This window comes from Protopterus annectens, chromosome 6.part0, assembly GCF_019279795.1.
Source record: "Protopterus annectens isolate FY-2018-M chromosome 6.part0, PAN1.0, whole genome shotgun sequence".
In the NCBI taxonomy this organism is placed as follows: domain Eukaryota; kingdom Metazoa; phylum Chordata; order Ceratodontiformes; family Protopteridae; genus Protopterus; species Protopterus annectens.
The window spans coordinates 296,729,475-296,801,563 of NC_056737.1; positions in this window are offsets into that span (position 1 = coordinate 296,729,475).

Below are 72,089 nucleotides of genomic sequence, written 5' to 3' on the forward strand. Positions count from 1 at the left end.
GAAAGATCAGATAAAGGTGAGCAGGCCACTGCAGCTTAAAGGAGAAATCAGGGAAGGAATTAGAGAAATGGAATGGGTGAGTAAGAAAGAGAAATGATCAAGAGATGTAGTCAGATAGGATTACAAAGAACATGAACAAAGAGAGGTCAGACGGGTCAAGGAAAAGATGAAAAAGGGTCTAATAAAAAGAATAAAAGAAGTCAATAAGAGGTTATTTGGTAATTGGGGATTTTAGCCAGGCCTGTTTCATCCATAAAACACTTCAGTTAAATTTCCCTTTGTCCTGAGCTTGAGTGATCTTAGAGGTGATTATATTTAGTCAGAGATTGCAGGAGGATAAAATTGTCTGCATGAGGGTGGGAACTTGCCCCATACTTCATCCAGGGTATATTTTTTATATTTTTTGCGCTACATTTTCTCAGACATGTACTATCAATGAAACAGTTCATTTGAAAAGCAACCATAAACAGTTCTTTAGGCACACAGGAAGAAGGACAGCAAAAATGAGAGCAGCTCACAGGAGTGAAGAAAGGTTAAGATTTCAATGAAGTAGGTGAACAAGCAGAGATTCTGAACACATTTCTGTCACAGTCTTCAGTATATAGAGAAGGTGCACAGGAAGAATAAGGAGAGAGCTGACTGAAGAGGTGCCATGGCATACTTGCCTTTGATGCTAGGAACATCAGAAGGCTGTGGGTTCTATTCCCACACCAGTTGCTTTGATGCATATTCCAGTACCACCGGTGCTAGGGTAGATAAAGGAGAAAATAGAATCCATTGCTGAGTGTTTACTGAATGACTAGACATCAAAAACATGTTTTGTCATCACTTTATTTAAAAAAGAAAAATGTAGTATGGGAACAAAAGTATTTGTAAATGTTGACTAATGGCTTACATTGATGGACTGTAGTGATAACTGAAAACAAAATGTTTGCTAGCATTATTAAATGAAGACAAGTTAAATGCATGCATGACTTACTGTAGGAAGAGTTACAATAGGAAGCTAGATTCATCTGTGGAAACAGCAATGGTAAAACTAAATAAAACCTCCACCTCACTTTTGTACCGGTTTCCAGCAGTTGTAATTTAAGTTGTTCATACTTTCGTTTTGTGCATCCCTTCATGAAGTTAAGTACTGAATAGTCCTTTACTTTAAGGAGAAACAAAAATGTACGCTGACCACACTATCTGGATTTAAAATCAGCAACTTATTTAGACTATCTCTTAAACTTAGTAGGTATACACAGCACTACAACTTTATCATTGTACAGATCAGTGCGAAGGGTTTATTTGACACATGCTTACACAGGGCAGTAGTCGAACACACAAGACTAACTAATTTTCTGCATGTACATGGGGACAACCAGCAGTCATTAAAACAGTGCTATCACTTGAGTCATTGAGGAAGTGTTAAAAAAAGATTGGTGTTTTCACATGCTGTTCTCAGTCTCATAGTAGTCTGAGTCAGAGACAAGGTAAGCACTTTTTGGTGCAGGTTATGGTTAACTTTACATAGCCAGCAACTTAGCTAACCTTTACACCATTAATGCAGCTCATCTTCATAATAGGAAGAATTACTAATCACCTTGTTAGTCGACTAGTTAGCTCAAATGCTACAGCTCACACTTAACAATTGCTCACTCCTTATATAGCCCATTCCTTTTATTTCACACATTCCATGCTCTCTCAAATGCCCTTTTTTCAGTTTGTTCTTCAACACTTACTTCTAGGAGCTCATTGTATTTGTTGTATGTAATACTGATTACTCCTGTCTAAGATGAAGTTTATTCCCTCTGTCGATGACTCTGACTACTCCTGTACCCCATTTACATGTACTTCCATTTTTGGTATGCTCGTCTACAAATTCCCTGAAGAGTTTTATGAACCTAAATCATGTCTGTCTTTTCCCTGTTATCAGCTAGGATGTGCATCCTGAATCAGTCTGGTCTATCTTCATACAATATTCCTTCCATCTATTTTACCTTTCTAATTACATTCTTCTGAACCATATTTAATGGTTTGACTTCCCACTGCCTGATGACCTGCAGACCTGGACACAGTGGACATAGAGCTCCATGTAACAGTCAATCAAATTGCTCCTTAATCTTGCCTTTTGAGAAGGTATCACTACAAATCCCATGACAGGATTACAACATCAAACACCAGCTTTTGGATCAATGTGTTCTTGTACCAAGTACACCTATTAACAGCCCATGAGTCACAAAGAAGTGAAGTACCAATTTACAGGCACCAGTTCATATAAGGCAAAATGTGCTCCCTGATCATCCCTCTCTGGATATCTCCACCATTGCCCCAAATTCTCTCAACAGAACAACAGAATCAGTATGTGATGCCTAATAACGCATGATATCCATGTCTTTTAGAAAACTGAACCTTTCTATAACTCACACTTGTGTTAAGGCAACCCTCTCATCTACTGGTACATATTAGCCATCTTCAAAATAGTAGAGACCCACCTCCAGTCAAGATATTTGGTTTCAGGGCCAACTCTTTTTATATTGGTGATACCACTTATATGTACCAAGTGGTTTTCAACTTCCTACACATGGTCTGGTTGTTTTTCCCAGCAGAGAGGCAGTGTTCCAAATTCCAATAACCAATTTCCATCACCAGTGAAAGTATTTTATGGTGGTATTTCATAAATACATAAACCCAAATTGTTCAATGAAGGAATTTTTGTAAAAGCAATTATTTTATGAATTGTGGTGTTACTTAAAATAATGTTTTACCTAGAAGTTAATTTCTGAAGTGACTATAAAAATAATTTTCCAGAGTGAACTACAGTTCCATAATTTATGAGGAACAAAATATGATCATGCTATGGCCATTTTAATAAATAACCATATAAATCGATTGTATTATCATTGAAAGCACCTATGCTGTCAGCTGAATGAATATCTCTGAGTGATGAGAGGAAACAATCCTTTGAATTCAGATCCAAAGTTGGGGGTTGTATAATGGTAAAGGTGTTTACCTCACATTCACAAGATTCAGGGTTTGATTCTCACAAGGGCAGCGCCAGTCCTCAGAAGAACAAAGTAATTTAAATATTCTGTGAATAGGAAGTATATGCTACTCCAATGTACATCAGCCTTGGAATTAGTAAATACAAGTACAGGGTGTGGAAGTTGTGGGGGCCAAAGCTCATTTGCAGAAACACTTTAGCAGTGTAATAGTGAGTTTTGAAATTAACTCTTTTGTTATTTGTCCTTCACTCCTTACGCACTTGATTGATCTTGCACTGTGAGTTCCATACTAGTCTAGTATCAGTAGGGGGAAAAAAGCAATGGAAACAATAATGCAATAATTGTAAAGAGTTGATTATGCATGAAGAGCAAGCTAAGCATTGCTACAGGTGAACAGGAAATAATTTTAACACCTTTATTAAATTATCAATTAAGATATAGGCACTAGGCACATTAATAGAAAAGAAAACAAACTATATTAACATTTTTGCCATTTACACACATTGTATATCGGATTACATATCCCATATGTTTTCTTTCTTTAAAACTGTCATCAGTCCAACATTACATTTTATCTGGCTGTCTTTCTATCTATCTGTCTTTCTATCTATCTATCTATCTATCTATCTATCTATCTATCTATCTATCTGTCTATCCTTTGTTGATTAGACCAGTCCTCTAGCTAGTAGCCTTTTTTAGGGGAAACTTGAGGTCGTATTTATACTACTAGGGAAAATGTGGCCAGGGCATCAGGAAACTTCCCCTACTCGTCATTGTTGAGAGTGGTACCCATTCTGGAGGTGCACTTCCTGTTTCCGTTCCAGTTGCAGAGACAGCTCAGAGAAACAGGGATTCAGATGTTGAGAGAAGGAGATGATAGAGTTGTGAAAGAAATTGAGGAGAAAGCAAATATCAGGACTGGAGAATGTGTGCAGGATTGTGAGGAAATGTTTCAAAAAATCTATCTGATGAAGATGAGTCAGTGAATGATCATATATAATTATAACCCTTCAGTTGGGAGGGTTGGAGAATGATTTTCTTAAAGAAATGGTGGTGCAGAGTGAGCCAGAAAATGAAGGAGATGTTTCCTGGGGGGACATTATGGAGAAAATACAAAAGCAGGATGCAAAGACAATCCTGCAGAATAGTGGAGAGATGGAAAAGAAAACATGTGCAGAGAAAGTAAAAAAATGCAAAAGTGGAGTAGCAGAAAAGAAGGCAGAAGAAATGAAAAACAGAAGTACATGGTAAGGATTCAAAAGTAAAGAAGACAAAGAAATGGGCAGGTATGAAGTGTGTGACAATTTAATAGCGTCTTTGGGTGTAAAAGCACATGAGACAAGAGCATTTAATCTTATTAACAAAGAGACATTTTGTGACATTATATTTGAGACAGTTTTTTCAATGGAAAACTTTCTTGGAGAATATGAAAAAAAGAAAGACTGCAACCTATGGAATCTTTATGTAATAAAAGCATTTAATAGGGAATCAAAAAAGAAAATTCATGTACAATTTTGCAAAGAGGTAGAAAGAGAGACTGTGAAAGACTTATGTAAAGAAGTACTGGACATTGCAGAAGTTTATGACAAGGGGTTTATGGACTGGTGGCTGGAATTGTAATATTGTGTTAAAAATAGAAAGAGAAAAAAATTATACATATACCAAGCATAATGTGGAGGAGAATACTGGCGACAACCCAAAATAGGTTAATTTATTTATTTGCTTTTATTTTTATTTTTTGTGGAATAGATGGACATTTGATAAGTAACTGTGACAAAAGATAATGTTATATTTATGGGGAAATGGCACACGATGCAAAAATATTTGACTTGAAATGTTATAAATGTAATAAAACTGGACATTTATGGATGGATTCCAAAAATGAAAATAAAAGTAAGGAAAAAGAAAAAAGAAAGAGAAAAATGTACAAAGAGAAGAAATGTTAGAAGTAGTAGAAATAAAAGAAAACCTAGATGAGAAAAAAATAACAAAGAGGACATAGAAGAAGATTCTGAAATAAGTGATGAAGAAGACATACATTGGGAGGTAGTAAAAGAAAAAAAATAATTCTATTGGTAAAAGGGTAAAAAACAAAACAAAACAAAACAAAAAAATAAATTGAAAAGGGATAAGCACAAAAGAAAAAAAAACAAATAAATGGATGAAAAATAATATATCCAGCTGATGATTGGGGGTTGGTATAATGGTTAAGGTGTTTGACTCACAGGCACAAGGTATAGTGTCTGATTCTCATCTTTGGGAAGGAAATTGGCTAGGCTTAGAAACACCTATTAAGAATGCTAGCCTAGTAATTAGCTATGAAATTATGATACCGTGACTCTAATAAAAAATGAAAATTTTAGAGTGTTTTCTGTAAAAGTGAGTAGTATTAAGAATATAGTAAGAAGAATAGGAATTTTAGAGGGGTGTAATACATGTGATGTAGATGCAATTATATTAGAAGACACAAGATTTTTAAGAAATGAAGAAAGATTACAAACAGAGAAACTACTGGGAGGGATATAATCTGGAATTTGGGAAATGAGATGTTCTGGAAATAGGCCCATTCTGTAGAAATACAGTAAAGATATTAGATATAACTTTAGCAAAAATGAGAAGATTAACCATTGTACACTCAAAATGGAAAGAACAGCTATATAGAATTATAATATTATATGCTTATAGTATTGTAAAGAAAGGGAAAGCTTATTTCATCATATTTTAGACTATGTAGTGATAAATATGAATATTATAATAACAAGAAACTTTAATTGTGACAAGAGGTAAGCATAAAAAGAAAGGAAATTAAATACAAAAATGTTAGAAGTTATAATGGTGTAGGTTATTAGTTTCGGACAAAAATTCATAGACTAACAAAAGGGGTATATATATATATATATATATATATATATATATATATATATATTGTTGTATCCTTTGGCTTTTAATGATTTGATGTACAACCTTCAATGAAGGTACACACACACACACACATATATATATATATATATATATATATATATATATATATATATATATATATATATATATATATATATATATATATATATATATATATATATATGTATATATATATAATATATATATATATATATATATATATATATATATATAACTGAAATAGATTATGTTATAGTATCAGAAAGTTTAGCAGTAGAAGAAGGGGAGGTAGTAGAAACAAGATTTTCTGATCATCTTGCAGTATGGCTAGAGATAAAAGGAAAACAAATAATATATTTATTATATATTATTGTATTATATATTATATATTCATTATATATTATTCTCGTTGTCATTTTTGTTTGAAATTGTAAGTGCGGAGCTTTTCTCCCCAGGCCTCTGCTGAAAAGGACTTCAGCACAGTCACACAAATCCTAAACAAATGTTAAATAAATAAATATATAAAAATAGGAATAAAAAGGATAAATGAGAAAGCATGGACTGAACAAGGAAATTAGTAATACAGTTATGGAAAGATTATATTACTGTGAGAACATTGTATAAAATTTGGCCTGAATGGTGGATGATATTTAAGGAAAAATATAAAAAATGTTTTTATAGTGGCAATATGATGTGAGAAAAGTACAGAAAGAAAAATATAAAAGAACATATAATGATGCATTAGAAGAGTTAGAACATAATGACAGAAAGTACTTTGTCAAAGAAAAATAATTATATGAAAGTAACCAAGAAACAATACAAGAATTGTTATATAAAGAAAGATATTTTACAAGGAAAAAGAGAAGGATTATTGAACTACTTAAACAGATTATTAAAGGAAGATGGTAGTGTAATGAGAGAAATAAAAGATATAAAAGGAGAAATAGAAAGAACTCAGGAAAACGTTATGAATTTTGTAGTACAATATGTACAAGAAATGTTTAAAGAAAAAAGAAGGTATTGAAAAAACACAGAAAATAAAAAAAAAGTTAACAGAAAAAAAAATGAATAAAGAGTTGGAAAAGGTGATTTCTTTAAATGAGCTAGATAAGGTAGTACAGTATGAAATGTTAAAAAAATTAAGGGAGTAGCAAAAAAAAAATAATTTTTTAAAGGCATTAAATGAACGTTTCATGTATAAAGAATTATGTTGTGGAAGAAGAAAGATAGGAGACAAAAAAATCTAATGACCTATAATACTGAATAATAACATTTATAAGCTCTTTCTGAAAATAATATAAAAGAAATTTGACACTACATTGAAAAATATTATGGAAAATAATGCATATAGTATAAAGGGGAAGGACTGTCAAGAATTATTAATGATAGAGAAATTGTGGATGATGTTATGAATAGAAAATAAGTGAAAATCATGATAGGAGACCTTAATAAAGCATTTCACACAATTGGGCATGAAATCTTATGGGTAATAATGAAACAATGTAAGTGATAAATTAAGGAAATTATGACTGTCAGTGTATAGTAATAATAAAGCAAAAATACTTGTAAATGGATGGTAAGCCAAGAGGTGCATATGAAGACTGGTGCAATAAGGGATGTCCAATAAGCTGTATACTCTTTGCATTAGTTATGAATGTGATAGGACGTAAAATAAATTATGAAGAAGGCAGGGTATATAATACCTGAAGGGTTAAGAATTCCAGTTATTTTAACATATGCAGATGACATTATGATAATTGCAAAAAGCAAAATTTGGATAAAAGAAGTAATACTTTGCACAAATGTGTATCTACAGGTGATAGGGATGACTTTAAATGAAGAAAAAAGTAAAGGTTTAGGTGATGTAGTAACGATAGGGGTATTTATTTTACAATGAATGAATGAAGGTTCTGTGTTAGGTATAAAAATTGGGAATAAATATATTTATTTATTTTCTATTTAACATTTGTTTCCCAGGAAAGTCTGACTTCCAATGAAGCCAATTTTCAGCGGAGGCCTGGGGAAAAACACTCCAGATGCATGTCTGTGTAACATTGGAGAAAACAGGAGTACCCGGAGGAAACCCACACAAATGTAGGGAGGACATGTAGACTCTGCACAGAAGGCATCCCAGGCATGAATCAAACTGGTGAACCGCTTGCTATGAGGTCGACAATGCTACCGCTAACTGTGCCACCAATATGTTAGAAGAATTCAATGGGGAAAAAACAATAGAAGAAATAAAACAAATTTGTCTTTTCTGGATATATATTGATTATCATTCAGAAAGATAAATTCTGATGGGAAAATGTCATACTTAGCAAGTGTATTAATGTTTTCAACAGTGTTTGAAAATAAATTATTGCAGGTATTTTTTTTTTTCATTTATATGGGTTTCTAGATTAATCCAAGTAAAAAAGGACTTTTGTATCTAAGTAAAGAAGAAAGAGCTCTAGGGTTAATTAACCCCGTGGTATATGATGCTTCATTAAATTTGTACAAAGTGTTAAAGTGGATAAATGAAAAAAAATGAGAGATTAGTAGTAACATTGTATAAATATAAGTAAGATAAATTTTGGGGTATGGTAAAAAGAATAAAAGAGAAAAAAGAGTGTATAAAAGAAGAAATAAAATGTTACCAAGAAAAAATATTTTTCTGCAAAATAAAAATTAGTGATATAGAAAAAGCTAGAAAAGTAAGGTATAAGAATGCAATGATAAAACATTACTATGTAAAACCACTGGAAAAACTAACAAATGAAAAAACTTAAGAAGCAAATGGTGTAATCAAAAATTAGAATGTAATTTTATTTGTGGATATTGGGTAATACATAAATTGCCAGTTAAAGGAAATATGCCATATAAGAAGAAAAGTGACAGAATGTATTTATTCATTTACATTTGTTAACCGGGTAATGTCTGACTGGGCAAGGAACCTGTTTTTCAGTAAATATTTACAAACAAAATTTAACAAATAAGATAGAACAAATAATCATAAAAACACAAAAGAAATTGGCAGTAATTAAAACAGATGAAAAAATAGTTACATATGGGAGCAATAGCCATTAAGACACATATTAATAACAGTATAAAAGTGTACAAGCTCTAGCAGAGAAAGAGCTGTGTCCATCTGAAAAAAGGAAAACAACAAGGGTTTATAAGCACTAGTTCCTTAAATGAGAAAAGTGGTAAGAGAGAAAGAGGGATGTGAAATAATAGGAGAAAAACAACTAGCCAGGAGAATTACAAGGGCAGAGTCATTTCCTATTGAGATAAACTCTTAGGCTTTTTTTAAATGAGGATAGGTTGAGGTTGGTTTGGATGTGCTGAGGAAGACCATTCCGGACCTTAGCTATTTTATGGGAGTAGAGCGAGTCACCATGATAGTTATGAGACTGGGTAATTTTAAGCATTAGTCTGTCAGAGGATCTAGGAGATCTACAGTTAAAGTTTGGTTGACCTAGGGATGAGAGTGCAGGGCAATTGCTGGGGTAATGTATTATTTTGTGGGCAAAGTAAGTTGGTTTATTTTCAATAAGTTTGGTAATTCCAACCAGTTAAGTAGTTGAAGAACAGAACAATGATGAGTTTTATGGGGTTGACTGGTGGCAAACTTAGCAATTTTGTTATAGCATGACTCTAGGTGATTAATGTCAGTGTTATGTAGATTGGTGAAGCTTTGTGAGCAGCAAAGTAGTGTAAAAAGTAAATGAAATCTAGCTGTGGCTAGTCTGGCTTGGTTTGTGAGGTATGATTTGGTCCTATATAGAGCTCCAAGTTTTCTGTGACTTTTCTTGATTGATAGCGAGATGTGTTTGTCAAATTGTAGTTTATTATATATAATAACTCCTAGGAGCTTAGACTCATTTGTAGGGTCAATCTTGGTGCCATTAGAAGAGATAACATAGAGAGGTAGAGAGCTGTGCTTGGATGATTTGTTTGTTTACCTGGAAAGTCCGACTGGATATATGTCTATTTTCAGCAAAGGCCCGGGGAGAAAAGCTCCAGAAAGCAAAGTACAAATACATTAGGAACAATAGAAACATTTAGAGATAAGTATAATATGCAGTTTTGGGGTCTATATTAGTATGCCAAAACCTCATTTACGCAAATCCCAAAAGGCCGAGACATAAACAGCAAACCGCAAGAACAGTGAATGTCCTTAAGCACGAAATTCAGAATATCGAATTCCCATAATTGGCCAATTCCACCACCTGCTCCCTACTGCCTACCCAAACAAAATAAATAATCCACACTTCACCCATATGTACACTTCACCCATATATCCCATATCCTAATCATACGTGCATTACACACAAATGTATCTGAACATAAACAAACAACATCCAAGTACGGGAAAACTGTAATTTACGTATCTATTTGGCTACACAACTGTAGCACTATATATGCACTTAACTTAACCCTACTTCTAACCCTAAGGTGTAGGTTGAATGTATTACTATATATGTACTTACCTTAACCTGCACTCTAACCCTAAGGTCAGTAACTATTGCACATTTATGTTAGGAAGCTATACCGTATAAGGGAATCGCCTACTGATGTTTTACCTCACTAAACATGGTGTGGACAACTATGGCACTTCGGTATTTCGAATTTCACGCTTCAGGACGTTCGGTGTTCTTGCAGTTCGCTGTTTATATGTCAGCCTTTTGAAATTCTCGTAAGTGGGATTTTGACATTCTAATATTGACCCGTTTTTAGTAGGGTTACAAACATAGATAAAACATAGTAGACAACATCAAAATCATGTCGGCTTCAATTTCAGACAATAATACACACAGTTATGGGCTAAGCCCCTTCAAGAATTCATACACTTATTAGAGTATATGATTGAAATGCTTAGGGAGAGTTTGCAGGAACAGCGGGTGGTGATTAGTCGGGGTTTAAGCAGGGACACTGCCAATGCTGTTGGAAGTGTAGTTTGATACTTTTTTTGAACTGGGTTAAGGAGGATTGGTGAGTGAGTTCAGCAGGTAGCATATTTCTAGTTTTGCCTACCGAGTTGGTGAATAGAGAGTCCCCAACCACATTTATGCTCTTAGCTGTTTATACCAGCTGTTTGTCAGCAGAGCGTAGTGACCTCAGGTTGCTGTATGGTTTGATGATCTTATTTAGTGCTGGTGTTTTTTCGGGTTGATGTAGTATTTTGTGGGTTATTGTAAGTTGGTTGCATCGGAGAAGACTGGGCCACTCCAGCCATCCTAGTTGAGTTAGGTTGATACAGTGGTGGGTCCTAGAGGTAGCACCTGTAGCAAATCTAGCAATATGGTTGTAACAACTAGCAAGTTTGGTAAGGGTGGCTTGGTTCAGGTTAGTGAAGAGGGGGGAGGTATAGAGGAGGGTAGATAGTAGGTGGGACCAAGCGATAGTGGTTCTTGTAAAAGGAGTGAGGAAGGGTTTGATTCTGTATTGGGAGCCCAGTTTTTTGTTGACAGATTTGATGGTTTGATTGACATGGATATCATATTTTAGGGCATTATCGACTGTGATGCCCAGGAGTTTTGTGTGAGTATCTGGGGATATGATTGTTCCATTGTTGGAACTTGTAGTAAAGAATAGTGAGGAGGATTTGCAGGGGGGGCGGTGAGATGAGCAGTTTAGTTTTGCTGGGGTTTAATAGAAGCTGACCATTTACTAACCATTTTTCTACATCATTGAAAGTATTCTGGGTTAGGGTCATAAGCTCAGTTGAGGAGGAGGAGGTGGTGCATATTAAAGTAGAGTCATCAGCATATTGGATGCAGGTGGCCTTGGGAGTGATGGTGGGTAGGTCATTGATAAAGACTGAGAAGAGAAATTGTCCTAGTTTGGAGCCTTGGGGGACTCCTAGAGTAATGGGTAGACGTGTGGATAGGGTATTCTGCCATAAAACGGCTTGTTGTCTATCAGACAGGTAAGATTGGAACCATTTAATAGAGCTACTATTCAGTGACAGTTCCTTCAGGGTACAAAGAAGCAGTTGGCGACTTGACCATATCAAAGGCCTTAAAGAGATCTAGGAAGAGAGCTGACATAAGTTTGTTATTGTTTCGGCTGATGTTGATAGAGTTATAAAAGGATAAGAGGGCTGATGAGGTGCTGTGGTATGGCCTAAAACCATGCTGAGAGTTGGCCAGTAGTTTATTTTGGGTGAGATAGTGTGTTAATTGGTTGTGGATGGAATTTTACATAATTTTGGCCAGTGGTGATAGTATGGCTATTGGTCGGATGTTTGAGAGGTCTAGTGGCTTCAGTCAAGGTAGAGTTTATTATGATTGAGACAGGGTATGCAATGGCCTCTGCCCCTTTTTGTAAATATTCTGTTGGGAGGAGATCAGCTGGCACGGTATTGGGCTTTAGTTTGTTAATTAGAGATCGGATGGTCAATGTAGATACAGGGTGAAAGGCGAAAGGGAGTGGGGTAGTGGTTGTGGAGGAGTTTTGAAAGGAGCTGTTGGGGGGTAGTTGGCTAGTTAGTGATTGGATGATTTTGGTAAAGAAATACTTAATGATGTTAGCAGTTTCCTCTGGTGTTTTAAGGTTGCAAGTTGAGGGGGTGGGGGTGGAGGTTTGGCCAGGGTGGAGCAGTTTGTTTATGCCTGCCCCAAATTTTTGAGGTTTGTTCTGGTGTTTTTGCTGAAGGTGTTGATAGACTTTTTTTGTCTAACAATGTGGCTTTCTTAGTATCATTTGTTAGTTGTCGGAATTTAATAAGGTCAAGTGGGTTTTTAGATGTGTGCCAGTTGTCCCATGCTTTATTTCTTGCTATGATTTTAGTTTTGGTTGTTTTAGAGAGCCAGGGGGTGGTCTTAGTTTTGGCTCTAAGGGTGCAGATAGGAGTGTGGGAATCTAGAATGGAGAGGAATTTAGAATGAAAATAGTCTACAGCATCATCTAGTGGAAGTTCTTTTAAGTATGGCCCAATTGCATGCTCTGAGTTCATTCTGAAAGTCAGTGGAGCTAAAGTTCTTGTTGTTTCTGATAGATTTGTATAGAATTTGGTGGTGGCTATCTACTTTCTGTTTAATGATGTAAGTGAGTAGGTGGTCACATATCATCTGGGAGGATACCCGTGTTATACAGGTCTGAGTGATTGTTGATAAGAATCCAGTCCAGGATACTATCTTTGCAGTTGGATTTATTTATTCTGGTGGGTGAGGCTACAAGTTGGGTATAGCCATGAAGGTTTATATGGGTGGTGGGAGATTCAGAGGAACAATTGTTCCAGTCAGTATTAACGTCTCCTAACACCATAGTTTCATGGGGGTATGTGTTGGAAAGCCATTGGAGGAAGTCTTATAAGGTACTTGCATTGTTGCCTGGGGGGATATAAATGCAGGCAATGAATATAGATTTACTTTTAAGCTGTAGGTTGCTAACTAGGGCTTCTGCATTATTGAACAAGGGGGGTTGTTGTGGGGCTAGTGTGACATCTATTGTGTTTTTAAACAGAACTGCTACTTCTCCACCTTTCTTAGTGTTTCAGTCTAGTCTAAGTATGTTGTACTCTGGTGGGATAACCTCATAATTTTTAGTTCCTGGTTTTAGCCAAGTTTCTGTAAGACATAGCACATCAGGTGAGTAGGTGGCTAGAAGGGCATGGAGATTATGGACCTTGTTGTTAATACTCCTGATGTTTTGGTGACAGGTCAGGAGAGAGTTAGGGGACCTTGAATTTGGCCATATGTTGAAGGTAGTAGTGGGCTGGGAGCTTGTGGGAAGGGTGGGTCCAGGGTTAGGGTGGATGTCTCCATCCCTCATCAGAGAAAATTGTACAGTGATTATTAGTTTCAGCGCTTTACTTATTATTTTATGATAATATCTAGTTTGGGGGGAAATGGACTGTGGTCTAGTTATTTGTTGGTTGTTATAAGTGGAGAGGACAGGTTTGTAGTGAGCTAGAGGTTGGTCTGATTCACTAAAGGTAGGAGCAGAGATGGTATGAGATATGGGGTGGGGGAAAGCCAAGATAGGGCTGGTTTTCATAGATGGTGAGGAGATATAGCCCAGGCAATATAACTGAGAGAAACATAATTGGTCTCATTTTGATAGTAGTGGTACTTGGTAAGGAATATGGGTGGAGAATTAAGAGGGTTGTTGGCAGGAAGAGGTGGTTTATAGGATGGTGAATGGAGGTGTGGGTTATCTATGATAGGTTATAGGAGGGGGGAGTGGTTTATTGGGCTTAAATTTAGCACTAATGGGGCGGGTGAGATTTGAGGCAGGGTGGGGCATGGAGCGAGCCCGAGCGAAGTGGGGCTATACCAAGCTACAAGGATTTCCAGGTTCTGTGAGTATGCAGGCTTAAAGAATACAACTTTACAATGCTTTTACTCAGTTCTGTTTAAAGTGAGCTGCAATTTACTCCGTTTTACTCAATTCTTTTTAAAGTGAGCCATGTTTTACTCAATGTTGTATTAAACAAAGTTAATAGTTTAGACAGACAATGTTACTGACTGTTGGGAGTAAGCAAGCTTTTAACCTGAATTTTGTACAAATATTTGTTATTTCTTTAGCAACTGTGAGATGACGTAAGCAGGGGGAAATGTGTTATACAGGCTATTTGAGCTGTAGAATGCTTATTTTATTACTTATTACAGCAGCCTGACTAGGGAGTCTAAGACTGTTAAGCTATCTTTTACTATGGACCCTAGGCTAGCCTTAGACCCAGTTCAGCCAAGCAATCTATTAGCCCAACAGTTACACTTAAGATATGGACCTTGCAGTCATTTTCCTTAGTGAAGGACAGTGCAGGAATGCTTTTCTTTTAGTTTTCAGGATGATAGTTTCCTTTCAGCACAGGGTGAGTCATTTGAGGTAAGGACACGTGGGGTGGAAAGACCTGGTAAGGTACATAGAGTCAGTGCATGGATTCTATAAGGAACATAGCTAACATAACAGCATGCAAACAGTATTATACATTCAGGCCAGGCATTCATTAATATTAGTAGTACCACAGCTTCTGCATTTCTCTATACTCAATTGCAACTATCAGTCAGAGCAGTAGTTTACAGCACATGCAAGTTCAGTGAATTTTACACAGCTTTTCCTTTGTGGTTTTATGCTATCAGTAGTTACAGCATTAAGGCAGTACAGCTAAATCCACTTGCTAAATGCTAGGAAACACTTCTGTACACGATTCTTGAACCAGCATAATAGTATATCACAACAAACTATGTCAACAAGCTTATAATGTTAAAATGACCATATGCAGTCAATAAACATGCTTAGAAAATCACTCCTGGCTAGCAAACTTTATAGGTAATTCCACTCATTTTTCTAAACATTTTACTGGTTTGGCGAATTAGAAAATCATTGCTATGCACACTGCTTAGCTTTTTTAGTTGTTTCTTTACCACATAATCAGTGAAAAGCACAAAACAACACTTCTAGCATACCTTTGAGTAGAAAAAATGCTGACTGGGTCCTTAAGTACTAAGGGTTTGAAAATGGTAGCTGAAGCAGTCCTAGAAGACATCAAACCACAGAGAACCAAAACTATGAAAACAAGGGGACATCTGACGTCTGATTCTTCGATGGACAATTAAGAAGGTACCAAATTGATAAAATTAAAATAATGAACTTATCTAAGTTTGAAATGCAACCTGAACATGAAAAACTTTTGTTCCTACCAAGCAAGTGGATGTAACAAAAGCAATATTAGAGCTTAAAAAATATATGTGGAAACTTAATTTAATGTATATTTTGAAACTTCTAAATCAGTGTTTGTTAAGTAATCATGTTATAATCCAGTGTTAAATCATACGCTGAAAGTATTTGAAGCATTTTGTGAAAACGATACTAGAGATTTATTAAGTTGTCGAAACAAAAGCAAAAAAAATTTTTTTTTTTTAATTTAACAAATGAAGAAAGGAAAACCTTAAATGAACTTAAGAACAACAAAGAGGTATGATTTATGAAAGGTGATAAGGGGGGATGTTTGGTTCTTATGGATCAAAAGCAGTATGTGGCAAAGATAGAAATGATGTTAAATAGCCAAGAAGAGTATGTCTTGGTTGGAAAGAGTGATATTTTGAGGTGTTACAACTTTATACACTCCTTTTTGTTTGAAAATGTAATGAATAATAACTTAGATTATACAATGTATAATTTTGCATTATTGATAAACCAAAAGTCAGAACACTTTTTGGGATTCCAAATGTGTACAAGAATCCAAATGACACCCCCCCCCGCACCCATTTAGACCTAGTTTGTCTGCCCCAAATTATATTACTGAAGGCATTTCTTTGGTAATAGAATCTCTGTTGAATCCCATGGTGCAGAAATTAGAAACCTATATAAAACATTCATGGTATTTTTTTGGATAAAACCCGGGAATTTTTTAATAACTTTTGTTTTGATCTTATGAAACATGTTATGTTTACGGTAGATGTAAGTTCTTTATTCACTTCTATTCCTCATGATATTGGTGTGGAATATGTAAGAAAGTTTTTAAATACATTTTCAGAACTTCTGAATCACTAAGTAAATTTTTATTGTGGCATGATTGAAGTCTTGCTAGATAATAATTATTTTTTGTTTAATAAAAAATTTTACAAGCAAATAAATGGGGTAGCGATGGGGTCACCCGCTGCCAGTTCATTTGCTAACATAGTTATGTGCTGGTGGGAACATACAGTGTTAAACCAAGTTAAAAACACACTTGCTAATATGATTTTATAAAAGTTTTTTTGATGATTTATTTTTCATTATTGAAGGTAACGAAACTGTAGCTCAACAAATAGTGGATGAATTAAACCAACAGTCAAAATTTTTAAACTTTGTATTGGGGGACTGTGGAATTGAAGTTAATTTTTTGGATGTGCTTTTGAAATGGGATAATATTTTTAACACAATAAAAAGTTGCATTCTTGGAAAATCAATGTATACCAATAGTTATTTACATTACAAAAGTAATCACCCTTTATTTTTAAAAAAAGAACATCCCTAAAGGGCAGTTTATTAGAGCAAGGCGAATGACAAGTAATGGTGAGAAACTGATTGATGAGTTGTTTAAAATAGAGGATATGAGAAAACTATTTGAAAATATTAGCTGAATAAATATATATATATATATATATATATATATATATATATATATATATATATATATATATATAGTAAAAGCTATATTTATATCCACCCATATTAAAATATTATTTTCAAAACCATAGTAATAAACAAAGTAAACTTGATGGTAAAATTGGATATGATGGTAGATAGTTGTCATATAAGTACAATAATAACAAATACCTGGAAAATATTAGAAGGTGACAAAAAACTATTTAAAGTAGTAGGTAATAACCCTGAATTTGTATATAGAAGTAATAGTAAATTTGAAACTTTGTCTCAAAATGATAGTACAATTTATGTTTTAGATACATGGCGTACAGAAAGATCAAGTGGCATATATAAATGTGGAGATTGCAGAATTTGTAGGTATACCCTGGAAGGAACCTTAGTTTCTCTCCAACATTTGGCTTATACATTAAAAATACCTGGTTGTTTTACTTGTAAGACTAAAAGAGTGATTTATATTAGTGTATGTAGTGTATTTCTGCTTTTTATATAGGTATGACCACTAGGACATTAAGGAAAACAGTTAAGGAAGATTGATACAGCATAAAAAAGGCAAATGTAAGAAAATATTGTTTTCCATTTTAGAACAAGGAAAAATGGACATGAGAGGAGGGGATTTTAAAAATTATTTGGAACAGAACGAAGCCCTGTGGGAATTAAAGTTAAACTCTGATAAAAAAAAAACTGAATTAAATGATATGATAAATGTAAAATGTTTTTTTTAAAGAACAGGAGGTTGGATTTAAGAAAGGGCATGTATAAACAATGATTTTTTTTTTAATCAAACACAAAACGATAATACCAGGGAGTAAATGCTCTTTACCAAAAAACCAGCAACAAAGTTTTAAAGTAAAACGAAGATGGTAAAGGAGCAAACAAAGGCTGCAAATACTCAACACCATTTGAATTCCTTACAAACAGGTATTGAAGACAGAAACAGTCCAAACTGGAATAAAATCCCAGTTTATTCTTGCACTGGTAAGTGCTTTCACCCCTTCGGGCTTCCTCAGACCATTAAAACTTGGAAGACAAGAACAATTCTACTTTTATACCTTCATAGTATACCAATTACACAACTAATTGATTCAACATGTAGCTAATTCATTCAATTTCATTAAAGTGGTATTCTCATTAAAAGAATCTCACACTAAAATACTATAAATATAACCTACTACTTACAAATATATAATAATTCAAGAATATAAAAAACATCAACTACATAGTTTAAAATGAAATATTCATAGTAAATTTGTTAAACATAACTAAAACCCAAACATACAATAGAACTGTGCTCTTCCAAGAAATAAAATAACACAAAAAATGCTCATAAAAATATGTTCCATAATGAGGAATATTTGATGCAAGCAAACAAACTACGCACATCAATTCTCATACTGAAAAATGAAATGCATGTGTCGGCAAAACATAAAGTAACACAGAAATAAAAATATATTCCATAATAAGGAATATATAATGCATGCTAACAACCTGTACACATTATTTCTCATGCTGAAGAATGATATGCATTTGTTGGCACCAAGGCATTACTCTAACAATTACCTGGCTATAAGTCCACATGCTTTTAATATAGGTTTCAGGGGCACCTTATCATTCAGGCCAGGGGTTTTGTTGGTCCTAAGTCTAATAATCCACTTAAGCTCACATCTTTCAGTGAAGTTTCTAAGGTCCCCTCCTTGACTAGTGGGACTAATAGTCTGGATCACCATAAACTTAAAACTATGCTGGTGGCTACACTCTTGGACATGTTTGGAAAGTGCATTGGTATCTGAGACTATACGAATCTGAGAGACATGTTCTCTTATCCTGTCCTTTAGCTTTCTGTCGGTCTTCCCAACATAATATGCAGGGCACATTATACAGTTTGCCAAATAGACAACATGTTCTGTCAAACAATCTGCACTAACACTAACTTTGAACTCATGCTTCATGACTGGATGTATAAACAACACGTTGTCATCAATGCAATCACAAAAATTGCATCTACTACAGCATCTGGTACACTGTGAATCAATGGCACTAAGACCACTGCTAGCTGTCAAGTAGCATAGAAGTCTCTTTAAATTATTCTTATTTTTATACATAAAAGTAGGATGGTCACCTACCAACTCCTTAATGGTTGGATCTACTGTCAATACACCCCAGTTCTTAACAATGATTTATTTGATCTCATTGGTATCCTGTGTATAGAATATGGGAACCCTGACTTCTGGACGTGAGGGTTTCTCAAATGGGTTCATACCCAGGCCATTTGATGAAAAATAAGGGCAGGCACTACTACCCCTCAATGCATCAACTCCTTCGAAACCCTCATATACTTTATCCACATTATAGGATCTAGCCAACAGTCTGTCTTTCAATCCCCTCAACTCATTCTTAAATCCCCTATCAGTGGGATTGAGCCTGGAAGCTCTCATAACCTGACCTTTGATCACATTCTTAAACACATACCTAGGGTGCATACTCATCCTATGGCCTCCTATAAACACCAGTATTCAGGGTCCCATCCCCTAACTTCTCCACAAAGACATCAATGAATGCTATATAAGTGTCTGAAGTGACCATGGTAAATTTCAAATAATTAGTGAGCCCATTTATCTCATCGAGGAACTCTACAATTCGTTCCTGTCCTCCTGTCCATAATAAAAACATATCATCCACAAACCATTTGTAAAAACAAACGTGATTATGGAAGCTGGAAGTAGTTCAAATCCTGTGTCCATACCTCTCAACCGTACAGATTTTTGCAGAATGTCCAGATTTTTGACTCATATATTTTTGGTCTGCATCTTATAAAATTGTTGTTTTCTGGAAAAGATAAAAATACATCTGTTACATAGATTAGTATGTGATAAATGAGACCTGAGACAATTCTAATAAGATATTTAAAAGAGATATTAAAGATTATGTGATTAGAGACAGTGAGTGGAAATTGAGTGATGTCTTAGTATGAGAGTGGACGTTCATATCATGGTTATAGCAGGAAGTGTGGATAGAGAGAAAATGAGATTATAAGAAGAGGCAGAGTAGGGTGCCTTCAGGTAGCTTAAGTGAGTAGGGAAAGAGAAAGAGGTAGAGGAAAGGTCTGCAGAGAGAACGAGGATATGATAAGGTACTGGGAAAAACAAAAAAGGAGTAGAACAGGATGTTGGAGAGGGTTGTGAGGTGTGACTTAGGTTGAAATGATGAGTGAAGTACAGTGCGTAAGTTCAGTCAGAATTGGTGCAGGGGCAGGTTCATGATTTTGTAAAGTATTCTTTTAGGGAGCATTTAAAGGTGGGTAGGTTAGAAATAATTCTGGTGCTTAGAGGTAGGGTGTTCCTTTTTTTGCTACTGAGTACGAGAATAGGCTTTGTCTAGGGAATTTATTTGGTTTATTTATGGTGAGAAGTTATTTGCGTTCTGATCTGAGAGCTCTTTTATGGAAATATATGTTGATTAAAGTGGTAAGAGCTGGGCAGGCTAAAGGTTTGTGCATGATTTTTTGTATCATTATAAGCTGAATGTAGGAGATATGGCGAGAGGAGTTCCAGCCCTCTTAAGGGTATGCAGAGCTTTACAGTGATTGTTAAAGAAGGATGAATTGGTAGCAAACTTGGCAATTTTGTTGTAGCAGCTTTCAAGTTTGTTTTTATGGAGGGATTATAAATTGGTTAGAACTGGTGCTCCATAGAATAGGGAGGGCAGAAGGTAGGTTTTGGTAATAATAATTTTTGTGGGTGTGCTCAGAAAATGAGTGGAGTAAGTACCAAGAAAAAATCTGTAAAACTGCAGCAAGACAGTAGGTAAGACAAGTCCTGATAATTTTAAAGGCAGTAACATACTACTAGATTACTGTTAACATACACCTAAGGTAACTGCCACAGGCAGTATTGCAGTGGGTTCAGCTTAAAATGAGGCTACAGTAGTTCTCCAACTGAGATGAGGAGAGGGCCAATCAGGTACTTCAACGGAATGCTGTTACCTCCCCCCCACCCCGCCAAGATGGTTTTCCACCAAAAACAGTTAGTCAGGTAGAATGTTTATGGATACAAAGTCTTTGAACTGTACTTGAGGTGAGTCACAGCATTTAATTCTATTGTTATGGGTTTTTTTTTTTTTTTTGCTTTGCCAGTGAAATTTTACACTGCTACAGTACAATATGCTGAAGTGTTAATTTAGCTTCACCTTAAGCAGTATAATGCTTCTGAGTGTGGGTGGGGGTGTCCCTCCAGCAGATTCAACACTACCGTACAGAACACACAGATGCAAATGTGAGGGAAAACAAGATATTTCTTTAAGTTTAATTTGATTCTGGAAACTGCCTTAAGTAGGTTTTAACTGAAAGTATTTTTACTTTAGTGCTTTTGCAAGTGGAGTAAAATTCAGCTATGGAAGTTCCCTTGCTAGTGAGACTGTGTTGACTTTTGCAGCAGGTATTCTCACAGATAGTCTGTGCTCAGTACGCTGGCAGAGAGCGAGAGAGATTGAAATAATTAGGATAGTTTGGTGGTTGAACTAGGTAAATAAAGTTGTACTTGTCTATACTTTGCTGCAGTGTTTGGCCAACATAAGTACTGCACTATATTCACAGTTGTGCATTTCTGCTTGGTGCAGTGGTTAGCATTGTCACCTCACAGCAAGAGGTTCTCTGGTTCGCTCCTCGGCTGGGGTCCCTTCTGTGCGGAGTCTGCATGTCCTCCCTGCGGTCGTGTGGGTTTCCTCCAGGTGCTCCGGTTTCCTCTCACATCCCAAAGACATGCTGCAGGTGGATTGGACACTCTAAATTGGCCCTAGGTGTGAGTGCATGTGTGTGTGCCTTCTGTGGAAGGTTGGGTGCCGGGCTGGGAACTCGACACTGTAAAACTCCACTGCCAATCATGAGCGGACAGGTGATCCGTTGTGGCGACCCCCAACCGGAAAAAGCCGAAAGAAGAAGATTTTAAACTGGAAAACAAGGTAGCTAACAGGAGATATGTCTAGGTATGCAAGTTTGGGATTATTAACATGAAGGCTTCCACAGTTTAGAAAGAGAGATGAAAAATAAAGTAGCTAACAAGAGATATGTGTGGGTATGCAAGTTTGGGATTACTGAGATGGAGGTTTACAGATTTTAGAAGAACAGGTAATATGCCTATATCAGTTAGTTCCCACTCTTTGCTATACAGCATAGAGTCTGTAAATGTGGCATCTAAGCACTTTAGAATAAGCAACTTGAATTTCAACAGATATGAAAAAAAACTAGGCAATGTCCTAACTCATGTCATAAACAGAACTGTCTCATATTATTAACAATCGAGTAGAGTAGCCAGTAACTGTGCTGTTCCAGCCATCCATCCATAACTGCTTTTTCCCGTATGGGGTTAGGGTGTCACTTCAACAGTGACTATCATCTAGAGCTAAGGTTTACACTGCTGTGTACCTAGCACTGCTGTGGTAGTTCTTCCACACCACATGCTTAAACACACTCACACCTATGACCAATTTAGAGAGTCCAGTTCACCTACTGCATGTCATTGGAATGTCGGAGGGAACCGGAGCACCAGGAGGTAATCCACACAAACACAGGAAGGACATGCAGACTCCGCTCAGAAGGCACCCCAGCTGAGAATCAAGCCAGGGATCCTCTTGCTGTGAGGCAACAATGCTATCCTCTGTTCCACTGTGCCACTCTTGCTGTGCTGTTCACAAAACATAAAATCAGGCACTACAACTGAACCCTTTAGCATATGCCAGTGCAAAGATATATATGCTAGCAACTGGCAGCCCAGAAAAAAAAAATAACAATTAGCCAGATGGAAAGATGAAAGGAAATTCACCCCGGGGATCACATCAGTTACTCTGCTAGACAGGGGTCCAGGAAGTAAATAGTGTGGGAAGAAATAGCCAGGGAATTGTTATGGCTAGGCTTGTATAGGCCCTAGGGCTGATAGCCTAGTACCAACCTATGAACCTATGAACCTAGAAACTTACTGGCTGTAACTGTGCAGTTCATAAAGCAAAAAGTTAGGTGATTTCACTAAATCCTAGAGCAAAAAGTCAGTAGAATCTTGCTAATATATTTGCTAGACATTAACAGCAGAAAGATAATACTTAGCCAGATTTTAATATAGTAGAAAAAAGCTCCTAACTTCATAGGTGTTTACCAGGCTAACAACCACAAGGGCCTTTTTAAGCCTAGCCATGCATCACAAATCTCTGACAGTTCTCATACCCTTGATAAGTGTAAGCAGAGGCTTGGGAGATGAACCATTTACAGACTGCCTGTGTCCATTAGAGATGCTGGTCCAAAAAAAGGGATGAATTTCATGTTCCCCATCAAATTGTCCGAGTTGCACTTGAATTGGATTAGGGAGGAACTCTGCTTCACATGAATGGAGAGCCTGTTGCAGAGAAAAGGAAGTCTCTGGGATAAATACCTGCCTCTCCAGCAGGTCCTATTTATATCACAGGCAAGGTTTAAGTCTTTAGAATGGGTAATTCTGGTACTATTTATTTTGTAGCTATGTAGGGGATCCATCAAAGTGGGGTCTGATAATGCCTTGTATGCCAAGCATAAATCTCCCCTTAACAACCTGTAGGAGACAGAATACAGGGATAGGGTCTTGAGGCAGTCTGCAGAGGACATGTTATTTATGCACTGTATTCTTTTAGTGAGGAACCTCTGTGGAATTTTTCAATTGTTGAATATGTCCGATTAGGTACATACTAAAGGGGGAATTGTACTCAATGATAGGTCTCATGAATGCCGAATACAGTAGAACAATGACTTCCTTTGACCTAGATGCCATACCTTTATTGATACGTTGTACAACATAGAATGATTTCCTCACTACTGTAGACATGTGATGATCAAAGGCTAGATTACTGTCTATGTGTACCCCCAAGTCCCAGACAACTGGGTCAAGTCTTTGGGGTATGTTGTCAATATGATAGTTACCAGGGGTGGATGACTTCTTGAAGGATACTATTATGCATTTCTTGGCATTTAGTTTTAGTCCATGACATTGGCAACAGTTATTTTGTCTGTGCCAGCCCTTTCTGAAGAACATCTGTGTCGGTGGAAGATTCAATGACAGCTCCTAATTTGCAATCATCTGCACATTTAATCAGCCAGAGGCCATTAACATTGGCCTTGACTTCAGAGAAGTAGATGCCAAACAGGAGTGGTCCCAGGACTGATCCCCGAGGAAGTCCACTTGTGACTCCCCAGTTCTAACTTCCTGGGTCCTGTCTGTTAGCCAGCTGAGTTTGTCAACAATGCTCAAGTGCAGTATTGTGTCAAATGCCTTGGCCCAGGTCAAGGTAGGCAGTGTAAACCATTTTGCCCTCATCCATTGCTTTGGTGACCTTCTCAAAGATGAGACCAAATTGGGTTGGGTCCAGCGTCTGGAGGTTTCCTATGTCATTACTGATCATTTCCATGACAATTCTTTCAATGGCTTTGCATATGAGACTAGTGAGACTTATAGTTCTGTAGTTTCTAGGGTCTGTAGATGGCCCACCTTTGTGCAGAGGGATGACTATTACTGTTCTCCATTCAAGAGGCATGAAGCCTCTTTGGAGTCTACAGTTAAACAGCAATTCCAGAGGGCCTGATAGGTCTCGTTGCATGCTATTTAGAAGGAATCCTGGGATATTGTCTGGACCCACTGATGCAGTGTTCTTGGCCTTAAAGAGAGCATTAAGGACTTGTTCACTAGTGATAGCAGGGGAAGTTATATTTGACAACATTTTCTGAAGGAAGGTTGAAGGGGGAGAAAGGGGTAAAGTTGGAGCTGAATTTGTGGTCCAGTAGGTTTGCTGTATCTTCTGGCTTTACCTTTTTTTTTTTTTAATTTCTCCTAATCTTTTGGGTTTCTAATACCATCATGGGAATTGACCCCATTCCTAAGTCAACATATGATTAAAGCTCATGAAATTAGTATTTTTTTTAATCTTTGATGTCAGCCAGAAGTGTTCCTCGCAGCATCTTCAATGTGCCCAATAATGGGTCCTTCTGTAATACGTACGGAGTTACATGTATCGGTAACATATCTAAATACAATTATAGATTATTTTCTATAAGACCCATTGCTCCTACTACTATTGGAACTGTCTGGGGTATCTTTCTTCCACATTTCTCTCGCAAATCTTGATATTTTATGACTTTGTGTCTCTCTGTACGCAAGACACTGTAGTCACTGGGTGTGATTTCAATTATCAATGCTACTTTTGTCTTCTTTTCATGGACCACTATATCTGGTTTTCTCACATTTGTCTTTTGAACTGTTGTTAATGGGTGATCCCATTTGATGTAGACTTCATCGTTTTCTATGAAGCTTTGTGGCTCTTGTTTCCAGTGTTTTTCAGCTACTTCAATATTATAATGTTTGCACAATCCCTAGTGCAACAGTCTTGCCTTATTACTCCTTACAATATACCGTCCTTCTGCCATGAGTATGTCACAACCAGCAACAATGTGTGCAACTGTTTCCAATTCTGTTTTACAAAACCTACACTTGTGCATTTCTCCCACATGTTCAATGGACTTTGTAAACCAACTTGTACGTAGTCCACTACCTTCGGCCGCTGATATTAACTTTTCATCTTATAGATGAATTTGCCTCTACTTGGTCATTCCTGCATTCGATCATGATCAACATGAGGTTGTTCTAGGAGTTTTCTATACTTGCAATTATATTTATGCATTTTCCACATTTCTTGCCTTTTCATCTGATCCTTCACCTTATATTCTTTCTTTTGTTTTTTAGCACATTCAGTTGTTGACTGATTTTTATCAACTTCTTGTCTGATTTCCATTCCTGCCTGATGCCAATATGCTCCTGCTAGACCAAGAAGGGAAGTCATCTTAGATTTATTCTCCTCATATTTCAAAACTTTCACAATGTTTGGTTCTTGTGAGGTCAGCAGATATGTATGCAGTTCCATGTTTGCAGATCTATACATGTAATTAGTTTCAAAGAGGCCCATACCTCCTTCGGAATGGGAAATATATAATCTTGGTATGCACTGATTTTTATAAATGATTTGCTGAGCATGAAGCATCCTTCTTGTTTTCCTGTCTAATCTATCCAACACCTTTTGGGGCCAGTCACTCGCTCCAAAACTGTAAGTTATGACAGGAAGAGCAAATTGGTTTATCACTTGAACTTTGTAACTAGATGTCAACACTGTTTTCAGGATTAATTTAAGTCTTCTAAAATATTCCTTACTGAGTTTTATTTGCATTTGTTCATATTTTATTGTTGATCCTTCATCAATTCCTAAATATTTATACACTCACTCTTGCTCAAGTTCTTTTATATCACATTCTTGTCCCAAACTGATGTTTTTCTGGTGTTGCAGTTTTCCTGCTTTAAAGGTTAATTCTGCACATCTATCAAGAGCAAATGGCATTCTTATATCATCTGAAAAAGTTTTGACTACTTGCAGTTGTGCTTTCAGTTCCTCATCTGATGAGCTATACAGTTTTAAATCATCAGCAGAGAAGATGAGAAGTCTTTCCACTTTGTTGCTTTCTGGGAGCCATATTATAGCCATGACCTAATCTGTTAAGCAGACAGCTAGGCAAAAGAGCAACCATGACAGAGAATCACCCTTTGGATTTTTATCCCTGGAATAATAATTTGTCCTTTATCATGGCTTAACTGTAAAGTGGTTTGCCATTGTTTCATGGTCACTGTGATGTAGTTTATCAGTGTAGAGTGTATCTTATACATTTTTAAACACTCTTTTATCCATGAATGTGGGATACTGTCAAATTCAAATGCTTTTTTGTAGTGTATCCATGCCATACTTAGATTCTTCCCCTTTTTACAGTTCTCCAGTATGACTTTATTTAACAACACATGATCCTTTGTTCCATTTGACTTACTGTTATTACCCTTTTGTTCTATTGTCATAATTGTGTTTTCTTATAAATGACTATAAACTCTGTCGGCATCAATTCCAGTGTATAGTTTATATGTCGTCAGAAGGCAAGTTATTGGGCTATAATTTTAGGGTAGCTTGCAGGTTCACTCTTAAGTAGGGGCATTGTTTTTCCTGTTGTTAGCCAGGCTAATGTCTGTTTGGGGTGCGCATATAAATAGTTCTTACTCAGCTTCATGCAAAGATGTTAATACTTTTAGCCAGAAGTTAGGTACTGCATCTGGGCCTGGGGTTTTCCAATTAGAGGGTATTCTTAACTTTGTTTTAATATCTCTGGCTGTTGCTTCATCCCATTTCAAATCCTGTATATTTAAATTTCTCATTCTTTTGTTTTTATGCTCCACAGGATCTTCATAAATGCTTCTCTAAAATATATCTGTTAGTACTTGGCTAACTGTCCTTGTAAGAAATTCCAAGTCCAGCCAATTACCCCATGTGAGAATCAAACTCTGCACCTTGTGCCTATAAGGTGAAAAACTTAACCACTATGCCAGCCTCCCACCCTATTTATGTATCTATTTCTTCTCTTTTTGGTGGTCTTTTAATTCCTTTTACCTTGTTTCCCAATTCTCTATAAAACTTTTTTGGGTCATCAATAAATTGCTTATTTTGTACTTTTCCTTTATATTTATCTGTGTATCTTCTAAGTTTTTCTGCCTGTGCTGATATTTTTAGTTTATTATTTGCGATAGTGCATGATAGATCCTGATCCATTATAATACTGTGCATTGCTTTTATCACTTTTATCATGTCTGTCTTTCTGAGTATTTTTGTTGATCTGTTCTCTCTTCTATACTCTAACAGTGACACTTCTTGTCTTAATTGCTTTATTGCTTTCCTCTATTTGATACTGCCATGATGGCATTCGATTTCTCCCAATTCTTTCCTTTACTACCCTGAGTTCTCTTGTTAGGACTTTATCAGTTATTAATTTGGCTGCACAGTAATTCATCCTATTTACTTCTGTTATATCCATACATTTCTATGGACAGTTCTAATTACTGTGTTCAATTGTTTTACCAAACTTCTACATTTTTAGGTTTTATTGATAATCTGCAGTTGATTTCTTTCATTGATCTTAATATTTCTATCCATCTCTATTAACTCAAGTAACTCTTCTCTTAGATAATTTTCTTCTAAACTGAGATCACCTTCTTTGTTCGCCATTTCCTGTGGGCATTCTATAGAAAGCTCCAGAGCTTCTTCCTGTGCCACATTGTCTTCAGTTTCACCCTGTGTCATCCATTGCTCTTTTATATGGGAACTCACTGGGCTATCTCTCCATGGCATTGACTGTGTCAGAGTTGTCACAGTTTCTTGTTCTTTCCCTTGCTGTATAGCTCCAACTGAACCTTTGTACTGGTTTCCTATGGGAGGCTCCAAAATATCTTCATATGTCAACTGCTTAGATGCTTCCTGCTCCATTGGTTTCTACTTAATTTGGTTGTCCATTGCTCTATCCTTGTGTTATCTGAGTTAAATTTTCTACACTAAATCTTTCACTTTACAAGTAATCCATAACCTCGCTTTCTATGTCTTATAGGTTCATAGGTTCATAGGTTCATACTAGGCTATCTGCCCTAGGGCATTTATAAGCCTAGCCAGAGTGTGTGTGGCTTTTACCACCCCTTAGGATGAGAATACTATACCCATTAGTTTGCTGTGCCTCTGTCCAGCAGTGACACAGAGATGATTCCCGGGGTAAACCTACGATCTCCCATCCACTCGTCAAGATTTCTCTTGAACAGAGTCAGTGAGGGGCTCTGCCTCACATGGACTGGGATTCTGTTCCATAGTGTAGGGAGTCTCTGGGTGATGAATCTGTCCCTCCAGAACATCCTATTTATATCCGTGTTGAGGTTTAAGTCTCTTGCTCTCGTGGCTCTGGTGGATTTGGATTTTTTGAGGTGAAGAATGTCCATTAATTCCGGGTTGGACATGGCCTTGTATGTCAGGCACAGATCACCTCTGAGCAGACGGTATGCGACTGAATAGAGCTGGAGTTTCTTCAGTCAGGCAGCGATGACATATGTTTGAGCCTTTATCCTTTTGGTGAGGAACTTTTGGGGTCTTTCCAACTGCTGCAGGTGTCGGGTAAGGTACATTCCGAATGGGGCGTTGTACTCAATCATTGGTCTGAGAGTACAGGGGTACAATGACCTCTCCTGATCTGGATGTGAATCCCTTCATGATCAGGTGGGCAATGTAGAAGGTCTTCCTAACCACTTTGGCAATGTGAGTGTCAAAAGAGAAGTTACTGTCAACTTGGGTCCCCAGGTCCCTGATAACGTCTTCTGTGTTTAATGGATTACCACCTATGTGGTAATTAGGGGTTACCTTGTTTTTCCCAAAGAGTATGACTATACATTTTTTGGCATTTAGCTTAAGGCCATGACTCTGGCACCAGTTATCCATTTCTATGAGACCTCTCTGGAGGATGTCTGTGTCTGATGGAGTGTCAATTATGGTGCCCAGTTTGCAGTCATCTGCAAATTTTGTCAGCCACAATCCCCCTATGTTTGCCTGCACTTCAGAAAAATAAATGCCGAACAAGAGGGGGCCCAGGACTGAGCCCTGTGGGACACCGCTCGTGACCGGCTTAGAGTCTGACATGGCACCAGCAACTCTAACCCTGTGGGTTCTGTCCTTGAGCCAGTTTGCAACCCATCTTGTGACATATGGGTTTACATCTAAGCTGGTGAGCTTTTCTATGATGTCCGAGTGGGGTATTGTGTCGAACGCTTTTGCTAGGTCAAGGTAGGCTGTGTGAACTGCCTTACCCTCATCAATTGCCTTAGTGACTGTTTCGAAAAAGTCGACCAAGTTCAAGAGGCAGGATCTGCCCTTGACAAAGCCAAATTGGGTAGGATCCAGTGTATGTAGGTCCCCAATGTCTTTATTTATGAGTTCCATTATGATCCTCTCCATAGCTTTGCAGACAAGGCTCGTCAAGCTTATGGGGCGGTAATTTCAGGGTCCGTAGAAGCACCGCCTTTGTGGAGTGGGACCACAGTTGCCGCACGCCATTCTTTGGTGCACGTATCCTGTAGTAAGGCTAAGATTAAACAGCAGCCTTATGTGTGGGTTTAGTTCCTCATTGAGTTCGTGTAGCACACAGCCGGGGACACCGTCCGGTCCCATTGATGCTTTGTTTTTGCTTTAGAGAGCAGCTCTCACCTGGGCATCTGAGATGTTTGGGAGGCTAGACTCTGGTGGGATAGATATTTCTCCTTTGGGAGAAATTTGCACTGAACCTGTCTGCCAGTATGTTGGCAATGTCTGTGGGTTCAGTGATTTTTGTATCATTTTGGACTAATTCTGAGCATATCTGGGAGATTCCACCCAGGTTTCTAACATAGCTAAAGAAGGCCTTATGATTGTCTTTTGTGTCATTAGCGATTTTTCTCTCAAAGTTGGCCTTGGATGATTTTATGAGTGATCATAGTTTTTTGCTAGTAGTGATCAGAGATGCCTTCCCTTTTAGGGATTTTGCTCTGTCATGTAATAGCTTTCTCCTCTTGTTGTAGAGTTTGCTTATGGCTGGGGTCCACCAGACCGGGTGCCTGCCTTTGGTGGAAAGGGTCTTGATTTTATTAGGGATTGCTTGATCCATACATTCCTGGAGGTGCTCATAGAAGGCATTTGTAACAGTTTCAGCAGCGTGGGTTGTGGTTTCCACTGGCTCGGGGGCCTTGAAGGATACCACTCCAGTTTTAAGAAGTGTGAAGTTTGCTTTTGAGAAGTTCTTCACTGTGGTCTTTTGCTGGGGTTGGGCGGGATGTGGATCTCCAGTGAGATTAATTTATGGTCTGATCTCACCAATGAGGGATACTTCCGTGTGGAGCATTTTGTCCCCAATTTGTGATGATCAGGTCTAGTATATTTTCTCCTCTTGTGGGAATGGTGACTAGTTGTTCCATAGCATTTGAGTTTATGAACTCCAGGAACCTTTGGGCTAGGGTGTTGGGGCTTGAGTAATGTTCCCAGTCTATGTTTGGGTAGTTGAAGTCACCCAATATGATGGTGTTTGGAGAGACAGTCATACTCTCCAGTGTCTTCAGGAAGGCTGTGTGGGTTTCCTGAGTTTGAGAGGTGGTCTGTAGCATGGTCCAAACTGTAGGGCAGTTTTACCTATGGTTAATTGCACCTGGATGGTCTCCGATGCTGCCTGCATTGCCACTAACCTGGAGGTGTGGGTATCCTTTATGAATATGGATACTCCCCTCCTTTTGTCGATTTTGGGGCCAGAACGCATGATATGAGGTATAACCTGATAGTGCTGGGGTGCTCTCAGGAGCCTTGAACCAGGTTTCAGTCACAGCACAGACATCTTGTTCTCCCTTGCTGTATAGCTCCAACTGAACCTTTGTACTGGTTTCCTATGGGAGGCTCCAAAATATCTTCATATGTCAACTTTAGACTTCCTGCTCCATTGGTTTCTACTTAATTTGGTTGTCCATTGCTCTATCCTTGTGTTATCTGAGTTAAATTTTCTACACTAAATCTTTCACTTTACAAGTAAGCCTTTGCCAATATCCATATTTAACGTCTCCATTACTAATCCTCTTTTCCTCTTTGTTTTCTTATTTTTTTATATTGTAAAATTTTCCATATCCGGATGTCTTTGCCTATATTTCTCTTTAAATATCTTTGGTACTGCTCTTTTTGGATTGATTAGTTTTGCTTTCTCCTTTGGATAAATATTGCACTATATTAAATCTCTTTTTCAGATGTCTGCTGCTCCTCCTGTTTCTCCTTACTTTGGGGACTAGTTGTTCCATCATGCTGTGTATAACCTGTTAGACTTTCTACACTGAATCCTTCACTTTGCAAATATTCCATAACTTCAGCTTCTATTTTTTTAACTTCTACTTTACTAATCTTCTGTTCTACATTCCCTCTTTGTGATCTTATTTTTTATTGTGAAATATTCCATATCTGGATGCCTTTGCCTGTACTTCTCTCCAAATATTTTTGAGGCTGCCTTCTTGTGTTAATTAATTTGGCTTTCTCCTTTGCATAAATATTGCACTTTATCAGATCTCTCATTCTTTCCCATGTCCATATTTCTTTTTTATTGCCTTTAAACATCTCCAAATTCTGTATTTTTAAATTTTGCACTTTCTCAGTCGCTTCTTTTTCCAAACAGCACAAAGTTTCTTGGTCTACAGAGTGTTTTTCATGGATCTGATATATTATTGAACACAAACTTTTATTTGAAGCTTCTGACAGTTTTTCTTGTGGAAGTATTTTTCTTTTTTTGTATATCTTCTGTCTGGAAAATCTGGACTTCTTGCATAATAGTAACAATACATAATTTCTTTCTTATCCTCAATAGTCCACTCTATCATCTGTATAGCTCTTTTTTGGCCTATCAGTGTTTGCAATTTTTGTGGACTGCTACTTCATTCTACAGCAGGGGACCATCCTCCCTCTGGGCCTGGCCTAGTTCCATTGTAGGAATATTTCCATGTCTTAAGGATTCTACACTGTCATTTTTTCCAGTCCTGGAAAAAGTTTTCCTAATAAAACGTATGTATGAGCACCTGTACGTCATATAAAAAAGGTTCTAGGTAAACATCTTCAGACATGCATAGATAGTTGTTTTATTTTTTTCATACTTGAATAGGCCTTGAAAGATCCAAGGGATGTCAGTGGGAAAATAGTTCAGGGTATAGGAAGTTATACTGGCAATTTGACCTTGAAGCCAATAATCAATCAGGCTTGAATGATTTAATTTGTATTGCACCTGTACTTTAAGGTAAGATCAGCTAAGTTGTGATTGTATTAATATTAACTTACATTTTTATTTTTACATACAGATTTTTGTACTAATTTTATCATTCAGTATTTTTCATTCATTAATTTTTACCTACTTATTCATTATTTTTCCAGTTTTCCATTTATAAGGTTTGTTAGAGGGTGATATTGGATTGTTTTCTCACTTTTATTATTTATTTATTTATTTTATTTATTTAACATTTGCTTACCGGGATGGTCCGACTGGACATCAGTGCCCATTTTCAGTGGAGGCCTGAGGAGAAAAGCTTCAGCAAAGTACATTTTTACTAATACATGTCTAGTACACAAAGAAAAAGTTTACTATACAGCTTATATGTATTGACTTACAATCTAGCAGAGATCAGCAAAACAATTTATATAGACAGGAGATTAATCAACAAAAATATATACATGAGAGATGAGATTAACATATAAATAAAGTACAAATACAGTACAACATGTCTTAGATTTTCTTAAGCCTCTACAGTACATTTAGTATGTCATCTGACAGAATACAGTTTACAACTGCAAGGAAGACGAGGGGATATAGGTAAGGGAGAAGGAGGTTACAGGAGTTATAGAGTGGATAGAAGTGTAGTTAGAGGTTATATCTGAGTGAAGAAGACAAGGGGATATAGGTAAGGGAGAAGAAGGGTACAGGAGTCATAGAGTGGATAGAAGTGTAGTTAGAGGTTATAGCTGAGTGAGGGAAAGTTATCCAGGGTTAGTACATGAGCAGAGCCAGGTAGATGTTAGGTGATCTTTTAGTAGTTTCTTAAACTTGGTGGTGCTGGAGGTGGATCTAATATTGATGGGTAGAGAGTTCCAGATTTTGGTGATACTGTTCGAGTATAGCGACTCACCAGCATTATTGCTACTTTCAGTGATGTTTACTAGGTTTTTGTTACTGGAGCGTTGGGTCAGGTTATTGGAATAGTGAGTAAGTAGGCCTTTGAGAGCAGGTGTTTTTTCAGACTGGTTGAGTATTTGGTGGGCCACAGAGAGCTGGTTAAAAATGAGTAGGTTGGGGAATTCTAGCCATGAGAGTTGTTTGAGAGCATGATAGTGGTGGGATCTGTAGGTGGCATCTGTAGTGAATTTTGTTATTTTATTACAGCAGCTATCTAGTTTGTTTATGTAAGTTTTCTTGAGGGTAGGAAGGATGGGAAATGCATATAGGAGTGTGGAGAGAAGGTGGGTTCTGGCAATGGAGATTTTGAATTTGTCTGTGAGGAAAAGTTTGTTCCTGTCCATTTTTTGTGGACTTTTTTGATTGTTTGATTTATGTGGAGATCAACGTTCATGTTTTGGTCTATTACTACTCCCTGGAATTTGGTGTGGGAGAGTGGGGTAAAGATGGTATTGTTAGCTGAGGTGATTTTGAATAGCAAAGAGGGGTCTGGGGATCTTGTATGGTGAAATAGGACGAGTTTTGTTTTGCTGGGATTGAGTATTAACTGAGCATTAGTTAGCCAAGTTTCTACTTTAGAGAAGGCTTGCTGTGTTATTTCCTGAAGATGGTGGAGTGTTGGGGCTGCACAAATTAAGGTAGAGTCATTGGCGTATTGTATTAACAGGGCTTCATTAGTGGCAGTATGTAGGCTATTAGTGAATAATGTGAAGAAAATAGGGCCAAGACTGGATCCTTGTGGGACCCCTAAGGTGACTGACAGCAGTGGGGAGAGGGAGTTGCCCCATTTGACTGCTTGCTGCCTCCCAGTGAAATAGCTCTGGAAGCAGATGAGTGTGGAGTGGCTGGTTTTAAATTCTGATAGTGTGTTTAACAGTCTGGAGTGTGAGAACATGTCAAATGTTTTGTAAAGTCCAGAAAGATAGATGAGATCAGATTACCTTAATTTCTTTTTTTTTTTCAAAACAGGTTTATTGTTTTAACATATAAGAGAAATATCATAACAATTTTATACAAGTAATTAAAAATAGGTATTATTATAATATTCAACAAAACAACTAAAGTATTTACAAAGACATCCACTACAATCAGATTAATTAAACTAAAATACCATGCTATTGAAATTAAAATTTTTTAACAAATTTTGTAAATTATCCCATACAATAAAATAAGATGTTTTTCTAGATGTTCTAGTCCTAATTGTGTTTATTTCCATATGGCACACAATATTCATAACATTTTTAAATTCATTGAATGAAGGAGGTGTATCTGAAATCCAATTTCTAGTTATTATTTTCCTAGCCACTGCTAGAATAGACCATAATAAGGGAAGCTTAACCTTTTTAACACTTTGAGGTACAGGTGTGTTGAATAATATAAGAGATTTAGAAATAATGAAATTATCTGTAAAAAGAGCCTGCAAAAATTCATTAATTGACTTCCAGTATTCTTTCAATTTTATACAGTCATAAAACATATGAGCCCAGTCAGCATTAATTTCTACATTACATCTCTTACATAGATTATCTTTATTATTTATTTTATTCATCATCAAAGGTGTATAAAAAGATCTATGTAAAAATTTCCATGTATAAAGTCTCCAGACAATGGAAGAAGTAGTTCTATAAGCAGATTCCAATATATATTGTTTATCTTGTTGATTTGGTGGGTCCCCATTAATAGAAGTGAAATAATTCCAGTATGAATCTACACTGTAAAAAGTTTCTTGTCTGATAACTTTATGTATGTATGAAAGTTTACCTTTATCAGAAACTTTATATTGTAAATTTAATATCAAGTAATCAATCAGTGTTGGAATAGATTCTTTAACAGTTATAGACATTAAATCTATTTTATTAATGAGATGTTGTCTAAAGGTCTGAACCTCTAACCAGCAAGTTTCTCTTAGATCAAATTCTTGTTTTAAGAAATCTAGATTTTTAACTTTATTATCAGATATCAACTGATACCAATACTTTAGATCATTATCTATATCTAAATGAGTTCCTTCAGAAGTAGATGACAAAAGCATACCCTGAGTATACATTATAGGAAATACAATAAAATTCCATTCCCTATACTTAGGGTGCATGAATATAAAGTTATGATAACTAATAATAATATTTAATGGGTAACAAACCATATGTTTAGGTGTAATAGGTGAAGTACAAAATTCCTTTAGTAACCATAACATGGAGTTATTTACAATCATATTTTTATGTGTTAAGGAGATTTTCATGAAGTGCATACTAATTAGCTCCCAATAATCTTTCCATTTTGTGACATATGACTGATCTATTAATAAAGTAATAACTTTTACAATAGAAGAGATAGTATATAAATTAAAGTCTGGAAAAGAAATACCGCCTTGAGACCAGCTATTAGTATGTTTCTTTAATGCAATCCTAGGTCTATTAGGTGCCCATAGGAAATTTAACATTAGTGTGTTCATTTTCTTGATAATTATTTTTGTAGGTGGAAGTATTATTGATTGTATTAAGTATAAAATCTTGGGGAATATTATCATTTTAATAATTGTAAGTCTCTCCTCCATAGTAAAAAACATATTATTCCAGGTATTAAAAAGATTTTGTATATTAAGAAAACAGGTATTATAATTATTATATATAATAGATTTAATATCTTTAGATAGTATTATACCTAAATAAGTTATCTGACCTGAATTGGGTACAAATTTAGTAAAATCACTAATGAGAATATTTTTTTGTGTATATATAGGTAGTATTTTAGTTTTTTCTTCACTGAATATTAAACCAGAAATACTTTTAAAATTCATCATGTTATCAAATAGAGACTGTATAGAAGAATTAGATCCTGCTGATGTAATTAGAACATCATCTGCAAAAAGTTGAATTTTGGATGTTGTATTTTCATCTATTTCAAAACCCTCTATGTCAGTACTGTTTCTGATCAAATTAGCCCAAGGCTCCATTACTAAAGTGAATAATAGTGGAGAAAGTGGACATCCTTGTTTTGTACCTTTAAGAATGGGTATTTTTGTGAAACATATGTTCCTACCTTAATATAAGCCAACGTTCCTTTGTATAAATGTTCAATTAGATTTACAAATGCATCTGAGAAGTTTGTGCACTTCATTAAGGTAAACAGATAGTCCCAACTTACTGAATCAAATGCTGAACTTATATCAAGACTAATAAGTGTTAAATCTTTCTTTTTCCTATTTGCAAAATCTATTAATGTTAAAGTTCTTCTTATATTATCAAAAGTATTTCTATTTACAATGAAGCCTGTCTGATCTATATCTATAATGCCGGGAATGATTGTCTTCAATCTATCAGCAAAGATACTCATAAACATTTTATAATCAACATTAAGTAATGAGATGGGCCGATATGAAGAACATCTAGTTGGATTTTTATTAGGTTTTAAAATTGGCGAAATAAATGTATATTGCCAAGATGGGGGCCAAAATAAAAACCTTATGTATTAATGAATATGTATTTTTAGAAAGGATTTTATATATCTCTGGTATAATACCATCATTACCCGGTGCTTTGTTTGATTTAAGCTTATTTATTTGTGTAATAACTTCTGTATATGAAATACTCTTGTCCAATAGTTTAATCTGTTGTTTATTAAGCTTTTTATTCATATTTGTGGTTATAAACTCCTTTATTTTATCTTTAGGTTCCATGTTAATATTATTATGGTTAATTTTGTGAAAGTGATTTCTAAATTCATCTAGTATTTCTGGTATACTAGAAACATTCTTCTTTTCCTTAGAGAAAAGATTTCTTTGATATGGTTTTGTTTATTCAACCTTTTGTTTTATTTTTAAGTCTATGTAAGTATTTGGGGCTTATTGAATAAGACAAAACTTGTATTTCTCTAAAGTTATTTTAACTTTATGAGTTAAAATTTCTTTGTATTTCTCATTTAGTTTGTTTATTTCTTCAATAATTTTCTTGTCCATAATATTTTCTTTATTATTATGTTTATAAGAGTCTAATTTACTTTGAATATCTAACAATTCCTTATCCCAAGATTTCCTTTTATTATTATACCATCTGATACTTTGTCCATATAGATATGATTTTAAGGCATCCCAAACATAAACAATGGAGAATTCAGGAGTATTATTTATGTCTAAAAAATGTTTTACTTCTGAAAGTATATATTCTTTATAGTCTTTTAGTTGAGTTAAGTGTGCTGGTATCCTTTTGATCTGAACATTATGAGTATTTTTTATCATGAATTCAAAAACAATTGAATTATGATCAGATATAGGACATGAAATGATTTTGGAATTAATTAAATCTGTTACCATCTGGTTAGAAATAAAGACCCTATCTATTTTTGAATAAGTTTTGTATCTGTTAGGAAAAAAAGGTGTATAGTAATGATTTTGAATCTATCTGATTATTAATATCATTCAAATGATAAGAATTAGCAAAATCATTTAAATGTTTTGCATTAGATGTAATTCTTCTTTTCCCTATAGTGGTAGTATCACTTTCATGTAGTATACAATTAAAGTCACCAGCTAAAATAATATCTCCTATAGAGAATGATATGATCTTATCAAGATGATGTTTCACTGTATTAATACCAATTCCAGGTATCCAATATACATTAATTAAAGTGTAAGTCTTCCCATTAATTTGTATTGTAACCATACAAAACATTCCTTTGTCATCCTGATAAGACTTAATGATTTTAGGAATGGGCATACTTTTATTCCATAAAATAGCCACTCCTCTTTTTTTCTGAGTGTGCTCTGAACTAACCAATACTGTATATTTGTTTGTGGCTAGTTTATCAATATCTTTTTTCAAGAGATGGGTTTCTTGTAGGAAGACTAAGTTGGCCTTATGTAAATTAATGTATCTTATTAGGCTTGCCCTTTTACATGGATTATTCAATCCATTAATGTTTAAAGAAATTCCTTTTAGAGATGTCATTTGGCATTTTTAAAACTTAAGAATCTTATGATCAAAATAACAAACAACAAGATAAGTAATGTTACATCTCCTCCTTTCGGTGTACCTTTAAATATAGCTGTATTTATTGAATCTCTTATGGGATTTCGTATAGGATTCAATTTTGTTTGTAGTGACAATGAATGTACAAAATATATTGTGGATGTCAAAACTATATACAAATAACAATGAACAAGTGAAAATAATGTAAGGATTAAACCTTGCATCCAGCCTGGAGTTATAAACTCCAACTTAGAGTAGTATTTACCACTCAAGTTAACCCCTACCCTAAGCAGCAGTACCTCAGCTACCACCTTATCAATTTAATACTAGTTATATTTAACTGAAGTTAACAGTTTTCAATTCAATTATCTAGCAAGACAAGACTACACATTTGGTAAAACAGCATAATATAAACTAAAATAAACTTTTTTTTTTTTAAAAAACTGTTCATACTACTATATACATCCATGTAATATAAAACACTTGTATTCAAATAGCATTCAAATAATCTTGATGTTAGAAATCAAGAGGAGAGAAAATAAGTTCTAACATTCATTTAAATCAAAAACTTTGGCTAATATGATTCAGACATTACATATATTAGGATGCATCTATTTTTCTGTCATGTAAATGCAGTTAACAGCTTCCAAAAAAACCTTGAATTGCTTGTATATGAGCATTTACTCAAACTCATTATTGCCAATAGAATAAAATATTGTATTCATAGAAATTGTTATAAATCATACTTCATAGTTAAGCAGATTCTCAGAAACACTTATATACATATATACATACACACACATACACATACACACACACACACACACACACATATATATATATATATATATATATACATACACACACACACACACATATATATATATATATATATATATATATATATATATATATATACATACACATACACACACACACACACACACACACACACACACACACACACATATATATATATATATATATATATATATATATATATATACATAAATACATACACACATATACACACATATACATATACATATATATATATATATATATATATATATATATATATAGATACATGCACATGCATACACACACACTCACACACACACACACACACACATACACACAAACACACACACACACACACACACACACACACATACATACACACAAACACACACACACACATACACACACACATACACACACACACACACACACACATATATATATATATATATATATATATATATATATATATATATATATATATATATATATATGATCTCACTGAGTTGTATCTTTACTGAGCACCATCTTACTTGCTGTCCCTTCAATAAATCTGTCTGCTTTATACAAAATAATGCACAGCAAACACATTTTAGTAACCAGATTTTACAAACATGCTATACTACTGCTTTAAAATATATCACATGACAATTTCTTCCAGTATAGAGTTATAAAATTATTTATGCTTGTCAATCAGATGAATTAAATGAGTTATAGTAATGTATATGTTTGGGACATAGGTTTTTAACACATATTATTAATCTGCTGTTAAGTAGATTTTCAAAGACACTTGAATAAATGTTTCATTTTCTATGCCTTCTAAAATAAAACATTTACTTACTACAAGAAACTGTATCATTTAAACTCATTATAACTGACATATTTTATGAATTATAACATAGATATTTAAGTAATTATATAAAATAACTCACATATAGATGTTAAAACTTCATTTTCCTTCACATAGTCGCATTTGTATTATTCCTATTTCCTGATAGAGTGTCACTTCTGAATCTGTGATGTGTCAGTGTGATATATAGGTCAAAGGTGAGACTAGCTGCTTTCAGCTTCTCTGTGAGAATTCTGAGAGTTGAAGCTTTTGAAGTAGCTCATGGACACTGTGCATGAGACAGCCCACATCCCAGATTGTCTCTCTCTTAACATTTTGGCGGGAAACTTATTAAAAACTAGTGACAAACATTCATTTAGCAGTGTAAATGCATCTAAACATGACAAAACCTTCACAATGCATTCTACAGGTTATTACAGACTCTATGTAAGTGAAATCAAGCCCAAAATTATTAATAAGTAACAAAACTCAACATTTTTGTCCCAACTCAACTCCTATGCAAATCTTATTATTTACTGTGTCTATATGATCAAAAGCATTTCTATATATTAATAAAGAAAAGAAAAGAGAGTAGAAAGTAAAAGGTTGTAAGGCAGAAATAAAAAATGTAAGAGAAAGCTATAAGAAGTATATACAATAGAATATTACTTACTGTTTATATTAATAGAGTTAAAAATAAAACATATTATTTACTATTATTTAGTTCTAATTATTATTAGTTAAAGCATGACAGATTATTTACAAACAAGCATAAGCAGTATAATCAAGAAAGTATAATTAGGAATAGCATTTGAAGAACATATAAACTTTTTACAAGGAATAAATATGTTATTATTCTATTAATCATATTTTCATTACTCTTCTCTCCCTGCCCTCCCCCACCCTTTACCCACTACATAATCTAAATAGAATGCCATTGTTTAAACAAAGAAAAGAAGAAAAAGATAAAGAAGAAAAAAAATTTATCAAATTACTGACCTTATTTCTCCTCTTCAGAAAGAGAAACAAGTTGAATCACAACTTGCCATTAAATCTCCAGATATTTTGACTAGTTATGAAACAAAACATTTCTTTGCACACAGAGAATAACTTTGATTAAATCTTTTTCAAATATTTGTTGCTTCTTGGAAATGCAGGAACTATATTTAAAAAGATTAATAATAAAATAAAATGATGAGAGAGAAAAAAAAAACATAGTACAAATCATTTGTTTTTTAGTCTCTTCTTCTTCTCTGAAGTCTTCCACGAAGTTTCAGTTGCCAGTCTCTTTAACGAAGGACTAGCCCATTCCATTTCTTCTATTTTTTCCAAAATCTTATTTTTTGATAAACAGTAAAGCAGAGTCTAAGTCATCGAAAATTTTAGGACCATCAGGAAGGAAGATTTTAAGCTTGGCAGGAAACAGAAGGTATGTTTTAAACTGTGCTTTTTTAAGCTCCCTTATTAGTGGCAGAAAAACTTTTCTTTTAGCTATTACCATGGAAGAATAGTCATTGTCAAAACGCACAGTTGTCTCATTAATCTTAACAGGAGCTTTAGCTCAAGCAGATTTAAGAACCATCTCTTTATCAAAAGATGATAGAAATCTAACTATAACTGATCTAGGATAGTTTTTGTTAAGAGTTAGTATTAGCTATAGATCTATGTGTTCTTTCGATACCAAAAGAGAATGCTTCTGGTAAATCTAAAGTTTTAGGGAGCCATGTTGTTAAAAAAAAAAGTAATATTGTTACCTTCAATATTTTCTGGCAGTCCAAAAATCCTAATGTTATTGCGCCTAGATCTATTTTCCAGGTCATCCAGCTTTGTTTGTAAATGTGTATTTTGTTTCAGCAGAAACTCAATGTTGATTTCCTCTTCTTGTATTCTATTTTCCATGTCATTCACAGCTTCTTCTATGCCTGTCATCTGGATCTTCTGTTGTTGCAGGTCTATATGTAACAAGTCTATTTGTTTTGTAGTTTTTTCTATGAAGGTGTCTATTTTAGTATCCATTTTATCCATTTTAGCAGTAAGTTGCTGGACTATAATTATCAGAGACTGAAGTTCTTTCTTGATGCTGGAGTCTTGAGAATTTGTCTTACTGGAACTCATTTCAGACTGATAAACTGACAGGAAAATTTCCAAAGTGATTTCTGACAGGAATATTATTAAGATTTCCTTTCTTTTTTAGATATAGTTCAAGAACTATATAAAACAAACAAATTTAGAAAGAAAATTACTTCAAAAATTAATTTTTTAAGTAATTAATTCCTGTCAGTGTAATGAAATTGGTGGAGCTGAAGAAATCTGCTGCTATCCTGTGTTCATCCTTGGCCACGCCCCCAGATTACCTTAATTTCTGAGAAGGTTAACAAGTTAGTGAAGCTTAGAAGGGCAGTGGTTGTATTATGGTGTGGGCGGAATCCATGTTGAGCTTTGGATAGTAGATTGTTAGTGAGGAGATAGGGGAGGAATTGGGTATGGATGCATTCTTCTAACATTTTTGATGGTAGAGAGAGGATAGCAATTGGACGGTAGATGGAAAGCTCTACTGAGCTGCCACCTTTATGTAGTGGAATGATGTGGGCTATTTTCCAGATAATTGGGGTCTTTTGTTCAGAGATGGAGTGGTTTATAAGGATGGAGACAGGATACGTGATGGCTTCTGTAGTGATTTTGAGATAGTCTGCAGGTAGGCTGTTTGCAATGCGTTGTTGGTTTGAGTTTTTTGAGGTATTTGTAATGGTGGCAGTAGGAATAGGTTGTAGGGAGAAGTTATTTTCGCTTTGTGTTGGAGAGAGAGGAGTAGAGGTTAGTGGCTAGTGCTTGTTAGTTTGAGTATAGAATTGGTGAAACATTGGTCAGACTGTGTGGGTATGTCATCTATGGTGTTGTCAGTGTTTGGGGAGGGGGTAGTAATTTGACCAGGCTGAAGGATTTTCTTGATTGCTGACCAGAACTTTTGTGGATTTCCTTAATTCTAGTTGTATTTTAGCATAATATTCTTTTTTGTCTTGTCTTATATGTTTTTGGCAGAATTTCTTAGTTCTAGGCATTTCTGACAATTAGTTAGTGATTGTTATTGTGCAAATTGTCCCAGGCTTTGTCTCTTGCTTTTAGTAGAGCTCTTGTTTCTTTGATTAGACATGGGGTGTAGCTGGGTTTTATTCTAATTGTTCTAGGTGGGGCAAGCTTATTTAGGATGCTAAGGAAGGTGGAGTTAAATAACTCCACTGCCTTGTCTAATGGGAGGTATTTGAGAGGTGCCCATCTGCAGCTTTTCAGAACGTATATGAACTCTTGGAGATTGAATTTTTTTTTTGTTTCTAATTTGTTGACATGATGGGGTTTTGGGAGAGTTTATTTGCTGCTGGAGTAGAAAGGTGGGGTGGTGGTCAATAAGGCTGTCAGGGAGACAGCCTGTGAGTCGAGAGGTTGGGTTGATTGGTGAGTATCCAGTCTAGGACTGATTCTTTTTTTGATGTTTTGTCTATCCTGGTAGTGTTGGATTAGTTGGGAGAAGCCATACAGAGAAATGTGGTTTGTGGGTGTGTTTGAGTTACAGGAGTACCAATCGATATTAAAGTCTCCAAGTATAATTGTTTCTTGGGGAAGGAGCTTATTTGCCCATTGCTGGATGTGCTCTAGGGTAGGGATATTATTCCCTGGTGGGATATAGACTGTATTTGCAAAGTTTATGTGGTTTCATTTGTTCTTTTCTATGATTTTGTTTGCTGTTATATCTCATTAAGGTAAAGTTATTAGGACCAGGATATAGCCATTGGTTAATAGGTTTACCTTAGTTATGTAATTGGATCAGGGCAAACAGAAAACTCAGGAGACTTGAGTTACAGTTTGGTTCTGAAGAAGAACTATCTGATATATAGGACAAAAGCACTCAACTGTATATAACAGAATTGTAGTTTTTTATATTACATTAAATAAAGTTTAATATTTTAAACAGTTTCTGAACCTATTCTTTTTGGGCTTTATTACATTGCTGGAGTTCCACTAGTGTGTTTAAGTGGAAGGTGAAGAACTGAGATTCCATACAGGCTTATTTGCTTCTATTGTAGTGCCTGGGGTTATTTTTGGGACTTATTGTACATTGTTTTATGTGCTAGAGGTCTTGGCATGTCTTAAACTACCTGTTGGTCTGTGGCTTTTGTCTCTGCAAGCAGGTATACTCCTTGTGGAGTTACTTTGATGCTTTGTTTGATGAAAGTGCTTTTATCCTGTTTGCTGCTGCATCTTCTCAATTTCGCCATGATTTTCTTCCTTCAGTTATGCAGCCTACTGATGTGATTCCACCAGGGTGGCATGTTTTTTGAGATAGTTCTCTGCTTCTTCCCAGTGAGTACAGCTGCCTCTATGCAGCTATTAACATGATTGTATAGGGTTTTTGTGAGCAGTTCTGCATAAGCAGCAGTGTTCTCAGGGTTTATGGGGGCTTACATTTTTACCAGGTTATCACTTAATAGTAGGAAGTTAACTTTAGAGTAATTCCTGATCCAAGTTTTATTTTACTTCTACTTAAGTGGTCTGACCTTACCAGAGAGGACATTACATTAGGAGGTGTGCAGCACTCTCCTATATAAGTGAGGACCAGATCCAGTATGGTTACACCCTTGGTTGGTGTATTTGACATCTTGTCATACTTGCAGTAGGTGGTCTGGACACTCTAAATTGGCCATAGGTGTGAGTTAGGTGATTTTACTGAATCCTAGAGCAAACATCCAGTAGGAACTTGTTGATATATTTGCTAGACATTAACAGCAAAAAAACAACACTTAACCAGTTTGTGCCTCAGTAGAAGCTTATTTGTAATTGTTTTAGTACAAGGTTGATCCAGAATGAAATAGGTTTTGTTAATAAATTTAAAAAAAAAGTGCAATGTACCTTACTGTAGAGTGAAGCAGCTGGATGGAGCTAAGTTCCGTTGGGTCATGGTGTAAAAAAGTGATTTTGAATTTGGAGCCGCAAAGGATATAATTGCTGGAGAACACCTGAGATGAGGGGAAGGCCAATCAGTTGCTTCAATGGGATGCAGTTGCTCCCACTACAAATGGTTTTCCACCAAAAACATCAATGAGATAGACTGTTTATGAATACAAAGACAAAATGTTTGAACTCTTAACTACTTGAGATGAGTCAGAGCATTTTATTTTATTTTATTGCTGGGGCTTTTTTTTTTTTTTTTTTTGCTTTTCCAGGGGAAACTTTACACTACTGCTAGGGTAAAAATGCTGCATCCCCCTCTCTCTCTCTCTTACACACACACACACACACACACACACACACACACACACACACACACACACACACACACACACACACACCCTGAGGTTTATACTACAGAGTTCTGAACATTTGACCAAGTTTTAGAATGAGATTGTTTTAATGCCTGCAATGTGTGAAGTATCCCTTTTAGCTATTTATTGTAACCATGCTGATTGCCATTTCTCATTCTGTGCCGAGTCGTTACACTCATGTACTTTATTTACTTCTTAACGCAATGTATAAAGTTACTTAACCTTTCTTCTGTCTTTTTCTTACAGCTATTGTGTCTCCCTGTTCTCTCGTTTTCCTTCCCCTTTATGTTATGCCTAACAGAAGCCTAGCTCTATCCCGGTCCCATACCATTTTGTTCCTATAGTCTGTATATTATCCAAGCTGTATACCACATTTGTGTATTTTTTACTGCATATATAAACTTCCTTTGTAAAAAAAAAAATCATTCATTATTTCATGACTACCTCTGTGTGGAACACATACTGAACTGTGTATTAAACATATTATCTCTTTACCATGATATTTTGTAGTGACTTATTCATCATTGTACTGGCTACAAAAATACTGTATAAATGTAATTTGTTTTTATTGCATTTCTGCTATCCTATGGTTTGCGTAATATACACATATTTTGCTGTTATTAATTTTACCCATTGGAGCTTTATTCCAAGACTGCCAATGAATATGGGTATTGCCAAGGTGGAATGTTTAGTAATAAAATACAGACAGACAGACTGAGGTAGGCAGCTTGCAAGCTATCTAGACAGGTAGACAGAAAGACAGACAGACAATCAGATGGTAGTTTGATACACAAACAGGCAGACTGATAGGATTTACCACAAGCTAGTTTGTCTGCCTAATTCCTTTTTCTTGAACTTAGGTAACATTTTATTAGACCAAGACTCTTGGATCATCTAAGATGGCAGTTTTACTTGGTTAACAAAAGCTAAACAAATAAATACATTAATTTTGTTTAGTAAATTGTTTAGCAGCTGTGTTAAGTGGCTTGAGAAGAAACTGGATTGTGCCTACTCATGCTACTTAATTTTCCATGTCACAGTCATTAGACTGAGGCATGCATGAGTGCACACACCCACTTTTGCATACCTTCTATACAATTATCATATGAATGTGTTCAGCTCAGCTTGTGTTCATTTCTCAGACTTTGTGTCCTTCCTTGTTGTTTCTAATGAGTCATATGTTGCTTTGGGGCATGCACAGCCCAAAAAAATGACAATAAGAAAGGAATGATTACTGTTCTACAGGAAACAAAAAGACACTGCAGGTATATTACTCATTAACATGTCGAAACTCTGGAAGATGGCAAAAGAAAGGAGACTTAAAGAAACATGTTTGCTTAATATTAAAACTTCTTCTGGAGGCTTACCTATTTTTTTTTTTTTTTTTTTTTTTTTTATGTAGCACCAGCTAAACTAGTGGGAGATTCAACCTGCACAAGTGAAGGGGGGATTCAGTAAGTAGGTTTGTACAGCTGAGAATCTGATTTGGAGCAATTAAAAAGTCCCTTTTCATTCGCATGCATTTCTCTCACTTTAAGATTTATTCATGTACTTTTTAACTTGATATGCACACTGGACATTCTATTTTGTGAAAAGACATCTGCTTTTAACTACTGTTGCTAGTTCATTATTGCTCCAGGTTTCACAAGAAATCATTACTTTTTCTAATTACTGTACTAGATCATTGCCGCTGATTCATTTCAAGTAAGTAAAACATGTCTGTAGTGAAGTAGGGCTTATTCTACTGGGCAAAGCTAGTGCTCAGATCTCTGGCACTAACATTACAAGCTGTAGTGCATACATGATTTAGTTTGATCTTAACACCTGTGTGCATCCCTAGCCACCCTGTATCATTTTATGCCTGTTAAAAATTACCTAGATATATAAGTATCCAGTATATAATGATGTTCACCACTGAGACCTTGCTAATATTAGTAATTCTTTAATAGTTGTTATATGTTTATATTTGTCAACACTTGTGAAGCTTTGTAACTGTGGAGCTTTTCTCCCCATGCCTCCGCTGAAAGGAAGTATGCTTAGACCCAGTCGGACTTTCCCAGTAAACAAATGGAAATAAAATAAATAAATAAATAAATAAAACTATTTTTATGGGAAAGATATGCAATTAACTGAACAATGCTTCAGTTACTAACACAGATGTCTGCAATGCTAGGCTATGCTGTTTCTCTGGGCTCTGTATTACATACAAGGACTACAGCCATGTGCTTGTTTTTAGTCACTCATTTACTCTGCTGCCTTTGTGCTTTACTTCTCCTTCTCTTATATTTGTCTTCCATCTCTACTTTATACCTTTTCAGTTGTTAATCTACCCTCTTGCTAAATGCTAACCCTCAGGTAATGCCTTTCACTATATTCCACAGGGTGTTTTCATCTCCTGCACCTGCAAGCATCCACTCCTTCTTAGAAAACTATTCAACATAGGTATCTCTTCCTCTACTTGTTGTTGTGTCTTTCGGCTTTTCCCGGTTAGGGGTTGCCACAGCGGAACTCCGGTCCGCTAATGATTGACAGTTGATTTTTAAGTGCTGAGTTGCCAGCCCTAACGCACAACCTTCAACGAAGGTATGCCCATTCACGCATGTCTCCATACAGAAGACGCTCTAGCTGAGAGTCGAACCGGTCAGCGTCTTACTGTGAGGCGACAACGCTACCGCAGCACCTATACAGTGGTTTTCCAAGTACCTCTCAGACAGGCAACAATCTACAAAATGGCTGAACTCCTTCTCTCCTTTCCTTACCACCTCCACAGGTGTTCCCCAAGGATCCTTCTTAGGCCCACTACTTTTCAGCATTTTCATCAATGACTACCACTCCAGTCTCACTCAAGAAACAGTCATCCAATCCGCAGATGACTCTACTATCATCTGTACCGCCAACTCACCACATGAATTTCAAAAACTTATGCAAGCAGCCCTAAACTCCACCAAAATATGGATGGCTAACAACCATTTAGCAATAAATCCCAAAAAAACTAAACTAGTTCTAGTTACTACTAAGAAATCCTGCACCATAAGCACAGATACTTTCACTATCCTCTCCCATGACAACACCTCTATAGAGGTTGTCTCACATACTAAACATTTAGGCGTTACCATTGACCAACACCTGTCCTTCGACATGCACATTCACAACAACATTTAAAAAGCACACCAGAAACTGGACATGCTATATCGGCAAAAAACATTCCTCAATTACTCTTCCAAACTAGCCCTTGCCTCCTTTTTCCTGCTCCCCTCTCTTCTCTATGGCACTCCTCTTTTCACCAATATTCAGACCAGTCTTAAATCCAAGCTACACTCATGCTATAACAAAATAGCTAAATTTGTTACCAATGGAAAGCCCTTATCTCACCACTGCACCTCTCTTAGACTACTGAACTGGCTAGAACTTCCTCACCACCTCACATATATTCAGCTAACTACTCCCCATAAACTAATAAACAACCCATCCAGTTTCCCAGCCCTTTCAAACTTATTTACTCCATACCACCCTAATAGGCCTCTTCACTCAGAAAAACAAACACTCCTACAGGTAGATAAACGCATTTGCACTGCGGGACATTGGCTTCACTCCTTTGCCACTGCTAAACTATGGAATTCTCTCCCATCCTCTCTTAGAGCTTGTAGGAATACAACTGTCTTTAAAAAATCCCAGAAACATCATCTCTCCTCCCACTGGCAATGCCCCTGTGCTAACTCCTCACTACCCATAACCTGACTTCTGTCTCTTCCCTTCCTTCCACCTTTCCCTCCTTTCCCCCCTCTCCACCTCCACTACCATCACCATTATCTCCTGAACAGATCAACATTTTCTATACCCTTTACAAATGTATGGGACTGGCAGTCTAATCTGCAACTACTGTGCTATGTACTCTTAGCCAATTATATATAATGCATTGTTAACTGAGCTTTAGCAATTTAATCTGACATATTTGCTAGCTTATGTTTTATCACTGTAAATGTTATCTTGTCTCTAGCACATTGTAAGCATTGTATTGTTACTGTGATTTATCAAATTGTATGTATTTGTATCTCTATGGAGCTTTTCTCCCCGGACCTCCACTGAAAATGGGCACTTTTTGGCCCAGTGGACCTTCCCAGTCAACAAATGCAATAAATAAATAAATAAATAAACAATACATACATTATGAAGCATCTAATGATATTTAAGCTGCAAGGCATACTAGGGAATGTACTATGTTGTAAAAATAGTAGTTAAACCTCATATAAATAATGCAAGCAGAAAGCTATAATTCAAACTGGAAAGGGATGATGATAAAGCAGGGGGAAAATTCAAGAAATAAGGAGAAAGTGGGATTTTGGATGTAGATCCTTAAGGAGAATAGCAACAGCCATACAGAATATTATACTCATAAAATAGCAGACAGTATTCTAAGAGCTAAGCAACACAAAAATGGAGAAAGGAGGTTTTGCTGATAAAGATGATTGCGATTAGGGCTATAGAAAATAGGCAAGAGGGGGCTGGAATTTGCTGAGGAAAACAGGCAATAAAAGCAAGGTATTTGGAGCAAATAACTAGAGAGCGGAAATATAATACTATAGGAAGAGGCCAAAAAGACATTTGGACTGTCGGCTAAAGACTGACTTCCATTTGGGATTGATCTCAGACTATAGGCAAAGAGAAAGGGATAGAGTAATCCTAAGTGAAAGACTTGCTCTCGTAGAGGTTTTAGTTGAATCTAGAACAGAAGCTACTGTTAAAAAAGGGATAATTAATAGGGCATATAAAATACCACATAAAAACTATAGGAATCAATCAGAGGAGGTTAGAAAAATTGATAAGTGTGACTGGATAAGCAATTCACAAGGAAGCAATGGGAGGACATATATATGGTTCAAAAATATGCAGCAAAGTCTATAAGATTTATGATTTATTTTTGCTTGGAGGTGGAAAGTTTTCCTCAGGTAGATGCCAAATGTTGAAGGTGTGGTGGAAAAGAAAGACGTACTTGGGAACATATTTTGAGAGTGTAATGTGTTTGCAGGCTTTAAAAATTCCCTAGGTAAGCAAATTGGTGCAACTAAGGAAATGTTTTCATGAGCTGGGATACAGGATCTGAATTGCCTACACATAGTAAGGCCTTGTTAAGTTTAATTCTGGTGGCTGCCAAAAAAAAAACAATTACTAGGAAATGCAAAATCAAAGTCTAAACCAACTTGTTTTGAAGCATTGAATATTTTACCAGTGATAAAAGAACGGGAAGTAGGATCTTTAGAAAAGGGTAGGAGCAAATTACATAGGAAAAAATGGAGCTTGTGGGAGCAATACATGCAGAATAATTTTTTGAGGAGGAATGAGATTTAATGAAGGCAAGAAATGAACAATGTTATGTAATGTTGGATTGATAGTTAAACAAAAGAATATGTGTGATGTATAGTGTTTGTAACTGGGAACATGTTGAAATGGTATGTTTTCTTTTGTATAAAGGTATGTTTGCATGTTTCTTAAGTTGTTGTTATTTGTCTTTCGGCTTTTTCCCGGTAAGGGGTCACCACAGCAGAACTCCGGTCCACTAATGATTGGCAGTAGATTTTCACGAAACACCGAGGTGCTAGCTCGACGCCCAACCTTCAACGAAGGCACACCCATTTACGCACGCATGTCTTTCGAATGCTACCCAACCGTGGGGAAGACATGCAGACTCCACACAGAAGGCACTAAGTTATAATTCAATAAAGGTGTTTAAAAACAGAATGAAAGATAAAGTACCAAGAGATACATAATGATAAAAAGACAACAAACACACCCAATAAAACTACTATCAAACAACACAAAAGAGCTATTAAAGATATAAATTCAAATGGTTGAAGAAGTTCTGGACAAAGGATAAAATAAATGCCCAATCATATAGTTTATTCTAGCAAATTACGGAGATGTATTCAACTTATATGTCCTAGCTGAAACCTAGGCAAACAGTTTAAAGTGTAATTTAGACTACATTAAAGATACACAAATACTGAAAAAAGTGGACTAAAGCATAATAAAATATCTCATGAGGCATAGCATGAACTAAGGCTGAAATAGTTGTTGTACTGAAGCAATTTATCACAATATATCATGAGGCTTGAACACTGGAGAAGTGTAGTAAAAGTGAATGACCAAAAATCCAGATACTCCAGTATCAATCCATTACATGACTCTTCAACATGAATATTACAACAGAAAATGGACTATCGGTGATAAGAGAGTCAGCACTATGCATTCTTCACAAGTCCATGCATCTCCTGAAACAGCAACAGCTCTGGGCACAGCTGCAACATTGTTTGCTCACCAGATGGATGGGACCAAAAATATCCAGAGTAGTATGCAGTAATTGGCAAAACATCCAGTCCTGCTCTGCCTCCATAAGTGTGCCCTATAATGCAAATAGTGGTCAAATGCTGCTAAAAATCCAATAAAATTTAATCAATCAAAAGCAGCAACATTGACAGCAATCAGCAGTCAACTTCACACCTGAAGGCCATGCTACCATTGGTAAAAACATTATACAACTCCAGTTAAAATACAACATACCTCTAGTTACCTATCACCTCCAGTAAGAAACTCAATAAAGTAAAGATCCTGTTTAAATAAATATGTCACTTCGTCTTTCTTTTTCCTCATACCTAACATTGCTGTTGGCCTGAAATGTGTCGTCAGGCTACATGTACAACAATGTGTGGATGTCATCTTTCCTTCCCTTATTTAAAATGCTCTTTACAATAATATTGCATCTCTCCCAGTCTGACAGTTAAGAGCACACCATGCCTTCTTTGTTCAACAGCTATTAATACAACACTCTTACCCAGACTTGCTATCCCCCAACCATGCCTTCTCCATCCTAACAACTAAACTATTGGATCTCTCTCAAACTCCCTCTATACATTAATAATTCTGGTACAGACAAAGAATTTAGCAAAATACTGACTGACTGCCTTAAAAAAAGAGCTTTTCTGCAGTTACCCAATCCTTCCTTTAGCATTCTTCTTTTATTTTCCTAACAACTTTTTGAAACTGCAGTTTCTGTCAGCCTCCGTGTCATACAACTCTACGACATCTTTAGATCTTCGTTCCTTCCTGCAATGGCTGATTTACTTTTCAAAGAATACTCTCTCCATTTTAGCTACGTACAAAGTAAGGGGTGCTTATTTTTTATGACCTTAGTTAAATTTCAGTGCAATATGATACTTGTATACCTGCAACACATATTGTATAATTCTCTCAATCTGTATATACATTTTCACATTTTTAAATGCAGATTGTTTCCATGTTTACTGCTGGTGCAGTTTGATACCTGCATTTAGTATCATATGCTATGTAATCTTTATAATAATGTGTGTGTGTTTGTTCCCAGTTTTTTGTATTATGTATAACTTCTTTGTGTATCTATATTTTCATATTTTGTATCTCCTTGATTGTGGCTAAAATGGGCTCCCCATGGATCAGTCTGCTTCACCAGTTAACAAACATAAAATAAATAGATATATAAATAAATAAAATGAATCTCAGAATTTTTTAAACAAGCTAGGAAATCCTGCAATTAGTTCCTTGCTGAGTTCTTCAGTTAATCTGTATCTGAAGGAGCAGATCTAAATGAGGAAAAAATGTTCACACGCACACACACCCACACTCATATACACGTACACATCCACATACACATACACAAACATCTATACCCACACACATACATGCACACATATTCATACACAGGCATGCATATGCAAAGAAACACTTGTTCTGTGTGAGGTTGGTTAGACAAAAGCCTTAAAAATGCAAGTCAATGAAACTCATTTCCATTCCTTATAAGACTGTAGAGATACTAGTAAAAGTCCAAATTTGTGAACAGCTGTAACCCCTAGAAGTGCTGAATGTAAAGCCCAGTGGCATAAATGAATCTAAAAAAATCTAATAGGATTCTTTAATGAGATGACCAGAGGTTTAATGAGAATCGATGGGGCTGTTCAACATCTTATCTACTTTTGGCTTAATAAGCCATTGGTACTAAACTAGACTGGGGTTTAATCAAGAAACTGGCTGGTTTCGGGGCTGGACACACTTTGTTATCAAACTCATGATGGATAGCATTGGTATAAGAAACACTAACATAAGAGGACTATCACTAGTGAATATTCCACCGCACAGTTCAGAGGCAGAGAATATTCATCAGTATCTCCATCACGAATGCTGAGTACTGAAGATGAACTTATTCCATATTCATTTTTTTAATGATTTATAACTAGTATTCTTGATTATATCTTATATAGGTGCAGTACATTTGGTCACAGAATGCATTTATCACATGCCACGATTTTTTGGTAAATGTTGTCAGTGGTTACAGCCTACAGTAGCTGAATTATATTGCAGTCTAACTGCAACAGTTCAAATGTAATATAACTTCAGGAGTTATCCTCTTTCTCTGTGGCTGTGTGACAGTGTATTTAGTGTATTTAAATTCCAGAGGTGTGTGGATGAAGCCCGTCACATAAAAGGATTTTTTTTAATCTGGTCACAAATATAAGCAGTTGGTTTAATTTAGTGATCGGTTTAGTTTGGAATTTTACTGTTAGATGGTTGACATTGCTGATCAACTTTTTAGACACATTTTCTGTTGATGGAAATTCATTGGTGATGAAAGGAGACATAATAGTGTGTGTGTTTGTGTGTGTGTATATATTATATATATATATATATATATATATATATATATATATATATATACACACACACACACACACACACACACACACACACACACACACACACACACACACACACACACATACACACACACACATACACATATACATATATTTTTTGTTTTTATTTTTTTTTTTTGAGTATTTTGACTTTCGATCTTTCAGACTAATCAATTTAGATTCAATTTTGTGTATTTTTGACTATAGGTACTACAGTACATTTATATATTTCTCTCTCTCTCTCTCTATATATATATATATATATATGTATATATATATATATATATATATATATATATATATATATATATATATATATATATATATATATATATATATATATATATATATACATATACAGATTCCTTTCACAGGATCATAGTTTCAAAACTTTGAACTGCAAATGGTTGAGACCATACGATCAAAGTTTTGAAACTTTGAATGTTTTGAACGGAGATCGCTGTACAGTATATACATATACGGACTCCTTTCACAGGATCAAAGTTTCAAAACTTTGAACTACAAATGGTTGAGACCGTAAGATCAAAGTTTTGAAACTTTGAATGTTTTGAATGGAGATCGCTGTACAGTGCAGAATGGAAAATTTATCATTTTCCTTACTGTAGTGCAATCTTGGAGTTGGTATATTTATTTAGTAGGGGGTATAAAAACGTAAACAATTTTTTTTTTTATTTTTTTATTACAATTTCGAAGTTATTTGTAGTTCAAAGTTTTGAAACTTCAAGCTTTGGAAGAAGATCCATGTATACACACACATTTTATATATATATATATATATATATAGAGAGAGAGAGAGAGAGAGAAAGAGATGGATATGAATAGATACATCTCTCTCGCTCTCTGTACACTAATAGGCAAAAACATTGCAAGAACATCAATTACATATTGTCAAAAACATGGAAGTCAACATGTCAGTATAGATACACTGAGAAAACAGCCTCAGCGCATGCAATGTTTTACTTTTTAAAAATAAAATAAAATAAGACATTATTTTTTTTTTGGGGGGGGGGCCTCCCTGTACCTCCAAAACACCTGCTGCCTCCCAAACATCTCAGATGCTCAGGTGAAGACTGCCCTCTCCAAAGCAAAAAACACTGCTTCCATGGGACCAGATGGCGTCCCAGGTTACATCCTACATGAACTACAAGAGGAACTAATCCCTCAAATAAAACAGCTATACAATCTCAGCCTCACTACAGGATATGTGCCCACAGAATGGCGTACAGCAACAGTGGTCCCACTCCACAAAGGTGGAGCCTCTACGGACCCTGGAAACTATCGCCCCATAAGCCTGACTAGCTTAGTCTGCAAGGCTATGGAGATGATCATCATGGAGCTCATAAACAAAGACATTGGGGACCTACAGACACTAGATCCTACCCAGTTCAGCTTTGTCAAGGGCAGATCCTGCCTTTTGATCCTGGTTGACTTCTTTGAAACAGTCACCAAAGCCATAGATGAAGGGAAGGTAGTCCACACAGCCTATCTGGACCTTGCAAAGGCATTTGGCACAATACCCCACTCGGGCATCATGGATAAGCTATCCAGCTTAAATATAAACCCCTATGTCACAAGATGGGTCGCAAACTGGCTCAAAGACAGAACCCACAGAGTGAGAGTTGCTGGAGCCATGTCAGACTTGAAACCGGTCACAAGTGGTGTCCCACAGGGTTGTGTCCTGGGACCACTCTTGTTCGGTATATACTTTTCCGAGGTACAGGCAAACGTGGGAGGACTATGGCTCACCAAGTTCGCAGACGACTGCAAACTGGGCGCCATAATCAACTCTCCAGCTGACACAAAAATCCTTCAAAAAGGTCTCACAGAGACAGATAACTGGTGCCAGCGCCATGGTTTAAAGCTAAATGCCAAAAAATGTATAGTCATACCCTTTGGAAAAAACAATGTGCCCACAAATTACCACATAGGTGGAAACCCATTAAGTACAGGGAAAGTTATTAGGGACCTGAGGACCCAAGTTGATAGCAATCTCTCCTTTGAAAACCACATTGCCAAAGTGGTTAGAAAGACCTTCTACACAGCCCACCTCATCACAAAGGGTTTCACATCTAGATCAAGAGAGGTAATCATACCCCTTTATTCATTCCTCATCAGGCCCATCATAGAATACAATGCCCCTTTTGGGATGTACCTTACCCGACACCTGCAGCAATTAGAAAGACCCCAAAAGCATCTCACCAAGAGGATCAAGGGTCTCAAACAGATGCCATATGCTGCTCGGTTAAAAAAACTCCAGCTCTACTCAGTTGCATACCGCCTACTTCGAGGCGATCTATGCCTGACATACAAAGCTATGTCAAATCCAGAATTAATGGACATGCTCCACCTCAGTAAATCTAAATCCCTTAGAGCCACACACTCGAGGGACTTGAACCTCAGCACAGAAATAAATAGAACTTGCTGGAGGGACAGGTTCATAACCCAGAGGCTCCCTTCACTCTGGAATAGAATTCCAGTTCATGTGAGGCAGAGCACTTCACTGAATCTCTTCAAGAAGAATCTCGATAAGTGGATGGGGGATCCTAGGTTTGTCCCAGGGATTACTCCTGTGTCACTATTAGACAGAGGGACAGTAAACTAAACCTTAAAAAGGGCACAGTATACTCAAATCAAGGGGTGGCGCAAGCCATACAGAATCGGGCTAGGCTTATAATTGCCCCAGGGCAGATAGCCTAGTATGAACCTATAAACCTAATTATATATACTAACTCAAAGATTACACAAACACGGGATAAGGGCAAATTCTCCAACTCCTGGATTTGTGCAATCTTGAATACCATATGTAGTCGACTAGGCAGAGGTCAGCCTAACACTAATTGAACCAGATCACTAGCAACCATATATTTAAAAACCCAAGTGTAAATATGTCACACAGTCAAACCATTTGGTAAAAACTAAAGGAAAAACACAGCCAAGCTGGGGTTTTCACTGTGTGACACATCAAACTTCCTGCAATGGAGGTCAATGGTATACATGCCAATGACCATTTAAGGACATTGTGTTTTGGTTACATGGCTTCTGAATGTCTATGACTTTTTCACTTTTTAAGTCTTTATGATTATATTCAGGGCAATGAAGTCAAACCACACAAGCTGTTGGCATGTATGTTTCAGACTTTTATTAAGCTCATCACACAGAATAAGTGGATAATTTACTATATTTCAGAAACACAAGGTCTTTCAACCCAGCTGATACTCATAAAGAATAAGGTGCCTGCAACATATCCCAACTAACATACAACCAAAGGGGTAAAAAGGTCACACAGATAGACCATTCAGTAAAAACTGTAAGGAAAAACCCAGGCAAGCTAGAGTTTTCACTGTCTGATACCTCAAACCTCCTCCATTGATGCCCATGGGATATATGCAAATTACCCCTTAAGGACAGAAGTGTTTTTACTATATGACTTCTGAATGTCCATTACTTTTTTAAATTTTTAAGTCTTTATGTTTACATTCAGGCCAATAAAGTGAAACCCCACAAGCTGTGAGTGTGCATATTTTAGTCTTTTTATCGACCTCTTCAGTAGAGCATAAGTGGATTGTTTGGCTGCATTTTTCAGAAACACAGGGTCCTTAAACCCAGTTGATGCCCATAAAGATTAAGGTGCCTGCAAAATATCCCAACTAACATCAAACCAAATGGTAAATAGGTCACACAGACAAACCATTCGGTAAAAACTGCAAGAAAATGCCAGCTAAGCTTGAGTTTTCACTGTGTGATACCACAAAAAAAATGTAGATATATATATATATATATATATATATATATATATATATATATATATATATATATATATATATATACATACATATATAGAGGGTCTGCTTTGTTTCACTGAAAGCTCATTTCACTGAATTCGAAATCACACTGACCAAATCACTGAAAGCTCAAATTACTGAAAACTCATTTCACCGAATCTCATTTCACTGAAGTGAAGTACTGGCACTGTGTAGAGTAGTGTAAGGCAAGTAAAACGTATATGCCCTTTTTCCCACTGTAGTGCAATCCTGGAGTTAGTATACAGTGGATATAGAAAGTGTACACACCCCTGTTAAAATGCCAGGTTTTTGTGATATAAAAAGATGAGACCACAATAAATCATTTCAAAACTTTTTCCACCAAATCAAAAGGTGCTTCAACAAAGTATTAGTTTAAGGGTGTGCACACTTTTGCAACCAGTGTATTGTATGTTTTTTATTTTTTGTATTTTTTATCTTAACAGATTTGTTTGTTTTTCAATTGAATTGTAAGAGTTATAGGTCACATTAAAGGTGGGAAAAGTTTTGAAATTATTTATTGTGGTCTCATTTTGTTTTGTATCACAAAAACCAGACATTTTAACAGAGGTGTGTACACTTTTTATATCCACTATATACAGTTAGGGGGGCACAGCCCCCCACCTAGTTTGGTTTTATATTATATTTCACCAAAAGCTTCAAAACAATATATTTTAAACCATAGACATGCATACTTACAACACCAATGACTAACTCTTTCCTTAAGACAATATATACCCAAACTAAGTGGGGAGCTACGCCACCCACCCCCCTAACTATATATATACTAACTCCAGGATTGCACTACAGTGGGTAATGAGTGAGTGACTGAGGAATTCCTTTTATGCTGTGCTGATGATGTCATAAGAAGGCAAAAACATGCATGTCCACAGCTAGAGGGGTTTGGCTTTATTGGCCTGAAATTGTCCATAAATAGACTTAAAAGAAAAAGTCTTGGACATTCAGAATTGCCATTTAGCTGAAACACCTGACATCCTTAAAGGGTAATTTGCATATATCCCATGTTCCTCTGATACAAGAGGTTTAAGGTATCACACAGTGGAAAGTCTAGCTTTGCTAGATTTTTCTTTTTGTGTTTTTTTAACCAGTTGTTTTTTCTGTGTGACTTTTTTACTCATTGTTTTAGTTTTTTTTTTTTGGGTGGGGAAGACAGCAAAAGTCAAGTGATATAAGCAGATTCTTCCAATAGATCAAGGTGGATTGGGATTATCTGATTTCAAGGGGTATTTCAGAGCTACACAGTTAAGACTGCTATACATAGCACAAGCAGAAACCTGCAATTCAAACTGTAAAGAGATAGTGATGAAACGGGGGGGGGGGAGCTCAAGAAACAAGGAGAGTCTGGGATTTTGGATGCAGATCTTTAAGGAGAATAACAATAATCATACAGAATATTATATTCATAAAGTAGCAGAAAGTATTCTAAAAACTAAGCCAACATGAGAATAGAGAAAAGAGAGTCTGCCAGTAGGGATGACTGCAATTAGGGATACAGACAACAGGCAAGAGGGAGCTGGAATTTATTGGAGAAAACTGGCAAAGGAACCAAGGTATTGGCAGCAAGTAACTAGAGGGAAAAGTAATAGAATGGGAAGACGCCAATAATTTATTTGGACTGCAGGTTAGAGATTGCCTTCCTTGTCAAGGATTGATATCAGAGTTTAAGTAAAGAGAAAGAAATATGGGGGTCCTAAATGAAAGACCAGCACTGGTACAGTTTTTAGTAAAATCTGGAACAGAAGCTGCTGCTAAAAAATGAATGATTGGTAGAGCTTATAAAATATTGCATGATAACTATAAGAATCAATTAGAGGAGGGTAGAAAGGATTGAGAGAAGAGAGTGGATAAGCAATTCACAATAAAACAATGGGGAGATATATGCAAAAAAATGTAGAAGATTTAGGATTTTTGCTTGGAATTTTTTACATAGGTATTTTTATACCCAAGTAGACTCCAGATAATTTTTCCATAAGTAGGCAGCAAATGTTGGAGGTGTGATGAGGAAGAAAGAGGTAATTGAGAACATATTCTCTGGGAGTGTAATGAGTTGGCAGACTTTAAAGATTCCCTGCTGACTACTCTGTCAGAGATACTGGCTGAGCAAATTGGTGTATCTAGGGAAATGATTTTTCTGAGCTACCATACTGAATTGGAATTGCATAGACATAGTAAGGTCTTGATGAGTCTAATTATTGTGGCTGCCAAAAAACAATTACTATAAAATGGAAGTGAAAGTCTAAACCAATTGTTCTGGAAGTAGTGAATATATTAACAGAGGTAAACAACCGTAACTGGGGTCTTTAGAAAAGGGTAGGAGCAAATTACATAGAAAATAAATGAAAATTGTGGGAACAACACATACAGGGGAGGAATGAGGTTTAAAAGAAGGAAGGCTTTAAATAAGCTTTTTATGTTTGACTTACAATGACTGAGTAGATTATAAGTAATGTATAATATTTGCAACTAAAATTATGTCAGTATGGTTTGTGATGTATAATGCTTACAACTAAGATTATGTCAATATGGTTTGTTTTCATTTATATAAATGTATGATTGCCAATGTCATAAGTGATAATTAAATAAAGATGTTTCTTCTTTCAAAAAAACATATCAAGCCACCTTTTCATACTTCCTCCCTACACTCTCCACACATTGCACCAAACCTATTTAATGATGCCCTTCATCTTTACCCCAAACATAGACTGATTAACTCCATTTCAACTCAAACCAAAACAAAATTAAGTAGAAAAATATTCTCCAAAAACAAGTATCAATTATTCCTCAATATACTAATATCCATATAGGAGGAGACATTTACCCTAATCTTGGCCCCACCATTCACAATGAACATCAAGACGATTCTCTTCCATACACTACTCTTACCCTAAAATTGTCAATCCACAACCCCAGTAATCTAACTTTTGCTGCCTTAAATATTAGAAGCATAAGGAATAAGATTGCTAAACTACCTGCCTTTATTACCCAACATAAGTCTGATATTCTCACTGTAACCAAAATGTGGCTTAAACCCAGCATAAACGACTCCAAAATTATACCTCCTGGCTATAATATCATCTATAATGACTGTATAAAGAGTAAAGATGGTGGTATTGCTTTAATATTTCCCAACTACTACCACATTTTCCCATACAACAAATCAATGCCAAAATTCAGTTCAGCCCAGCTTATTACTTTCCTGAAATTAGGCAAATATAAACAAATGTGGTTTACTGTTCTTTACATCCATCCTGGCAACAATACAGCCATACTGGAAGATATCCTACATTGGATATCCATAACAATTCCACAAGAACAAATACTACTAGGTGATGTGAATGTGAATTGGTTGGACATAAACTCTAACTCCTCTACATCTAGTGTGAATTTTTGGTTTCACACAGCTAATTAATAGCCCCACACATTATAGCAATACTTCAAATTCACTATTAGACTAGATCCTAGTAGCAGACCCCAGCAAATATACTACCTCTGGTACAATGTCTAACTCTCTTAGTGATCATCTTGCAATCCATCCAACTAGACATATCACACATACACAGCATGTTTATAAAACAACATGCAACCTTTCCAAGTTTAACCCAGAAATGTCCATTACTACCCAACTATTAACTAGAATTTCCTAAAAATCTTCCCCTTAGATGATGTTGTAAATTCATTAAGACTTTCCTAAATATCCTAAATAGCTCTGCAGCTCCTGAAAGAGACTAAAAACAATAATGCAATGTCGCTATCCAAAAAGAGTAGAATGCTAATACAGGATAGAGGAAAAGCATGGATGGCAAAAATATAAAACACCACAATATATCGAAAACTTCAGAATGCTCCACATCCATACTAAAATGCAAATTAATGAAGAAAAAACTGTACTATATCAACTTTCAGAATAATAGTAAGCACAATCCTAAAAAATTCTGGACAGCCATTAAAGAAATCTTGCATTCCGGCCATAAATTCAACCCTAACCCATCTCCCGATAACTTGTTACTCGAAACAGCAATACAATTCAACTCTTATTTCATAGATAGTACAGCATCTCTAACTATGGATTCCCCAACATCTAATACTAACCCTTCCCAGCAGCCATGTATCACCACATCCACTTTCACCTTCTAACCTGTGGCCACATCCTATATAAAACTACTCTTAAACAAAGTCAAGCCATAGTCTACTTCAGCTGATGACTTTCCAAGTGAATGCCTTAAAACAGCAGTCGATAGCATTGTCTACCCTGTCTCAAGCCTTATAAATAGATCAGTCCAGGAATCCCACATTCTGTCTCTCTGGAAAAGGTTACACATTATTCCTCTGCACAAAGGAGGAAATTCAACAGACATTACAATCTTTAGACCTATAGTAACCTTAATTTCCCTCTACAAAATACCTGAAAAAATGTATTCAAAAAAATTGCTAAACTATCTCCTGCAGGAAGAACTCCTGTTCCCTACACAGCATGGTTTCCGTCCTTCCAATAGTACTAATACTACACTTCTAACCTATACAGATACTGTCGATAAAGCTAGAGATAATGGCAAACTAGTCTCCTCCTTATTTCTAGACTTGCCTAAAGCCTTTGACACAGTTTGTCACAGCAAACTTATGCTATGAATGTACTCATTACGTCTCTCTCAGCCCACCCTTGTATTGTTCAAAAGCTACCTTTCTAATAGGTATCAGTCAATAAAATGGAACTCCACCCTTTCTCTCAATACTTCCCCCTTCACCACCAATGTACCAAAAGGCTCTGTCCTTGGTCTTCTCCTCTTTAACATTCTTACCAACACCCTCCACACATCCACACAACAGGCCTGTATAGTATGCAGATGACTCTACACTCATTTGTACATCTGACAACATGGCACACCTCAAAAAAATTACTCAGGAATCTTTAACAGCAACTTAAACATAGCTTTGTAATGCACAACTCAAGCTCAACCCTTTATAAAAACTAATGCTTTTTTCCCCAAATCCCTCTCATATTAAAAAAAACAAAATCTGAAGTTGTCTCTGTTGATAATACAATCACTGAGGTCACCTCTCATAGCAAATTTCTAGGGATGATAGTGGATGATAATCTTCAATTTGACCTGTGTATACAGAATTGCATAAGAATAACTTACCAAAAACTTGGGTCTATATTATAAGTACAAAAAGACTAAACCGCGAACGCTCACATGAGCGAAAATGCGAGGAATCGAAAGTGTGATTGTGGGGTCATGTTAAAGTGAGGAGTGGGATATTTGCCCTTTCCTCACTGTAGTGCAACCTCGGAGTTAGAATATATATAGTTAGCGGGGGGTGGGGTGGGGGGCACAGCCCCCTACAATAGCAAGTTTAATTACCGGCATTTTTGCTCATGTGAGCGTTTGCGGTTTAGCCTTTTCATGCTTATAATATAGACCCCAAAAACTTGGAATGCTTTATAGAGCCTAAAGCTTTCTCACTAATGCAACTAAAGCTGTACTTGCCACTACTTATCTCCTTCCCACACTTCTTTATGGCACTCCCATCCTTACTAACCTTCAGGCATCACAAAAATCAAAACTTGAACAATGCTATAACAAAGTTGTAAAATTTGCAGCACTTACCCCTTTCAGAACCCACAACTGTATAGCACTAAAAAGCCTAAATTGGTTAGAACTACCCCACCAACTGACATATACACAATTTCTTACCACCTGTAAAATTATCCAGAATCCATATACTTGTCCAGCACTAAATAATATTCTACACAACATGATCTAATGACCAAAAGCTCATTTCTGTCCAGAAACCTATCAAATCTGCTGGGCATTGCCTGTACTCATACCATTTTGCTAAGGCCTGGAACTCCTTATCTATATCAGTTAGGTCAATGGCCTCCCTCCCATCCTTCAAAACCATTCTGAAGGACATCCTAGCCAAAAGCTGTCTGTCCTTGCTCAAAACCCGGATAAACTATATCACTACATGTGATCAGGTACCTATTCATACATCACATCTCTGTATTGTCACTTCTTTACTCATCTCCTTACTTCTAAAAATTTCTCTCCCCCTGGCTTTCTCTCTAAATATACCATAAGCCTGCTTTTTTTTCACTTTGTATTGTAATTACTGTTTGTATTATACAAACTTACCTTCAATTTCTCTATGAACAGGCTAAAATTTCTCTATTAAAAAAGTATCATATAACTTGTATTTTTATGGGTGGCGCAGTGGTGCAGGATTTAGCTTTGTTGCCTCACAACAAGAGGTTCTCCGATTAGATTCTTGGCTGGGGTACCTTCTGTGCAGAGTCTGCATGTCCTCCCTGTGTTCATGTGCATTTCCTCCCACATTCCAAAGACATGCATCTGGAATATTTCTCCCCAGCCTCCACTGAAAATGTTTTTTTTTCCCAGTCAGATTTTCCCAGTAAACAAATGTTAAATAAAATAAAATAAATCTACTCTTAACCAATTTTTTCATATTATGTTTAATTTAATATAAACTGTAGTTGTTTTTTGTATTATTTTTAAAGACTGTAATGTTTTTAAAAATGTTTTGTAATACTTTGGAACTTTTCCCCTTGGCCTCCACTGGAAATGGGTTCCTACCCAGCTGGACTTTCCCATTAGTCAGATATCAATAAAGAAGTTAAATTATTTAAAATGTTTAGAACAACAAAATTGATTTTGTAATGAAGTTACTTGGTACAAGGGTAATACTATGATATTTTCAGGTATGAAATATGTTACTATATGCCATAAACTTTTGAACAATGAAGAGGAATGTGAGAAAATATTAGTTTTCCCCATTAATTAATCTGTTGGAGATGACAGTTCAAGAGCTACTGATGGTTAAAAGTGTTATGAGTTTATGAGTAAAACATCCAGAAGTACCTCTTTTATTCTAATCCTAAAATGCATAAGAACATGGCAGATTCCCCAGGAATATTGTTGTACTAGTTGAAGGAGGGCAATTTGAGAATGTGGGATAACTGGCAAATAAGAATTTTAAAATTTCTTTAAAGAATTTAAACTGTTTTGATTATTGTCTGCCATTATCCTTAGATTTTTAATAGTTGGGCATTGTTTATGATCTGACAGTTTATATAATTTATGTCTGTTTTGCCAAGTGTCATGATGCTACAGTTAGCACTACTACAGCCCACTAGGCACAAGTCCCTCTTATCAGTGGTGACCTGGGAGCACTATCTGTGACTTTCTCACGTTCTTATAGCAGGCAAATAGGCAAATGGAAACTGAGATAATCAAACTTAGTATTACATGTTACAGTTTATTAGCAAGTCATAGCCTTACTCATCTGGGCTAAACTACAATTTATTGATTTGTGAACTGGATAAAAGAACTGATCCAAGATTTACCCTTTTCAGACACAACCCAGGGAAAAAATAGACTGATCAAGGAACACTGTAAGTAATATACGACATAACATTAGTTTTTAACTCTGCAGTATAAATTCATATAATTCAGAAACTCTGCATTTATGTTCATGTTAGGTAATAAAATCTGCATTTTTCTTTGATTTTTTTTAGGTCAAATTCAAAAGGAATAAAAGCAAGAAATGCTCTGATGTAATGTAAAATTGTTTTCCAGAGTGATCTTTATGAAAGTACAGTTGTGCAAGTAAACTTACCATAACAGCAAATGTTTGAATGATCACTGCTGCAGTAGTCTTAGTTATGAGCAGAGATGAGACCTAGGCAGTTGCCTAGGGCCTACTGACAGGGGGAGGCACTGGTGTGGGCTGCCACAACATTTAATTTTAATTAAGAAATTAAAAATATATATATTTCTTCTTAAATGACACACACTGTGTCTGTGGTCTGTGTGTGCATCTTTAGTGTGATGCATTCACAACAATGCAGAAGATTTGATTTTCTCAAACCTCTATTCTATTCTCAAACACAAATGCATGTTGGAAGTTTTCCATGAACATTTTTCAAATGTGAATTGGAACTTACGAAATGGAGAGTTTGGAACTGCTGCCTTGCTACCAGCCTTTTGGAAAGCATGCAGTGCAGCCATAGACTGAGATGAGTGTTCTTTCAGCAAATACTCATGTACTGCCATACATAGATAGATGTGTGTGTGTGTGTGTGTGTGTGTGTGTGTGTGTGTGTGTGTGTGTGTGTGTGTGTGTGTGTCTGAAATGCCCTAGTTTGGGATAGTGGGTTAGTTAACTAGTGTGCTCTGGCACAAACCCTGTACTTTAGCTACAGGAGAAAAGAGCCTTAATCCTTTAAATCAACTACCAGACTGCTCATTTAATCATCAGAGTTGATTTAATTTTTTGAAATGGGAACTTTTGTCTTTTATTGGTTCATTCATGTTGGCTCACTGTTTAATGGAAAAAGTCTTCAAAATTACAGAGTTACATTTTCAAAGAATGTGAGTATCAGTGCATTTTCAAGAAATATGAGTTTCAGTTCATTTTCAAGGAATGTGAGCTTCAGGGGAAGAAAAGTGTACTGCTGTTCATGCTTAGTCTGTTTCAGTATGCAATTGTTTTGTTTATCAAATGGCTGTCAGTGTTTGTGCTATTGAATTTGAAAGCATTGTTAGTAGCACAACAGGTAGCATCCTTGCCTTTGATGCAGAAGGCTGTGTGTTCTACTTCCACACCGTGTAGCTGGATTGCTGATACTGCAGTGTACTTTAAGGGGGACATGTTGCACTCCTGTCTTCTCTTGGATGAGATGTTAAACAATGGCCCCATCTGTCAGCATTAATGGTAGGTGCTGTCAGATCTTTTACAGCCACCTGAGCTATCAAAAAGAGTAGAGGGGCGTTTATCTATAAAAGCACTGAAATTTACAATAAACATATACATATTTACAATATATACATTATTTATTTATGTATTTATTCCTTCTCAAGCAAAACGGACATGCTAAAGACATTCGCCAAATATGGAATTCTTGCTAAAATAATAGAATTAATTAAATATACTTTCTTTTTAAAGGATAATCTAAATGTTTTCCAGAACATACACATCTCATTCATATCTTTGATTTTTTTCTTTCCATGACCATAATGCACTTCCTGTTTTCCAAAACAAATACCAAGGACTTTAATATTTAAGTTAAACTTAACACCTCCCAATATACCATCAAAACCTAATCCTTGACTTTTTTCTTTGCTTATTCTTAAACCTATTATATTTAAATAATCTTGCAAAACATTTAGTATTTTACTCATACCTAAACCTAAACTATTTTGCAGTAATTATAATATCATCTGCCTAAGATAGCATAATTGGTACAACCACCCCTTCATTAGATACGTAACTCATCTTTTCCATTTCTTTAGTTATAAATTTATAAATGTAGATAACCCATTCATTACTAGATAAAATATTATACTACTCAAGGGTCACCCTAGTCTTATACCTTTCTGAAGCACTATTTCCTGGCTTAACCAACCATTAACCAATGCCCTTACTCTATTAAATTTATATGCTGTCATACATACCCTTATAATCTTATTTCCTATATTATATGACTTCAGTATTTCCCATACCGCATCGTGCTGAATAGAATTAAAGACTTTACTTACATCATCCACCATAATCCTAATTTGATTATTTTTATATAATACATCATCTACTAATTCCCAAATAACTAAAAGCAACTCCTGCACACTTTTTCCCTTTATACCATATATATTTTTGTTTAAGACTTTATTTATTTTGCTTTTTGTTCTTCTCTGTAGAATCTTCATAAATATTTTATAGTCCATGTTGTTCATAACTATTGGTTTCCAATTCTAAATTTCCTTTTTACAACCTTTTTTGCATATAAATTTCATTAGTCCACACATAGCGCTTTATATCAAAATCCCTATTTAACCAGTTGTTTAACACCTTTAAAAATGCCATTTTTTCATCCCTGCCATGTTTTATATATTATGTATTCTATTCCATCCGGACCAGTCTGTATTGTTCAAAACTACTCGTTTCCAATTCCGAATTTCCTCTTTACATCCTTTTTTGCATGTAAATTTCATTACTTCACCACATAGCTCTTTATATCAAAATCTCTATTTAACCATTTGTTTAACACCTTTAAAAATGCCCTTTTTGCATCCTTGTCATGTTTTATATATCATGTGTTCTATTCCATCTGGACCAGCTATTGAATCCAATTTAACCAACTTTAATTTATTTTCTGCTTCCTCCATTACAAGCTTTTTATCTGTTTCCTATTATCTTGATCTAGAAAGGAACCTATTTTCCATTCATTATGAGTTTGTGTACTTTGTCTTTTAAATAATTCTTCTATATAATTCTCTAATATTTTCATAATTTTATCCCATGTGTTATAATTATACCATTTATATCCTTCATTTGCTTCATTATACTATTTCCCTTAATAATCTTACTCATATAACATGCCATTTCCTCTTTTTTTCATGCAGAAAATATCTCTGCCTGTACAATAAATGTTTTATTTAAGCTTTATTCAAATTATAAACTTCCTGTTCATTAACAAAAAATACTCCATCATTTCTTTCCAGACTATCAAACATCTCATTACTTAATGTTCTGTACTTATTTTTTTCTTCTCTACTTTTTTCCTGCTTACATTGGATATAACATTTTTTATACTTTTGTTTAAAACACAATTATCATTCTGACCAATCCTTATAAAATACTCTCATCTCTACATGATCTTGCCACAGTTCTTAAATTTTATCTTTCCCTATATCTTCCCATTTAATTTCATTTATTCTTTTAATGCCTTTACCTATTTTTAAATACTCATCATTCCCTTTTAATCAAATGCAAACAGCTCTGTGATCAGAAAAAAACTGTTGTCAAAACATTTTCTTCTAATGTTAGTAATCCTAAGGAAACTGGAACATAATCTATTTCCATTCTATGGTCTCCTCTACTGTAAGTCCATGTACTTTTATCCCAAATTCTCAACTGCCCACGTTTTATAATATCTAATACTTTTCTTAATGTCATGATCTTTACAATTAAAATAACCTAACACAATTACCTCCATATTTATAAGAACATATTGAATTACATTTTTAAACATATCCTCTCTCTCTCTCGGTTTGCCACATAAGTGTAAATTGCAACTATTCTCGAAACTTGATCATTCCATCGTATATCAACAGTGGTAATTCTACCCAGTATAACTAATAGCATCTAAAACTTTTATTGTGTCCTTGTATAAAATATCTATCCCTGAACAAGTCCCCATATTCCAGATCACATTACTTCCAACCATATTTCAGTTTGATATCTTTCTTCTTTAGTTAAAAATCTAGAATCCTCCAAAATAATAATGTCACTATACTTTTGTTTACACCACTCAATAATACTTATCCTCCTAACCAAACATTTTAGACAATTAACATTTATTGCCAAAATTTTGCAAGCAGCAACATTTTGTTTATGTTATCCCTTTCCTTTTTTTTTTCCTTACTATGGCCTTCTATAGTTTTTCTTTTTCTTTGCCATACTCTACCAATGGAACTTATTTTTGTTTAACTACATTTCATTTTATGTCTTACATATCACTAACATCTGAGCCTTCTTCTTCTAATACTGTCTTATTTTCATTATCGAATTCTTGTTTCTCTTGCTAATTTTCTGGAACATCCATCTGTATTAAATCTATTTGTGTATCTATAACTTTCAGTTCAACTTCTAAGTGCTTACTGATTTGCCTTTGGTCGGCCTGTATATGCATATTCTCAGACTCTGTCTCTTCACATTCCAAACCTAAATGCCATGTCTTTTTACATTTCTAGCATTTTAACTCACACATCTTCATATCATGCCCTTTCTCTCCACATATATAACATTTTTTTTCTTTTCACAATTGTTAAGCAAATGATCAGATTTACCACAAAGAAAACAAGTTTTTGGTTGACCTAACTATCTCACCATACCATTGTCCCCCTCCACATTTATAATACTTGGAATGTGAACAATTTTTTTTCATTTTTTTCAATTCAATAGCAAAGACAATCCCACGCCCCAGTCCATAAACCTGTTTTATCATATACTTTTGAGATTTCTAATACGTTCTTGCATATTTTTAATAAATATCATTTTAAAATCTCTTTCTCTACTTCATTTCTAAATTATATATGAATCTTTTTTCTTGTCTCTCTGAAAAAAAAGTCAAGACAAGGGAAACAGTCTTTTTTTCATACTCTCCTATACATTTCTCCACCAATTGCTCAGATTCAAATATAATGTCACAGTAGGTTTATTTATTTATATGTATAAAGCTCTTACAGCATTAGTTTTAATTCCAAGAGGTGCAATTATTTCATCCCATACCTTGTATATGTCCAGTTCATTGTCCTCTGTTTTTCCTATTCTTATTTTGTACAATTTATTAGAATCTTTCTTTTCTCTTTGTTTTTGTGCTCTTGTATTTACCATTATTGCATATGACTTCTACACTGTAGATTCTGCTTGCTGACCATACTCTGGCTGTATTCTGTCCATAATTTCACCCCAAGAAATGTCTTTATCACTTTCTGGATCACTCACATCTGCCAAGTCCATCAATAAACCATCCCGCAACCCTCCTGACTGGAGGGTTGTAACAACACATGTGTGTGTTGAATCCTTTTCACTGAAGAGGTTCTGCTGAAACAAATCATCAGAATCCATCACAGATGCAATCTTCTTTTCTTTTTCTGCCACCACACAACACTCTTGAGAAAGCTTAACTGCCTTCACATCATTACAATTTTCCAAACTTTCCTTTAAAGGTTCACCTGCATTTATCTCATCTCTTTAATTCTAGGACATAACTGTCTCATTCATTAACTTTTCTCCATTTAATGCCAACAAACCACTTTTTTTCACATAAATCTGGTGTACTTTCATTTCGCGACAACTTCATATCTTCTCCCTGTTTCTCCGAGTCGCCTCCATGCTCGGACTGGAAACTGAAAGCACTACACATGATTAGAGTCCCTGTATGAAAAGAGTAGGGGGAAGTTTCCAAATGCCCTAGGCAAATTTCCTCTAGTAGTATAAATATCACCAAGGGTCTCCCCTGAAAGGAAGATACTAGTCAAGTGGAAGTAACCTGGTCAACAAAGTACATTTAAATTAAATGTTTTAAATTAAATCAATATGTCTACCTTAATTTCAAATGTAAAGAGGAAAACAGTATGCATGCTGACAGTTTTGAGCAGTGTTTATAGTAAATGGGGGGAAGAGACAAACAATGGAACACTAGAATGGCTGCGGGTAGGGGGGGGCCTTGTCCATGCCCTTGGCTTGGACCCCATTTGACTATGATCCGGCTCTGGCTATATGGCTTATATCCTGTCAAGGATATAACAGCTAGCCAGCTTCCAAAGCTTTCACCTTCCATGGGCCAAAACTGTCAGGCAGCTCAAGCTGAGCTGTCTAAAAGACAAGTTTGGGCATGAAGCCCTTCAGAGCTTTCCTGCCAGTAGGCAGAGTGAGGCTGAGCCCTGAAATGACAATGTTAGGACCAACAAAAAATAAATGTCCATACCCTGACATAAAAAACACACCAAAGGAACAAGAGGAATGAATGGAGGGGAGGAACGGCTAATGAGGCAGTGATTATTGGAACATCTATTGTTACAGTAAGTCTACCTACTATGTTCATCATATTGATGACTGCTGCAGTAGCTTTAGCTAACTACATTTGGGGAGGCAGAAGGAGAAGAGTCCAGCTGACCATCGAAAAATGTACTAGCAAAGCTTGATCTGGACCTAGAGAAGGAAAGAAGCTTATAGTCCTTTGGAAAAGTATGTCCAGAGGACCAAGTAGCAGCTTCTAGAATCCTTCTAGAATCCAATCTTGTCCAAAAAGGCCATAAATGAAACCAAGGTCCTGTTAGAGTGGGCCTTGACCCTTGCTGAAATATGTTTTGTTATGGTAAGTATAATAACAAAACCCACTTGTGTTAATCAACCATTTGGAAATAGTCTGTTTTGACACAGGTTGTCCCTTCTTACCTTCACAAGAAATGAACAATTGATCCAAATATCTAAAAGATTTAGTTCTGTCTAGA